Raw genomic sequence first — 72,089 nt, forward strand, 5'->3', positions numbered from 1 at the left:
CATCTATTTTCACATATCAGAATATGTTTCAGGTGGCCAATCACACTTAAGTAAAAAAAGATTGGTGGTGACTCTTCTAATCCATGTCTAGCGATAAGTTCATAGATCTATACGTTATGACAAACATAGGTTGGCTACTTCCTCTTCATTTGATTCATTATCTGAAAAGTCACTATCACTCCATGTTGGAACCATTGCTTTCTTCTTTGGCTTCATTGCATTTTGTTTCTTCCATAAAAAATAATCGAATTTGATATGACCTGATTTGTTGCATTTATAGCAAACAACTTGATCCCTTTCTCTTCTATTTGATTCTCCTTTAATCATTTCCTTTTATGATCTTCTTCTATTTGATAACTTGTTCATCTTCATGAACTTCTTAAACCTTTTTACAAACATGGCCATTTTTTCATGTTCATCAATTTTATCTTGTTCAAACTTTTCTTCATCAATTTCTTACCTAATCGATCCCCTATCTCAGATGATCAATCCCCTATGTAGAATAATCAATCCCTTCTGTAAGCTTTGAAATCAATTTTGCTTCTGGATAAAAAAAAATGCATCGATCCCTTTAGTGGGAGGATCAATCGGGTCATGTTGAAAACCTAACCAATCGATCCCTACAAAGAGGGGATCAATTGATTTTTTCAAGTTTTTGTATGGATGAGCTTTCTAGCCAAAAAATGGATCAATCATTTTACCTAAAGGATCGATTAGGTCAAGTAAGGGATCAATCCCTCACCTTAGATGATCAATCTATTCCGTCACATTTTGTCCAAAATCGTTTTTGTTTCATTTGTTTAGTTTTCTTTTAGTTCCAAGGCATTTTTAGCAAAATGAAAAGCTGGAAAAATCTTCAATTTCATATTAAAACAAATTAGTTGATATTAAGTAAATTTTTGTTTTGCCATTTTCAAAATACATTAATCAATTCAAGGCTAACAATGTCGATATAAGAGTTTTAATAAGCTTTTGAAGAAACAAATTTGAGGAAAAATAAAATGAGGTGAAATGGAAAATTACGATAAAATTTAGAGACAAACTGATAGCAAAACCTTGTTGGATTTTTGGTTTAGCTTCCACTATCAAACTTGTTCTCAAAGGGTTAGAGAAGATTAAAGAGAAACAAAATAAAAAAGGAAAAGGAATAAAAAATTTTGCTTGTTTTATTCAACATAAAATAGTGGGTGAGTATTGAGCAAGAAGAAAAAAAATTGACCCATTTCCATTAGATCAACACTCGACTCTGACCCATAACCAACTTTTGGTTCAAACTAGGCTTAGTTTTCTTTAGACTCATCAACCCACTTACTTTGGATTTACTTAGGCTCAATTGATTGGTAAGTTCTTCTTGTTACTATTTATTTATTTATTTATGTATTTATTTATTTATTTATATTTTGTTTGATTTATTTGCTTTATTTATTTGTACATATTTAAATTTATATTTTGATATATCTTTTAATTGATGAGAATATTAAGAAAGTTAAAAATGTATTTCATATGATTAAATAATTGTAAATATACATACAATGTTTTTATTAAGATTATTATTTTTGTAAATTCTAATTAATTTTAGTAGTAAGTAAAAATTTTTCAATGGTCGAAGTGAAAGAGGAACAGAAGTGGTGATTCTTTGAAAATTTTAAAGGAGGAATTTTTCCAAAAATCTTATCAAGAGTGTTGGAAGGCCTTTTTTTTTTTTTTGAAAATTCAACAATAAAAGAAATCTTATTTATTTTTCATACAATAAAAGAAATCTTATTTATTTTTCATACAATAAATGTAATAATTAATTTATAAACATTAATTATAAGTAAAAATTCTCCCAATGATGGAATTAAGAGAAAAACACAATTGTTGATTTTCTTGAGAATTTTTATGTGAGAAAATTTTTTAAAACTTTTACCAAAAATGTTAAGAGAATTTTTTTTAATTTTTCAATATAAAATTTTTATTTACATTTTAATAAAATAATTTTAATAAATTTTAAACTTAAGTAATGAGTAAAATTCTCTCATGATGGAATTAAAAAAGAAATACGAGTGATAATTTCCTCAATAATTCTTAAGTGAGGAAACTTTTTTAAAAATCTTATGTGTAAGTGGATTTTGGAAATTTTCAATAAAAAAATCTACCTACTTTCTAAATAAAGTATTTAATAATTAATTCAAGTGATTTTATTTCACAAGGTAATATAAGAATTTAAAAAAATAATGATTAGTTTACACACCAAAAATAAAAAATAATAAAAGTTAATTAAGGCTAAATTTAGGATAATATATAATTAATGATAGATATTTTAGAATAAACATTGTGAGATGTTCTCTACATGTAATCATATTTTTTAATTTAACTTAATTTGATACATTAAAATTTATTCTTTTTTAAAAAATTTAAATTAAATTTAAAATTCTTTTAAAAAATATATTCAATTAAGTGATGAATAGCATTCAATAAAAAATAATAATAACTCAATTTTTTTATATAATAATTAAGTTCTTAAATTTGCACATTACTAAGAAATTTTCTTGATTTTGGTGAATTAGAGTGCAGTGCATTTTTCCAACCTTGCATTATGATGGCGTTGGGAGTGGGGCATTGCCGAACCGCCTCACTATATATCACTTGTGGTTTTACCGCATTAAAGAGGTAGATTACGTATAGTTTCCTCTCTCTTTGCATGGGAGAAACGTGACACGTTTTATTTTAATAATAATAATAATTTTCTTTCTGGTCCTATAAATGAATGCCGTCTTTTCTCATTTGAATCGTAAACTTAGGGTAAGTCGGGGGACAGGGGAGATAAAATGTAGAAAACAGAAAATGGATGGAAACAAAGAGAGAAGATTAGAAAAGGCACAGCAAGCGATAGAAGGAAAGAAGAAGGAAGATGATGCAACAGCTTCTTTTGAAGGCATAACAAGGACTACAGCGATGGATCAAAAGGCTAAGATAGTAATTAATGAAACAGTCATCTCTGATCCTGCTGATAAAGGACGAAACAAGGGCGATGGAGCTCAAAATCCTGATGACATCCTTGCTTTCTCCAGATCTGTTCATAACATCGACTCTCCCCCTCAATAAATTAGACTAAATCTCATATCATTTGTATCTGATGAGAGATAAATAAAACAACCACTATACTTTTTTTTTTTAATTAAGTAATGGTATATAATAATTTAACAATATCGAATCTGTTTTACTTTTTTTTTGTGGTGTTGATTTTGGCTTTTTGGGATTTCTTTTTTTCTTTTCGTAGTGACAAAGGGAAACTAAAACTTGAATTCATTAACATATTGAAAATGAATTATATAAATAAAGATAATTACAAGAAAATATGGTAATTAATTAAGATTTTTTAAAAAAATTAAGAAAAGCTAATTATTCTTCTTACTTCGGTTAGAACATGACCTTTATCACTTTAGATGTATTACTTTCAATCGGGGCATGTGATGCGTTCATGAAACGAAATAATTATGAAAGGATTATACCTATTTTGTTGGATGATGAAATAAGATATTGGATAACGGAAATACCAATTTACCATTTAAATAAAAAGTTTATATTCAGTATATAAATTTTATATATTATACATATATTATATATATTGTCTATGCTCTTAAATATTATATATTATATATTATCAGTATATAGATTTTATTTATTATACATTATCAATTAATCAAATGATAATATTATCTATTAATGAGTCAAATGATAATGCTATTTAAGTATCACTTTATTAATGAGTAAATTTATAATATTTATTTATCAATGAAATAATATCTTTTATAATATTTTTTTATTTACCAATAATATATAAAATTTATATATTAATAATACATCTAATATCTAATTTATTGACAGTATATATAATTTATATATAATAATACATTAAATATCTAATTTATGGATGGTGTATAGTTATTATACACTAATCATATGTCAAATATAAACTGTTAAATAAATTATTATATGTTTATTTCATTAATAGTATATCAAATATAAACTCTTAAATAAATTATATGTTTATTTCATTATAGTATATCAAATATAAACTTATAGTTTACACTAACCATATGTCAAATATAAACTCTTAATTAAATTATTATATATTTATTTCATTAATAACACATCAAATATAAACTTTTAAATAAATTATCGTATGTTTCTTTTTATTTTACTTGATAGTTTTTAACTATGACTTCCATTATTTTAAACATTTATTGTTTAATTAATTTTATAAAAATATTTATTTAAATGCTATTTTAAGTTTTTAGAAAATATATATTGTTTATATTATTATCAATAACAAGAGGTTAACAAACAAAAAAATTACAAATCAAACAAGAAAAAGAATTTCTTGCTAACGAAATGTAAATTTTCTTTTATCAACAAAAAATGGCAAGTCATTGAGAGAAAAAAATATTTTATGTATTTAAACATTAAAAAAATTGTTCTTGAGAAAAAATATATTTTTAGACATTCTAAAATTTATTCTTGAAAATATATAATTAAAACATTCTAAAAATATTTTTAGAAAATATAATTAAAATAAAAGTACCCTAACATTAGTATGCCATGTTTGGATTGGGGAATGACCATGCTTCAATATAAATTGGGGAACAACATTCTCCGGTATCAATGGTAAAGCTGACTAAGCTGACGTAAATCCAAAAACTTAGTCTAATTCATTTGAATTCAACCCAATTTGATGTGAATTAATTGAACCCAATTTGATTAAAAAAAAATCCTCAACTCGATTAACTTGAATAAATTCAAAGTCCAAAACGATACGAACTTAAATGAGCAAACATCGATAGTTACAAAAAAGATAAAAGATAAAAGTAAAGCATCCTCGCTCCTCTGGAGAAACCCCACACCCAAACATCCGGTGAAATAAACCCACAAACTAAACTAGGAGGTGATTAATGAAGAACCTCAAAATCCAACTCCATTTCACATGCCGAGTCTAGGCGTCCCTGAATACATGAGAAAATATACACCGCCACTCTCTTCTCTTGAACTCAAAAATATCACCAATTAAGCTACGGAAAGAGTGAAGTGCAATATCAGCAGAATTAATCAAGTCCATATTAACTTTAGCAACTAACTCAAATCACTTTCCTAAAGCCCTCTTCCCAAGCAAGAAGCAAACCAAACTTTCACCGCCTACAATTCAACTACGTACTATATTTGAACATCAACCCATGCCTCCAATTCAACTACTATATTTGAACATCGACCCAAATGAGCTTTAAACCCCACTAACCAAGCAGCATTATGTGAACAAATCTTACCACCTACACTAGAAATTCAGGATTTCCGCGAGAAACCCATTTGTATTGTTATAAGATACGATAACTCGTCAATTAGATAAAAAAAAAAAAAAAAAAGAATTGCCATCATTTTTGTTGTGTTAGATGTGGTTGTTCATGTAAATGAATCTTAAACTTAATTAAAATTCTTTAAAAATATAAATTTTGATCTACTTAATAAAATTAAGTTTAGAAACACAATACATGCTAATAAGGTATTAACGTGTACATTGCTCATATAAAATATAAGACTGATTAATCTCATATTATCTTAAAATTATTTTATCTAAATAGATTTTTTATTTTTAATTTTATCAATTTTATTTTATTTTATTTAAATTTTAAATATAAAAATTTTATCAAGTATTTTTCAATATTTTTCATATAACTCTAGAAATTCATTTACTTCAAAAGTATTTTAAAATAAATTAAATATGCAAATTTATTAAAATAAATCTTATTTGAATATTTATTATATCTTATATATTATATTTTTTATTATCAAATAATTGAAACAATTTTTAAAAAAAATAAGTAGGATATAAATAATTAATTAAATAAATAAATAATAAGAAAAAAAAGCCAAAAGTTTGGGTTAAAACCCAACTCAAATCAGACCTGGGCTTGTTTCTTTTGGGTCTGGTCAACACTAGTCCAAGTTGAAATTTAACACAGATTAAACGGGCCAAGTAGGGTTAATGCGATTGGGTTGGGTTAAAGTACGGCTGCTAGCGGATCCTGTAGCTCTGTCTTCTTTCGAAGTGACAAAGGTAAACTAGACATGAATTAATTAACCTGTTGAAAATCAAATATATTAATTAAGATTATTAAAAGAGAAAATAGTAATTTACTAAGATTTTTTTTGAAAAAATATTTAATATTGCCCACACGTAAAAATGTTAATTGTTAACAAATCCCTTTATGAGGTAGTAAACAAATTACTTGAACATAAATTAATATAGAATTTCTATGGCAGATCAAACATCAACCTTATTAGAGCCAATCAAAATTAATATAGTGGTAAAACCTTGTCTCAATAAAAGGAGGAAACCTGAAATCTTTAAGTTTTAGGCTTAACTCTTATCAAACATGAGTTTAGTCCAAATTTATATTATTAGTTTTATTCATTGATTTCTTCTTGAATTAACTAGATATGTCGAATAATGTTTCATTGAATTAATGCAATTTTTATTTATACTTGTAATCTTCATAAAAAATTTTAATGGTGGTTTAATTTGGGTAAATATACAATTCCTAGACTACAAAAACGTGTAAAATGTTGACGTGCAGTTTCTAATTTTTGGAAAATCTTTCTTTAATTCTAGGGATCCTTATCTCTTCAGTTGTTGCACCGACCTCAAGTTGTACTTTTTTTTTTTTTTTTTACACTTCTTGCCAATTTCATGTGCGCGAACAAAAGCATGAAAAGTTGTGTCTTGCACGTGAATAAGGCGTTATCTTAGTATCAAGGAGAATCAAACCTTATATTAGTATCAAGAAAAGACCTAGACCTAAGTACCAGTTCTATGGATTTGATTTAATTTTATATTAAATTTTATTTAACTATACGTTGCTTCATCATTTAGTTTTCTTATCTGATTTTAGCTAATTAATTGTTTATATGAAATATAATAAGTGATTGTGGGAGTATAAATTTAATTTATACTATTAATGTTATAAAAAAAGTTAAGTCTTCGATCCCTAAAACGTCTCACATATTAATTTATAATGCTTATTCCGTCTTAAATTGATTGTTCGTACTTAATTAGACAAGAAAATGGTAGAAAAAAAATACCAGTTTGATATTTTAAAATTATTTTTTAATATTGATGTCTCATAATAATTTTTAATATTCAAATTCAACAATATTAATTATTAGAAATTAATATGAAATATACAAAAAAAAAGTTTTAGATTTTAAAAAAAAAATGAATGTGAAAGATATAATATTAACTTTCTTTTTCTTTTATAGTTTAGATCAACTTTCAATTTAAGATAAAAAGAAAATATTTAAAACTCCAAAAGAAAAAGTGATTTGAGCAGTAAAATGAAGTAGAATGGCGATATTTCTTAGGCGTTGGTCATTGCTGACGGTTTGCTCTATAACAGTGACCTTACACTGCAGCTGGTTTTTCAGCGTTGAACTAAATCAGGAAAGCGAAATATCAGCCACTTCCCCCTCAAATGCGAGACAAGACAAGTTTGTACATTTGGTGAACGAAACCACACCCCCCCCCCCCCCCCCAAAAAAAAAAAAAAAGTTAATCGCGTGTTTGGCATGAATAAAAAAAAAGTACAAGTTGATCCGATAGTCGGAAGTCGGGACTTGGGAAAAGACTTTGTGTTCTAAGTTCTAACCAATAATTTCATACAATTCTGTTGCTATTTTCCGTTTGATACCGAACACACCTTAAAGGAAATAACCTCTGATTCTTCCGCCCGCTCCCTTCTTCAAGAAACAAATAAATCATTTTCCTAAGAAATGAAAACTGAAATATTTATAGAAAGGCAGAACATATCTGATTCTATTAAACATACAACTTAAACTAAGTACTGTTTGACAGTATTATTAAAAAAAAAAAAAACTGCTTCAGTGCTAATCTCACAAATAATAAATGTGTAGAGCAAAAAAAATATACTTCACTAAAAAGGAAAAAGTTTGCAGCTATATATATAAAATAAATAATCAGGTAATGGCGAGCATTAAAATATACGATATTATTTCCAGTTAATTTTTAATTACATTAATCAAGAATTTAATTTCGTTTTAAGCTGATTGACAAATGCAGAAGTTTCTAACCCAGAAAATTAATGTTGTGTGTTAAACTATATATATATATATATATATTTAGGAGAAGAAAATGGAATCTCAGATCTATTTTCTCTTTCTTGAAAAAAAAAAAAAAAGCTTAGAAACCTCTTGATCATGGCAGAACAGAAAAAGAAAGTGGAAGGGAAGGGAAGGGAAGGGAGAGAAAAAAAAATCGATTACCACGGAAGCAGAGCATCTACAATTATGAGGATCAAAGCATTCGATGGCCGCCATTCAAATGCTTTGAGATTTTTTCACATTGTCCTGAAACAGAAAAGTCTGCTAAACATTCAAGAAATGAATTCTCAACAACATTCCCAAAAAGAAATATAAATAAATAAATAAAAAAGAAGAAGAAATTAGGAATCTAGAAGTTTGCTAGTAAGACAAGACCAAACGCCTGGAACATAAGGTGCAGGAATATTTTCTCTTAATCTTGAAGCAAATGGCTAAGAAACAGAACCTCCACTGGCTCTCAACATCCACAGCTTCTACTTTGCCCCCACAGTGCGGACAACACCCAGGCGCCTGCTGTCTTCCCAACTCTCTCTTCTCTTCATCACACAGAAATACCAAACACATTTTTAATTTTCCTTTGCAGAAGAATTGCTTTTTCTTTGTTTGATCTGAGAACTGAGATTGAATTTTGAATAGAGGTTGGAACGTGAAAACTGCAAAGCAATGTGAACAGCCACGGCAGAAATAAAGGACAGAAAGTAAAGGCTAGGAAAAGATGTCAGACAGACGAGTATTTATCTGTAGACGGGATTCATACTTGGACAGAACATTCTTGCTGATTTCTTTTATCTTTTTACAACCAATGTTTTGCTTTTTTACCATTAATTTATTAGTAACTTTTAATCCTCCACGTGTCCTAACCAATGATATCTTTGTCGACGTGATCACTGATTCATTTCACAACCTGTAACAGTAGATAATATTGTCTATATTTTGAAAACAAACAAGTCATTTTCGAGTTTAAGCTAATTTTATGTTTTAAATTTAATTTGATAGCTATGTAAATCAATTTAATTTGATAGCTATGTAAATCAATTTAAGTCAAGGTTAAATTTTATATTTATCCACATATGTTGAATTGGTCCATAATTTTGCACTAGATAAATGAATAAAATAGGCATACGCTTCCTTAATGGTGGAGCCAAGGTCAAACAAATGATGCGTCCTGACTCCTAACTCACCACGTAAAAAACATACAAAAGTACTAAATTCTTTTGAAGTTGCAAGCACCATGAATAGACTTTTCTTCCCCTGTACACACTAATTTTCTAAAAATGAATAGTTAGTAATTGTAATTGATTACTAATTTCCATTTTCTTTATCAAATGTGTTACCTTATCTTCATAATTATTTATGTTCGGCAACGAATTTAGGATTTTTAAAAAATTATTTATTTATAATATAGAAAAAAATTTTATTAATTTTATCGTTAAAGAAGATAATAAAAAAAAATTTTAAGATTATAAATTGTTTTAAAATTTTTAATATTTCAAATTTTCATAAACAGTTTTACTGAACAGGTAGATCCTATCTGTTTGTGTTTCAATATTTTAATATATAATTGCAATATATTTTAAAATTTTGATATTTTTATTAATATTTGTTTTGTGGTTTTATTTATAAAAATGAATAAAATATTTGGTAGATATTTTTTCATTAACAGGTATGGTTGATGGATATACTTCAACGAACTCGTGCCAAACAGGGGATTAAGGTCGTTGAAGCAGAAAACAGGAAATTAATGTAAGGGAGCAGACATAGGAGAAACACAATTATAATTGTCTAGCTCCGCAAAGGCGAAGTCTTTTACGTTTCAATTTCAACGGATCAACTTCAACAAGTCTCGTCTTGTATATAGGTTTTGTTTTGTCCCCCAGTTAACCGACTCCCCAGTTGAATCTGGAACGTTACATCGCCCTGGGCTCTACAAAACCTTTACTTCTCGAATTTCTAATATGGCCCAGTTTATGACTTTTGAAGCTCTAGATTTAACTTGATGATCTACAATACTTTTCTATATGCATAATGGATATTTATTATTATTATTATTTCCTTTCTGTTCCGGTCGAGCAGAGCAGAACTGAACGCTTGACATATAAAATCAAAAAATTCGGAAAGGATAAGTCTCATTGTCCATTAATATATTGTTATATATAATACTTTATATACAAAATCTGCTATATTAATGGTTTATTCAAGTTCTATTATGCATAATAAAACTTATCTATCATATTATTGTACATTAACATTTTACTATTAAATTAAATTTAAGTTGAAGGTTTATCATAGAAAACAAAAGTAATGCATACTACATTACCAAAGTCTTCTTACAAAAGTATGTCTTCTTAGAATAACATTACATGTTGCATTCGTCGTCAATTCCTACCTTGATCTTCGTTTTTTTTAAACTTTCATTTCAATTTTTTATTTTTAAATATTCAATTTAAAATTAATTAAAAATAAGTAAAAATATTCAATTTAAATATAAATTAATAAACAATCAATGATTTAATAGATGTGTAATAATTAATTAAATTTTAATAAATCGCTATCATATGTAGGCAAAATTATTACAAGATAAACTTAAAAAATGTAATAAACAAGGGAATACAACAAATATAAACTCTCCTAGCATATTAAACATTTAATATAAAATTAATTAATAATAAATAAAAAATTCATTTAAATATAAAATCAAAAAAATTAAAAAATTAATATATATATATATATATAATAGTACCATTTTAGCGCTTATCGTCGCTCTTGTTTATTTTCTTACGTAAAATCTCTCATCTATATTTATTCTTGTCACCAAACATCCATCTATTAGCCACCCCTTTGCTTAAATTTTATATTCCCTATCTCCTTTCATCACAACCATCATCACCATCATCCAAGCCCAAAAAAACAATAATAATAAATAAAATTTCAGGATAAAATTCAATATTAGCCATGGATGGGTAACCACCACAAAAGTAGGGTAAAACCCAAACAAAATTTCCATTAGCAACAAAGCAAACATATACAAGCATATTAAGAGTTGAAAAAAATATATATTCTCAACCCTGATTTTTCTTGTGCTGATATTCATCCCTGTTACGCTTGGGGTTAATTAAATTGCTTTGGTTATTAAGAAATTGATACTAAAATATTAGAATGTTTGTAATTATTTGAAATGATTTTGTTCTCCATTAATTTTTTATTTAAGATATTTATTATTATTTTAATATAAAATAGGCGAAAGATCAAGTTATATTAAAAAAATTTTACATCTTTTAATACTTTTTTAAATTATTGATCTTAATAAATTTAAGAGACATGAAAGACAAGTAAAAAAAGATTTAATCTCATCTTTTGGATCTATTAAAAATAAATAAATAAATATAAAATTGAAAAATTTTACAACAATGTAAGTTAATATCTCTCCTATGAAATAATAAAAAAATTCATTTGCATACTTTTACTATTACAAATATTTAACATTTAAAAAGAAAAAGAATTTATATTGAATATTTAATAGACCATGATTAAATTTTTCTTGTTGCGTTTCCATATTGTTTGTAACCAACACAATTTTTTAATTTTAAAAATATAAAATACTTTAAATTTTAACATTTTTATAAAAATATTTAAAATCAAAGAAAAATAAATAAAATATAAATAATTATAACATTTTGTTAATAATGTACTAGTGTTGGGCTTGACTTCGCTCAATCTATTTTAATAATTTTTAATATTTTTTTGAATTGGTATATATTTGAATTAAAAATTAGAATAATATGTATAGTTAATACAAAATAATAATTTAAGAGAAAGTTAACATTGTTAATTACTAATTTTAAAAAAGTTGGACCATAATATGACCATAGTAGAAAGCTATAATAGAACATCATTGCAAGCCAAGAAAACCATTCCCCCATCCATGGAAAAAGGAATTATGCCATATTATCAAATCTCTAGATAATACTAAATTCAAACCCCAAAAAATTCCAAATGATATGTAAATAGGGTCCTTCAATTTTGTTTGCTAACAAGGGAAGGAGACATGGCTGAAGAGAGAATTACCTGGTACTTGGGAGACATAAGAAGTCACACTTGATCCTCCATCCAACTTAATTTGTGGTCTTTCAACCCTGGGATATGCAAATGAAGACAAATCCCTTCCTAAATGGCTACTTGACAGTCCGATGGACATTGTAGGCATTTTTACATCACTGAAGGGCAATTGATGCTATACGAGAGTTGAACCTGCTGTTGTAACATGAGCAAGGGGTGAAAAAACTGGGAAGCTTCTAGAAAATACAATTGCATGGATTGATCGATCTGATGGCAAAATGTGAACTTCATGTGATGCTCCATGGTTTTCAGTTGATCTAATAACATTTGTTTGCAATGACTGAGATGCATATGTAACAGGTGCATTAAATCTCTTGGGTTCTTCCATCTGGAAAAGCATTAAGGTAATCAAACACTCAGCTTTCGATATAATCTTAAGTAACTTAAATGCCATGAACATTTTCATTATTTACAATGCCTAACACAGATGTTCTTTTAGTAAAATCAAGCAAAATTTGCATAAACAACTAAAAAGTTTAACAGCTTATAGATTATAGAAAAAAGTATTTGCTAACAAAAAAGTTAATATTACTTTCATACATATCATGAAAATGCTGCATAATTTAGGGGAACTATAGGAAAATTCCTTCAAATAGCATGATTAATATACTATTTTAGCTAAAAGACGTCAAGCTGTTCAAGAAGCTAAATATAACAACACATTAAGTTACAATACCTTGGTAGAATGGTATTGCAACCCTTTAAAGCAACTTATGATTCAAATGCATTTTTCACTCTATATTCAACAACCGTTTTAAGCCATACCCATTTTCAGTGCTCAAAACCATGAACCTAGAAAGTAACAACTAAGCCACAGAGAATATCAAACCAAAAATGACCAAAACCTGCCATTAGTAAAATAGAGTTCCACCTCGCTATGGTTTTTCGAGTAGATAAACCACGAACTTTGCATCAAGAGATAAACAAAGTTAACCAACAGTTATGAACATGTAATGAGAGATAACCAGTTTCAAATGACATTTAATTATGATAATGATAAGTTGAATGTTCAATGCAAAATAATAATGACAGGAAGCACTGGTTTGTTGTATGTTTAATGAAGCCCTGATTCAACCAACAGTCAATGATTATGCTAATTTAAGCATGTGAAGCATATCAACAGATCCATATAAAAAGGCAAGGGATGGTTCAGATCCAATACCAAATGCATTTTTCTAGTTAAGATAAATTGAAACATGTGGGATATGTGAATACTTGTTCAATATAACAACTGTTGCAATAAAGGCAAATTTATAGAATAAAAATTTCTAATGAACTTCAACTTAATCCCCAACAACATTCAACAATACCTGCATAAAAAACACTAACTAAACAAAAAACACAAACCAATACAAAAAACACAAACCAATCCACAAAAAAAACCCAATCCGATTACCATCCATGCAATATGCAACAAATATTTTAGAAAAATAAAAATAAAATAAAATAAAATGCAAACCTAGCAACAAATATTTTAAACAAATTAAAGAAAAAAATCATACCATTGAAAAAAAATTTGATCAAAATCCCTATGATTTATACAAAATTTTTACATGTCTTCATTAATATAAAAAAATGCAGAGAATCCATACTCAATCAGTTGCACCAAAGATAGCCAATTTTACAAATGCAAAACTGTACATTTCACTTACAATCATCCTACATTTAACTCATTACTTAATTACTACAAAAATCGAACTACAAAAATGATTTAAAACTTACCATCCAAGCAAAAGACCAAAAAACAATCGACTTATTAAAATTAAATTCGATATATTTATAAAACTCTCCACCATAACTTCCTTCTCATTATTTCATTCCCTGTAGGTTTCCACCCGATTCAAGACTCTCAGGTTAGATAGGATTGACCCGAATCGTAGCTTGACTGAAAACTTAGCTCTGCCACCTTTAATCAAGTCAAGATTTAAAGCTTGGACTTTTCATAAAACGGTGACATTTCCCCAATCCAATGTTGCAAATTGAGAGAGTTTTCAAGGAGGAGAAGATAGTAAGAGAAGGCCATTAAAATGAACGATCCATCTAGAAAGAGAAGGACAAAAAGGTAACACTTGATTGTGAAAGAACATGGCAAAAGAAGAGGAGAGAGAGGGTAGAGAGAGTAGAGCCATTGAAACATGTTAGGCAAAGTAGAGATGAGTCAAACAAAACTTACACCTGTAGAAGCTATTGGATGCCACATGTTATTTCTTTGTGTATTCTTATCTTATTCCTGCTGACAACCCACCGGTAATGGCATGCTCAAATATAAAATTATTAAGAAAAAAGCGATCATCACCAAAATCCTTAAGGATCATTTTTATATAGGAAAGTTTTTCTCTAATTTTAACAAATTCTAGGACAACCAAAATTCCCATGTTTAAAAATTACAAAAACTAAAAACCTCAATGGAGATTTTCAACTTAAAAATATAGAACACTCTAAATCTTAAAAAAAAAAAAAGAGAGATATAGAGAAATAACATCGAAAAGATATTAAAAAAATAAAGCTCACAAATCTAACAAAATGTGATAATAAAGCTAACTAAACTTTGTCCTGAAAATTACCAATAGAATGTGATAATAAAGCTCACCTGATAATCTTCCTGACATGGTCCGGTGGCTTGTCCTCTTTCTGTGTTTTGACAAAACCAAACTTTCTTTTATCTTCATAGCTCTTAGAGTTAAACTGCATCCATTTTCGAGCCTTCTCCTCCAGCTTCGCATTTACCTCCTGTGGAGCTGTCTACAGAGCCAGCACTGCGTACAAAAGCTACACAACTGGAGGTGGCGGATGGTGGATCCTTAGTTCCCGGTAGTGCTATCTGAGTGCCATTATTGTTGTTATTCCACATGGCAATGTCAACCGAGAAATTTCTACTTCAGTGATACAAAATGAAGTCCTAAATAAAGACATCGAAAAAGGTATTGACCTTTGTTTTTTAAGTTAAGGTTTTGGTTTTTTTTTTTTTTTTTTTTGGGAGTGGGGGTTTGTGTTTTGTTCTTTTCTCCTTTCTTTGTGCAAAGACGGTAAGAATTTTCGAGTAAGATGAAGGGATTGTTTGATTTTATATTTTTTTGTTTTAGCGATAAAAAAGAAAATGAATATGGAAAAGAGCTAAAACTATGAAAATAGAGAGTAGAACAACCTGGAAACTGTCATCCAGGTGTTAAGCAAAGGAAATGGTCAATGAAAAGAAAAAATAGGTGTCAAGGTTAGATCCCCCAAGGGATGCTTTTTGTATAAAGTTATATATAGATGTTGTAGATGGTAAATTTATTTTTCATAAATTTTTTTTATTATTTTTAATACTTTTTTTTGTCTTTATTTATATATTCATATCTATTAAAAAAATAATTCATATTATGGGAATAATAATTAAAATCTTCTAATACAAATACGCAATACTTTTAGATAGCATTTGGTATTATTTTCAAGATCCTCATGATAATTTAATTATCAAAGTGATTTTATTATTAAGGTGACTTCGTCACTCGTGATCTAAAATCACTTTATTTAATTAAGAATAATTAATATTTAGTAATTAAATATTATTATATTTGGTATTACTAAAAATCAAATATTATTTTGTTTGAAATTATCAAAATAACCATATATATTATAATAGCAACACAATTTAATGATTTTAATGTTATTTAAATATAATAATTTGTGTATAAAATATTAGCAATATTTTATTTGCTTCACAATAAATATAATTAAATTATTAAATTAAAAATATATTTATTGATAGTAAACTAGTTTTTATATTATAAATTATGTAAAAAATATTTGAATTAGAAAATAAAACTAATATATTAAAATCAAAGATTATATTATAAATAAATTTAATAAAATTAAAAAATCACACAAAATATTTTTAAAATTGTTACAATGAATATTATTTTGAAAATATAAAAATTATAATATAAAATAATTACAATTAATTTTAAGAAGAAGCAAGTTTTAATTCACATATTAAATCGGTAATATTAACTATTATTAGTTTTACATATCTTTTCACCTAGTAATAAAAGTTTCCCACCCCTTTGAATAAGAATTAGATCATCCTCTAAGACAATGATTTAATCACCCTTAGTGATCTAAAACCATCACCACATAAAATCACTAAGTGGTTTACCAAACGGGTTGATTTAATCACCATGCATGGATCACTATGATTTTTTAAGTGATTACTTCATACCAAATACTACCTTAGTAGGTGTCCAAAATTTTTTTTTCACTTAAGAACTTCTAATAAAATAGTCACAACTTTTCGAAAACTCTTTTTGTTTCCAAAAATTTCTAAATTACCATTCTTATTATTCACTTCATTCAACTAAATTTTTACTTACTAAATTATGAAATTTAATTAAGCAAACATAAAACATATACCTAAATAAATAAAAACATATTGGTTTTGATCCATGTCAATTGGTCATAAATCGATATAGGCTAAGCCTAGGTCATATCTGGCTCATCTTTCTTGTATGCTTTCATTTTATTTGCTCATTCCTTAATCTTTTTGGATAAAACTTAGATGAAATTCTCTAAGTGAAGTTTGTGAAATTTCTTAATAAAAATAATCCAATTAAAACTTTAATAAAAAAATAAAAACTTATAGATTGATAGAGTTTAACGAAAATATTAACAATATTTAAAAAAAATTAAAAATACCATTTATAATTTAAATTTGTTTAATACTTATTTAACAACAAAAATTTTATCAAAATTTTTATTAAAAATGACTATCTAAAAAATATATTAAAATTTGCTAAAACTTTTTAAAATTTATACACTTGATCTATGTATTAAGAATTTTTAATTTATAGGTTTTGATTTTTGATTTTAGTTTTTACTTAATTTTTAACAGAAAACTTCACAAACTTCATCTACTTTTTTTTTTGGCCAAAAGCCTTTCCTATCTTATTCTGCATTTTCCTTTTTCACTTGTCATTGTCATCAATCGTTGCCGACAACTCTTTTTTCCTCTTTCATTCATTTTCTTATTTCCTTTGACTAATTCATTTTTCTTGTCTTATTTCTACTAATAAAATAAAAAACCCTAACAAAACTTCATCATAAAACAAAAAAAAACCTTATTTTCATTTTTAGCTTTTTTTTTTAATTTTTGTAGATTTTTTTTTTGTAGTTTTTTTTTCTTGTGATTTTTATATGAATTTTCTAATGAATTTTTTTTTTAATTTTCCCTTTTTTTATTGGTTTTTCTAATGGTCTATAGTTTCTTCTTGGTTTGGTGATGCTTGCTTAAAGTTTGCAATTTTTGTATTGATTATGTCTTGGCTTTGGCTTTGAGAGTGACTTGTTGTGTTCATGGTGATGGTGGTTTTTCTTATAGATTTTTTGAGTTTTTTATTTGTTTTGCTTGTTTGTTTATTTACTTGTTTCAGTAAGTATAATTTTTTTGGTAATTTTTTTATAAAAATTTAGGTACAGTTTCCATGTCATCCTTCTTCTTTCTATTTCTATTTGATGGTTTCTTTTTGAAATCAGAAAATGGGTTAAATATAAAAATAGTTCTTGAACTATACACTTTTTATTAGTTTAGTACCTAAAAAAAATAAAATTATCAGTTTGGTATTCGAACTTTAATTCTACATCATTTTGCTACTTTGGACTAACACCATTAGTCTACTTGCTAACGTGATAAGAATATCCAATAAGATACTAACATGTGTCAAAAAGTCTAAGAAATGCAATGTCATTAATTGTCATGTCAGCATTAAATAATAAAATGTTAAAATTTTTAAAAATATTTTAAAATTTTTTTAATAAAAACTGAAATATTTTAAAAAATTAAAAAATATGAAATTTTTTAAAAATATAAAATTAAAAATACATATATGAAAACTTTCAATTTCAAAAATCTCAAAATTTTTATATTTATTAAAATTAAATTTTTTACATTTTTATATTTATTAAAATTACAGTTTTATATTTTTGTGAAAAATTAATTATGTATTTATTAAAATTAGAATTTTTTCTATAGTTAACTTTTATGACATCTATGAAAAAACTCATGATATATGATAAAATGGTTTTTTTATGATATGAAATAAGTGTCATGTTGTACTTTTTTAGGTGATATTTTCCATATCTACTAGGTTGCAAATCTGACTTCTTCAAATTTTTTATGTATACTGTATAGACATAATTAAAGAAGATGAAAAGAAAAAGAAAAAAGTATACAAAAGTTTTAGGCAAATTAATATTCAATTATGGATCCAAAAGTAATAGGTACATTTATAGCTATCAATAGAGATGAAAGCTTTTATTGAAAAATTGAGGAAGTAAGTATAAAAACTTTCTTAAGTAAACATAAAATAATCTATAATAGCAATAGTTACTTTAAAAGTTGCTAATAAAGTTAAAATTTCCATGGAAAAATTAAAGAGGTAAGCATAATCTTCCTTAACAAAATATAAAACAATTTAAAGAAACTGTTGTAAGCAGTTTAGATAAATTTTCGATTACCAATTGCAGTAATAAATAATAACTTGGAAAATTTTTAGCCTAATTTTGATGAAAATGCAATGGTTTCCTGGATTAAGATTGCTATCATTTGTAGATTGGCGTCAACTTTAAGAGGAAGCTTTGTTATTGCTTTTGCATATATACTGAACTTCCTATTCTTGGTCATTGCTTAAAATTGAGAGGTTGATGAAGGATGAATTTTTTGTTAGAGGTTTTTTAGTAAATTGAGTCAAAATATGTTGTTTTCAGTATAGCTATTATTTAAGTCAAATGAAAAAATAAACTTAGTTTATTAATGTGTGGAAAATGAGGTTGTTGTTTATTACCAAGATGTAGGAGGTTTGCACATTTGTTTTAGTCAACGTGCAATTAAATGTAGGTATGTCATCTTCATTGTTAAAGTTATTTTCAAAATTTTAATCTTCTTCATCAAGTCTTCACTATTATATAGAATGAAATTCTCAGATTATGAACTTATGTATTCTAGGTTGATAATTTTCATGTCATGATTTATTGGTTATTGTGCTTAAGATGAGCTAACTTGTTTTTGAGCATGATGAAGTTTTAGTGCAAAAAAAAAAAAAGTTAGATTAAGTTATTGTTTTGAATTAAAAAGTAAGGGATGAAGAAGTTAGGAACTTTTTCTTGTCTGGATTTCATTGGTAGTTAGAATAATTTGGCTACAAGTGAAGAAGAAAACATTGATTGTGCCATTGTTTTAGTAGAATTTAAAAATATCAAAGTCTCCTAACTAGAGGTACCGGGTAACAACAAAGTTTCTCCAATCGTTATGACAATGCAAAGTACTGCGAATTATAATTAAATCAACTTTGAATGTTTTTAGGTTTAATCTTTTGAGGTAAATTGTCTTTGGAGTTTGTAAATCTTGCATGAATAGCTTAATAAAAGTTGTTGAATTTCTTACAAAATGAAGAATTTGTTAGTTTTTGTAATTATAGTTGTAATTTTTTTTTTTTTGTTGAAAAGAAAAGATAACATGCATGGAGTATAATGTTTCTAATAGATTAATGCAAAAAAATTTTTAATACTATTTTTTTTTCAAATTTATCTTTTTGCTTGTCTTTATTTATTCTTTTTTAATCTACTGTTTATTTACTACTATAATTCACAAATGTAAGCAATTAATCTTTACTAATCAAATAAATTAAGTACAAAAAATTGAAATAAACACAATGAATTTAAGGTGTATATTATGGATATCAAACAAATAAATAAATGTGAGCGTTAGTTCAAATGGAAACATCAAATCAAAATAAATAAAGGGTGTTGTGTTAGTGTATTCTTATTTTTTGAGCAAATATTCATGAATTGAGAAAGAAAAAAAAATTGATTATGACAATAATAAAACAAAGCATTATCAAAGAAAACAGCAACTCAAAGCCTCAATTCTAAGACAATGAACAATATAATAAAGATAAACACACACTTGACGGAAACCCAAATTCTTTTAAAGAAACTTAACAAATTACAAAAATTTATTTGCTTACCATTGAGTCGTGCAAAATCGTGGATCGGAACATGATTTTGATGAACTAGGGTGAATTGTCAAAAGATGTCATGTTAAGGAAATATGAGAGGGGTGTCATAGTCAAGTATTAAGAAATGAAAAGATGTAGGGTTTTTAATGGTTTTATGTTTTATGTGTTAAGAAGATGAACAAGTTGGGTGTACATAAGTATAAGGTTTAGGTTTGTTAGGTTGGTTTTTGAGGAAGGTGGTAAAAGTAATTTATTTTTCTAAAAGAGTAATAATATATTTGAGATAAATTATTTTTGTAATTATTGTTTTTATTTTTTACTAGTGTATTATTATGACAATAATTTTTTTACTAATATTAATATAGTCATATATTTGTTTATTATATAAATTAGATATAATTAAAATAATTATTTCTAGTTGTATTGATTTTATATTTTAATTAAGGGGTACAATTGTTAAATTTCAAGAATAAATAAAATTAATTACTTTATTTATGGGTTAAAATAGTTATCCCCTTCTAATTTTTTTAGAAATATGTATAATGTTTTCTGCTAGGGTAATTACTTTTATAAAGTAAAATGATAAATTTTGTTATGAAATATAACATTGTTTACATGGAATATGGTTAAACTTGAAAAAAAAAAGTTAGTTTTCAAGTTTGTAGTTATAATTTAGTTTGAAGACTTGAAGAATACTAAATAATAATATCTTGTTGGTTACAAAAGTGATGATCATATTTTTTTAATTGGAAAAAAAAAATGTCATTTGGTAAATGGTTAGATTTTCTAGTTTGTTTAACTAAGAAATATAATTGCAAAAAAACTGAAGGTGTTGCTTGGTTTGTGAGATTATTTTTTTAGTGATTTTCAAAAAGAAAAATTTTGTATCTAGTTTAAAGTTAACATTTTGTCTCGATGCATTTTTTCGAATGTTTTAAAAATTATGTAAGCAAAACAATTTAATCAAGAATGCATGTTATGTAGCATCTGTTTTTTTTATAACAAGTATTGTAAAATTGACAAAAATTTATTATGGAACATACTTTGCATTTTTTAACATATAAAAGAAAAGGATGATGTTTTGCATATGCATTTTAGTATTTGCAAAGTATTCAAAAGGAGTTAACCAAAAAAGAAAAGAAAAACACCACAATAAAAAAAACCCCCTAAAAAAAAAAAAAGCAGAAGAATATAATCATGAAGGTAGCAACAAATATCATTGAAATGATAATATTTGATGTCTTTCATATGTTTGATGGGTAAAAATATTTTTTGCATGTGTAAAATTTGTCAATAGTTACTATCTTTGGGTGTTCCACAAAGTAATTCTAGCTTTGGACCTGGATTATGTCAATAACAAAATATAATAAAATGTATAAAAATTTGACATTAAATTTGATTAAAATGTTATGTTTAAGAAAAAAGATTAGAGAAAAATAATATCGAAGATCTGTATAAGGGTTGGAGAAGAGGAATACGACAATTAATAAATGGAATTATATGAAAGAGGTAATTTTTTTTATTCAAAATAGTAACGAAGCTAATAACTTTATTGTTTCATAAGCTAATGTAAGCATTAATACATACTTAGCTGGAAGAAGTTACAATAATTTCTTTAGATGTTTATAACAAAGTGTTGGTTGTACTTTTTTGTTTACAATCAGGTCTATCTTTTTGTTCTAAAACATATTGGACATGAGTTGTTAATATGTCCTCAACACCGAACATGAAAGGCTTATTCTTGTCTAATGCATCAGGGTTTACTATATTTGACAAACTATTTAATTGAAAATATAAAATAGTAAGTGACATATATAAGAAGTATTTATTGAAAAAAGTAGAATAATAGATGAAAGAATGCAAGCAAAATTTTTTTAATGGCTATATAACTATTTGCAACCTTGTTTTTTGTTTTTGTTACAATAGGTTTCAATCTTTTGGTGAAAGATTTATTTGGAAAAATGTGCCTTGCTATCTCTTATTATAAATTTTGCACTAGTTGTAAAGTTTCAATTGCTGAGAGACTAACATTTAGTTGATTTAATTTTTACGCAGTTGTTGGGTTTTAGCTACAAGTGGGGTGCTAGCTATAATGTTGGACTATTTATCACTCTCATGCAACAAGTTATCAATATCTTGAAAGGTAGCTTCTATTGAAACTTTTGGAGCTTTTAGCAAGACTATGGCTTCGATGGCTTCAGTTGCACCTGCAGATGATTGAAAGTGTTGATGTAATACCTTATCAACTTTGATCTTTTCAGAATTTAGAGGTTTTAGAGGATTCATATTCAACTTTCCTTTTTTTTTCCTCATTTTTGAATCATTGCAACCGAATAGCTTGTATGTAATGATGCCTTTCTTAATTGCTCTTGAAGTCAGATAACATCCAACAACTTGATTTCATTTATCAATGATTTTACTAGCCCTAGAAGCACCATTTTGTTCATCTAATTGAGCTGCAACAATTGTGTGAATGTGGCACTAGTTAACTTTTCTATGGATTTGCTAAATACTATTAGTCACATTTGTGCAATATTATCTTTTATGAGAAATTGTATTTTAACTCTACAAGATTTATGGAAAAACTTGTCAATTGGAGTGTAATTATGGGAAAAAACATAAAAAAAATAGTATTTTGTATTACATGTTAATGCAATCTTTTTTATCTAGCTAAACTTTCATAATGTCTAGATTGGGAAACTTACCCATTAGACATAAAAATTATAGAGTCATCACCAATATTTTTTATCTAGCTATGATTGACCACTTATGTAAATCTATCCTTTTTAAGGTTATCCTAAGCCAAAGTTGAGAGTTCCTAAAAAGAATAGATTGTAATCTAAATCAACAGAACTAAAGTTCAGAAGTCAGTTACGTACATGAAAGGTGTTAGCATCCCTTTACGCCTAAAATTGGTACCAAATTAATTATGTGTTATCTAATTTAAGCCTTATCAAATATGGTTTTATCATGAAAATAAATCAATTCCAATCTTTTTGTTTATTTACAAAACATGGTGATACAAAAATTTTATCAAAATATCAAACAATCAAACAATCATGCAATAAATATTAAGTCATTCCATACAAAAATTATCATGCAAATATATTATAAATCATACCAAATATCATGTAATAATATCATGCCTAGATCATGCTAAAACATTCATGCAAGAATGTCATGCAAATATATTAATTATCATACAATAATAACAATCATGTAAATATATAATATCATGCAAATATATTATCATGCAATAATAATAAATAAATAACTAGGTAAATAAATAAATTAATAATCATACAATCACACAAATAAATTAATAAATTAATAATCATGCAAATAAACATGCAATTAAATATATAATCATACAAATAAAAATATTAATAGTCATGCAAACACACAAATAAATTAATTAATAATTATGCAATTAGACATACAATTAAATATTTAATCATGTAAATAATAATATTAATAATCATGCAAATAAACATGCAATTAAATATATAATCTTGCAAATAAGGTTAAGGCTGAAATTTCATATGCTTTTGATATTTTTAACTCAACCGGAGTTAGACTTATGATTAAAACCCTTAACCTTAATATGATGTAATTATAAATAGAGACATCCAGAAAGAATACAGACACAAATCTCTCTTTTGAAATTCTCTTTCCTTCTTCCTTCTTTTCATTTTCTTCCACCTCCTTTATTTGTTTGAGAATTTGAGAGTATGAAATATAAGCCAATTGATTTGGATCATGAGAAAATTGTGATTTTTGTGAAAATTGGGTAGGCTCCATTACTAATTGTAATAAAGGTTGAGGGATGGACAAATATGGTTATAGTTTATAAAAATATCCCTGAAGATATGGAATAGGTTGAAATCTTGGGTTAGGATTATGGGCGAAGTAATCTTTGGTTTTAATTGCTTCTTGCGAATAGTAGTCCATTCACCTTGTTGTTCTAGAGGCTTTTTACCTCAATCCAGCAAGCCTACTTAAAAAATCAGCAAGAACATTGTTAGTTCTTTTAATGTATTCAATGTTAAAGTTATATTGACATAAAAAATTATACCACCTAATTCTTCTAGGATTAGTGTCTATTTTTTTATTTTTTAAAAAACTCTAACTGCTTGATCGTCAGTTCTAATTATAAACGGTTTAGGTGCTAGATAAATATGAAATATTATTACTACATTTTTTATCGCAAGTAACTCTTTTGCAAAAATAATATATTTTATTTCATTTTGTTTGAATTTTCCTGAACTGTGTCCACAAAGTAACTTATCCTTTTGAACTTTAGCTTTGAGGATACATCCCCAGTGATTTCTGAGGCATCAATTTCTAAAATTGATAATTCACCTAGTTTAGGGAGATAACCTTTTAGAATATAGATAAGATCTTATTTTATTTGTTTAATAATTTCATAATCTTGTTTTGTCCAAGAAAAAGAAATATCTTTTTTCAATTTTTCTTGTAAAACTTTTTCTTTTTAGAAATATTTTTGATAAACTGTCGACCATAATTTAAAAGACTTAAAATTTTTGCAAATGTTTTTTTATCTTTCAGTTGTTTTGGAAAATCTTTAATTTTAGTAATTATATGATCTTGTAACATAAGACCATTTGAAGATAAATTTAATCCTAAAAATTTTTTTTTAAGCTCTATCTTTTTAAGGCTTAAGATTATTCCATGTTTAATAAATTCTTAACCAATCAAATTTAGGTGTTTCCTATGTTCCTCTAAATTTGAAGAAAAAACAAGAATATCATCAATATAAGAACAACAAAACTCTTTATATTTTCCAAAAATAAAATCCATCCATCTTTGAAAAATTTGAGGTGCATTACAGAAACCAAAGGGCATTACCTTCCATTGATATTGTCCTTTTAGAGCACTAAATACAATTAATATTTTTTACTCTTCAGTTAGTATTATTGCTAAAATCTTGATTTATAGTTAAGGTTATTAAAATATTGAGTAGTTTTTTGCTAAATTTATCAAAACATCTGTTTGAGGAATAAAATATCCATCAAAAACTAAATTTTGATTTAGCCATTTATAGTTTATTACTATTTTGGCTTTTCCTTATTTTTGTTCAGGATGGTTTCTTACCATGAATGCTGAACTTGAATGTGACTGTTGTTGGTTCTATTAGTCCTTTGTGTAAAAGTTTTGAAATTTGAATATCAAATTCATTTATATCTAGTTTAGTATAGATCATAGGTATAACTCTAATGATTTTATTAGAATCAAGCATTTGTAAACTACAATATCTAGGACTTCTAGACCATAATTTTAGTGGTTATTCGCTAAAATTTTCTTCTAAAATTTTAAATAACCAATGTGATTCATTAATTGTTTTGATTTCAATTTTGTTAGCTTCAGGCTAAAAATTTAAATCACAAATATGTTTATGATTTTTGACTAATGGTATTTCTATAAATTATTTATCTATTGTAAGACTAATATGAGAAGGATTTAAACAAAAAGGTAAATAATTGTATAAAAAATTATTTCCTAATAGCATATCCCTATGCAGAAAAAAAAAACATAAAATTTTTGGAATTATGAACTTTTTGTTCATCAAGTATATAGAAACATTTTTAGCTGTAAAACTACTAATAGTTTCTTTACCATCTATACTTATAACTGCTAAAGGATGTTTCATGAGTTCCCATTTGCTTGGTGGTAACATATTACTTTTACAACTAGATATAATAGCTTCTATATCAAGTAAAATATTTAAAGAGTATGGTTTACACTTTTTGAATCAAAATTCTACATTTATATATTTATAATGCCTTTTTGGTTGATTATTAGAAAAAGTAATAACTTTATCATCTAGAATTTTGTATTAAATAATGATAGCTAAACTTCTAATATCATAACTTTAAGTGCTTTGAGAAAAGACTGAATTTGAAACTGAATTTATTAAGTTGTAAACTAAGTTTCTTTATTATATTTAGGATTATCACTTGGAAATATAAGGAATATTGACATTTTTTGTGCTAATAAACCCTGCTTATGATCTAAAAGAATTTCTATGTAAACTAAAAGATTGTTCACTAGTAATACTTTTCACATCATCATCTTTGTTAAAATATAATGGGATTGAGGAAGAGGAAGGTAGTACTAGATTTTCACTAGAACTACTAGTTTCTGGATTTTTGAAATGTAGGTTGTTTTTTTATGCAAAAAATTCTAGAGAGTTGATTGTATTTATTATAGGTTTTTCCTTTATAATATCTTTTAATAACCAATCCGTAAGAACTAATAAATATCTTATATTCATTAATCATGGTTTGACTTTAAACTAAGTTGCTCTTGATACAAGGTTTAATTGAATACCTTCTATTATGGATTTAACAGGACTGGTAAACCTTTTATCTAATAAAACTACTAATATTGATATGTCTTTACCAGTAATAAAAAGAGATTTGATAATAATCATAATCATACCTATATGTATGTATCTAACATCAAGATATTTGTGTTTAAATTTCTAGATTTTTTCTTTGGTAAAAAGAGGAATATCAACTAATCCTTGTTTAGAATTATTTACAACTGTATCCCCACTAGCTTTTTCAATGTGACGTTGCACCCCAAGGTTGAAATTTTTTGAAAAAAGAAGATTTATAAATTTCATCTTTTTTGATGATTTGCATTTTTGAAATATCCTCATTTGTTAAAGTATGAGTTTTTCCTAATACATCTCAGAGAGAAGCCATTTGTTGTGTTTCAATACTAGAAATCTAAGTTTCAATAATAGTATATTTTGCCTAATTTGTAGAAGAATTTAACATAAAAATATATTTTGTTTTAGTATCAGAATCTGATTTTGTTTCAGAAAGTAATTCATAAATAATTTCATTATCAGATAATTCATCACCAAAACAAATTGTTAATTCTTGTTCGTTGAGAGTTTTAATAACCTTTTTAGTAGATTTACCCTTATTAGGATAATGTGTTGCTATATGGGTTTCTTCTTCACAAATAAAACATTTACATTTTGATTTTAACTTTTTATTAGAAGGTTTTCTTCTAATAACAAACTTTTTTCCTTTAGTAACCTTATTTTTAGGTTTTCACTTAATCATTTTATAATGTTTTCTGTTTACTATGTTTTTTATAATATTTGTTGGTTTGCTTGTTACAACCAAATTCAAATACATGTTCTAAAATCTTAGTGCACTGTTTATTACTAAGTTTGCTTTAACTTGTTTAGCAGCTTTTTGTTTAAGACAATATTCAACAACTTGTTTAGTAGCAAAATAAACTCTATTTCCTAATGTATCTACTGCAATTAAGTTACTACTAGCTGGCTTATGTAATTCTAAATAAGTAGGATAATTTTTTAAACATAATTCATCCCATGGTGAGGGAAGTTTATGAAAATATTCCTTTTTCCAAAATCTTGAATGTGCTTCATCCAGTTTTTATATTCACTTATGTATTTTTTGGAATATTCTTCTAAATTTCTAATATTACAAAGTTTTATTTTTGACAGGAAAAACTGAGCTTCACTGTTTAGATCAGCGTCAACCATTCTTTCAAAAAACTCATTTTTGAGTAGTTGGGTTAGACTTTTTAAGAGATTTGAGATAGTAATTATCTGATTAAGGAGTGTCCCTCTTTGAGTTTTTTCAATTTCAAATTTTTTCCATTTTCTTAAAAATTGTAAAACATCACCTTGCCAGGTGCTACAGAAATAATTCAAAATTTTTTCTTTAGTCCATGTATCTTTATAACTAGTGACAATAATGGACATGGATTTTGCCCAATCTTTTATAGTTTTTTCATATTCAAAAATAAGAACTTTAGATAGATCTAAATAGGTACCATTAGATACAACATTTTTCTTATTTAGAGAATCTACAACCATGGTGTTTTGAGAATTTTGACCTACTTGATTAATATTTTTTATTTCATCTCGAAGTATTTATTGTTCAAATACTTCTGGATTACTCATATCGGGAAATCTAAGAAAATCATTCATTTTTCTGGGTTAGAAACTTCATCAACTTTTCTTTTTCTACAATCAACTTTTTGTTATTCAATTTCCATAAGAGTAAGTTTTTCTTCTTTTGTTGCTTCAGAAGAAGATGTTTCTATATCTATGTCTGTAATAGTGGTTTCTTCTTTAACTATTGAATTAGTAGCTAAAATATTATCTGGATTATCACTATTTGTACTATTTTCATTAATTGTATCATAATTAAGATATAGTGATAATTGAATTTCTTGAAAAGTTCTTTATGAGTTTCATAAAACTCTTCAATCATGTTTAAATACTCGATCTTTTGATTAGGAACAATAGCTTTATTTATTTTAAATTTCAAATGTTCAATTAAATTTTTATAGGATTTAAAATCATCTTCTCTTATTGGGTGGTTTAAGTGTTGGAAGAATAATTAATATTGCTTTCTTTTAGTTCATGTGCAGAAACCTATTTGTAGTAATTATCTGTTAGAAAAATACAAAACAAAACCAAGATTTTTTGTTGAATTTACATTTTCATTCATGGCCTTGTTATAGCTGGTTTGGCGGGTTAGGTCATGAATTATCTATAACCATCAAACATCTGGCTTTTGCTTAACCCTTAGAAGAAGTGGATGTTTTATGTAGTGGGCTGAACTTTAGGTGACTGTTGGAATTTAGTAAAAGTATTTAGTGTTTGATTTCCGTATTTTATTTTATGCTTTTTTATTAACCATTTGGGAAGCAAAAAAGTACTAGTAAATAGCAAATGAAACCTTAATGCCTCGCTGGTTTAACACTGTGTTGCAATTGGCTTAATGAAACCGTCCTTATTGTGAAAAGTGAAGGCAACTCGTAAGATTTTTTTGTTTTTTGAGTAGATGTACATAAAGTTATACTTAAATGTACTTCTCTTATAAATATTATATACATATCCTATTAATACAATGTACATATATTATTAATAATATGTGCATATTATTAGCTTATCTTATACATGTGTTTTTGAAATTATGCAAGTAGACTAGTTTAGAATATCTTAGAAACCACAAATTTTTATGCTTAAAGGTTTCTCCGAATTAATAGAACAATTAATGTACTTTTTTTTTTTTTTTTTTAATTTTCTTGTTCTCAGCAAGTGTACATATAATTATAGGAATATGTACATATATTTATAATAACATGTACATAGAATTATAATTTCATGTACATATAATTAACTTGCATATAAGCAAATAAAGGAAAACAAATCCAATGAAGCCAAAAGACAATCAAATAAAATCAAAGTAATGATATAAATAATTTATATAACTTAAAGGACGAGGAATAGGAAATATGAAAACTCTCATAAAAACCATGCATTCCCTTTCAGAATCAGAACATAATAAAGATTAATAGTGGATCTATTCCATGAGTTTTTATACTCACTGCAACTGAGCAAAGAAGTGGATGACAACTCTTAGACGGATAGCATTATGGTTTAGAGTTTGATGTTCAACTCAACAGTACCATCTCAGTGCTTTGGGACAATGAAAGAAAAGGTTAGTGGCGGAATTTGATAATAGCACGGAATTATAACAGGAACATGTAAAAATTTGTTATAAATTATACCTTTTTCAAATCCTCACAATTCTCTCCTCATTCCTAGAAGTTTAGAATGAAATGATCAAGTTGTCATAAAATAAAAAGTGTCATTTAATTAAAATAGAACATGTCAACCAAATTGAAACAGGAGGATGTTACCTTAAATGATAGTTATAGAAAACATTGCATAAAAATTTAAGAAAATCATAAAATAACACAAAAAATAATGTTATATAAGTTAATTTACTTTCTTACATACTAGGATTGAAGCCCACTTCACCTGCATTTAAAAGTAAAAGCAACAAAATCTAAATTTGTTGTCTTTTTTTTTTTTTTTCCTTTCTTTCGCTTTTCTGCTACTTTGTGCCCCCTGACCTTTATCTGTCAATACTTTTTTCTCCATTAATGTGGCATCCACATACCAGACATCATGGATGTCATAAAAGTTTCGTTAAACAGATTTATCCAAGTGTGGAAGCATTTAAATCAATATATATATATATATATATGTACAATGATTGAACCTACATCTTAAGCAAAAGCATAAGAGCTAAACTTGAATCCATTACTCTATGAACATTGAAATGATTAGATTCCAAAAAATTGTATGCAAAGGATTTGGTTAATAGTATCCGCAGAGAATTACTTTTGTTAAACACTTTCCGCACCAAATCCATCGCGTTTCTTCCCATTATTGCCTTCACTCAACTTGGACTTTGGCAAAGAGGAGGAAACTTTCATAGGGGACCGTTGTTTCTTAGAAAGTAAATTCAGGTACGTGAAAAAGGACATGCCACCAATAGCTATGAATGCTCCACAAATACTGGTTGTGCCTGGATTTGAACCGAAAAGGTAATAACTTCCAAGAAGCAGAACACAAGTTTTGAATTGCCCAAGAACCACATGGGAAATAGCAGATGTAGCCCTGAAAGTTGATAGAATAAAAATCAAGCAACCAATTATCTTAATCAGAATTAAAACATCATCCAAACTGAATATTAACTATTAAGAAAATGCAATACCCATTACTTTAGAGTTCAGTCTGCTCATAACCTTCTTTCTAGATGTCTGGAAACCTTTATTCATCTTGAAATATCAAAACATACAAGTGAATCCATGTTTTCCTTTTTTTTTTTAATTTTATTTATCTTTTCTCAATAGGTTAATTACAAAAATCTAATCCATCTGAAATGTATGAGAGTCGAGAGAACATATGATATGCATCCAACAAATCAAGTTGGAATTATAAGATTAGAGAATTTTGAAATTTTGTTAGGGCAAAGTCTAAAACTAATTGCACATGAAACTGACAGAAAAGATCTCAGCCATTGATCAAATAAACAAGATCATCTTCTTTCCTACAGAGTTATTTTTCTTATGCTTTACTTTCCTTGACCTTCTTGAAAAGATTTAAGCCTCTAAAAACATGTTTGATTCATGGAAATTGCTATTTCATTCCAAGTTTTATTCTTGATCGAATAGCTATTCCTAAGTTTTGTTCAAATCTGAGATGAAAATAGCTCCTGCAGGTCAATAAGGTCAGTACTAGTCAGAATTTTCACTTTCTTTTTCCTTTTTCATGTACTTGAGGAATTGAAACTACAATTTATGGTTCCTAATCAAAGCAATGTATAAAAGAAGGAAACCAATGTATAGAAATGAAGGATATGACTAAGTTTGGAAGCCCAATCCATGATTTTGTTTTGGGGAGGAGGGTGGGTTTACAATCCTGAAATAGGCAAGAAGGGATAAGAACAATGATCTGATTGGAACTCTCTGATACAGAAGTCAAGTAGTGTAAACCAAGTCCAATGTCATTTCTTATAATATCTTCACAGCATAAGTTTAAGTAAATTATTATTTGTGAATGTAGTATTGTTTTCCATTTCGAGAGAGTTGACTTCCAAATTTATTTTCAACAAGGTCAACATGAAGGCTAGCAACAAGTCAGTTGCAACATAGAAAACTTTATCAAAGATTTCCATGAATGACTTTGTAAGTTTCTTTGTTCTTTGAAGCTATGTTACTTGGATTTGATGGTGAGTGTCATATACGAGTATGGTGACACGAATACGTTCAATTTTTTTTAAGCTTTTTCCATATGTGGAGGGTCAAACCTCCATAGCCCATACCTAGGTATGGTGGATATGTGTAGGATAAGGTACTTCAAAGAAAATGAAGAGGTGCAGCAACAAACAATTTCAAGAACTGTACCATATTGGCCATCCAGGACAAGCATACAAAAAGCTATTATTTGACCAAAGCAGTGTTAGTATATGTCCTAGAGGCCAAACGAATTTGCCTAAATATACCATGCTATATTATGAATTTTATAAATATATTAAAGGTCTTTTATTTATCTATAAGATTTCTTTATATATTACTATTATTGCTTAATGATAAAGTTCTTAGAATATATATAAGTTTTGCAAGAGAATTGCAAACAAGTTATAATTATGAGATTATCATTGCATCAAAATTATATTTCTTAAATGTTCCTAATCATTGCTTTGTCAAAAAAAGACATTGATAAAAGTTGTTAAGACCAACACATGGTTATGTTCTTACTTATGAAGCAAGCAACCGATCTCATTGTTGAAGTTTGGATAAACTCTAGATACCATATGTGTGCTTGTTGCAAGAACAAATTCATTGAATGTGACATGATATGAGAATGTCATTTGGTATGTCACTTAGTGTTTATGACAACATTTTCACTTGATAGTTGTATAAGTGATCATTTGACTTCATATTACTAATGATCTTATACTTTGGTTATTTGTTTATGGTTCTAACTATGGATGCCACAACAAGACAATCTTGGGGATAACATAAGACATATAAAGATGCATCAGTAATTAATATAGGATTCACCACCTTGAGTGATTGAGAGAATATTTCATTAGTCTTAATAATAATTAACTCAAAAAGTCTTTGGCCAAAACATAATAAGATTTGGGAATTGCTTTAAAACTTATTTAAGTAGCTAATATCTTAAGACTTAATATGATTAGACAAATTGAGTAAACACTAATTCATGCTCAATGTCAAATCGAGATATTAAGTGATGAATGAATAATAATTATATTGAGAAACTAAGTATGGATAAGTTGGCCAAACTACTTTGTAGATCTGGCAATTCGTGTGTCATCGTGTCGTGTAAAATACTGTATTCGTATTGTGTTTTATGCAAAAATTGCTTGTCATAATTCGTATCGACATAAAAACATAAAATACAATTTTTTTATTTTATTAAACTTATTTATGGTTTTTCTAAAATTTTAAGCCGTGTTATCTCCGTGTTCTTTATTCATATCGTTTTTGTATCATGTCATCGTGTTGTGTTTCAAATTGCCAAGTCTACCACATTGACTTCTCATAATAATTGGGGGTCATGATTCATTACTGGATGACAATCATAATCTATAAATATAATATTAATTAATTAGAGAATTAATGACTTAGATGGCCATTCTCAATTGACTCCATACTAAAGACGGATTAATTACATAGGGGATTCCTGTAGATGAGATATGTGTGCTTTGTAAGCAGGAGAAAGAAAGCAAAGATCACGTCTTCTTTAGTTGCAGCTACTCAAAAGAGGTATGGAAGCAGACACTGTTGCTATGTGACCTAAGGCAAGAAGTAGTTGGATGGGAAAATGAGTTCCATGGGCTGTGGCCAAGCTTAAAGGGAAGGCATTGGTTTCCATTATGCTTTGGTTGGCTCGGGGAGCATACATATACGGGATATGGGTAGAGAGACATAGAAGAATATACAAAGTTAGAAGCATTAGCAGGAGAGATGATTTTAAAGAAAATCAAAGAGGTAGTCAGGTTAAGAGTAATGGGACTGAAAAATGTTACTTTTGATCATGTAAATCAAGAATTGAGTGAAAGTTGGGGGTTAAGTAGAGATATGTTTGAAATGTTAATATTGGAACAGTTGTACATGTTTTTTTGTAGCAGTTTACTGCTTCTTGGATAATGAACATAATACTTATCCAAAAAAATTAGAGAATTAATGATGAACTCAAAGGATTTTGATTAATCTAATCCAAATTTATCATGGATTATAATATTTATATTTATTGCTAACATGTTGCGAAACCTAATGGGTCACACAAAATAGAACCCTGCTTGTGAAAGATTAAAATTGGGTTTAATTAAGTTGGATTTAATTACAAGGTTAAATTAATTAGAAGCCCAAATAAAGGAATTATCAAAGGCCCAAACCCTATTGAGAATAGGGCATGGTCAGCCACTCCCACTATTTAAAAAGGTCTAGCCGCCTCCTCTCTTCATACTAACCAATCTCATGTGTTGAGAACGAACCTTAGAGATAACAAAAGAGAGAGCATATACTACTAGCATAGTGTTCGGCCACCTCCTTCCCACCTCTTGTGCAGGCTCTTTTCACCTTATTTGTGTAGACTAATGTTAGAGACTGAAAACTTAGACAGTTGTTGGTTTGCAACAACCAAAGTCTAGGAGATTAATCTTGCCGGACACAACTACCTAGGGTATGAAGATCTGCTCTGCTTGATTGTGCTGTGAGATTGTGTATCATCTTGTCAACGTAATCCTAAGGTTTGAGAGTTGAAATATTTTTAACTTTCACTGCCTATACATATTGTTTTCATGAACAATTCCCAACATGCAAAGCAGTTGCAATACATATCAATTAGTTCCAAAACAACTAGCAAACTTGGGCAACTATAATAAATGAAAAGACAGATTTACCCAAGCACCAAAGCTCCTGACCACTGAAGCAAGAAACCAAGAAAAGCTGATACAAGGATTGCTGATGTATTATTGAAGCTCCAATGGAAGGCGAGCACACCAGGGGGATCAAGGAAAGGAATCATAGAAACCAGAAAGAGCAAAGTGATTGGAGTTGTTTTCCACATTAACCTGTTCAACAAAATCATAACTTCAATAAACAGCCAATTTGACAAGTTTTAGAAACAAAATTAACATAAAGGAGAACACAAACTTGTTTGGATATCAAAATAATGGAAGGGAAAAGAAAAGCCCACGGGTAACTATGAATCCATTTTCTATATTTAAGAAATAAAAAATAGAAAAGAATGGATGAAAAAGAATCATTTTTGGGTAATCTATTGGGCAGGACAAGATGTAGCCCACCCAGGTCCCATAAACACTGCTCTTATTCCTAGCAGTTTGAACCTGAGACATCCAGGTTGAGAGCCTAGGTATCAAACTAAAAAGTTGTCACCTTAGGGACATTAACAAAAAGGAATCAATCATCCTTCATTCTGCTAGTTTTATATTCCCCAAAAAGATTAGCGGAATAAGGACAAAAAACAGGTCTTGAAGAATTTTTCATTGATGTGACCTTTTTACCCTTTATAAAGAGTAACTTCAAAAAGTTTCTCTTTGTAGCTGTTGACTAGCAAAATATGCAATACTAGTCATTTTTCCCTCCTCTATTAACATCCAAACATGAAACTTTTATCATCCTTTCTATCCTCTTGATTTCCTTGGGCTAAGCCTATCCTTTGCATGCCTTTCCATCAAGAACTCCCAAATAAACTACTAGAGTGCTCAAAGGAGCTTGGAACATACGACAATGCTGTCCAATTCTCTTGTTGCTGCATGTTGGACCAAAGGATTTTATTGACAGCACTAGGGATTATCCATGCCATCGCTACACAGGCTCCAAAGAGGCTGAATTGTAAATCAGTAACCGTAGCAATTGCAACACCAATAGATACAATTGTTAGTGCAATCACCTGACATATTTCATAGGAAGAATTTCAAGAAAAAGGGGACAAATGCTACAAACTATAGTGTTCAGTAATATAATAACAAGTATATCTCACAATATGGATTAAATCTCAAGCTATGTTGCACACAGATAAATTTAAGATTTTTGGACAGCTCAAAAACCCTCAAACATTTATGAGGGTCACATTGGTCAAAAGATGCAGGAAGAAAATATAAAAAGATTATTATTTAAGAGTCGTTTAAATTATTTTATTCATTCTTGCATGTGACACTGAGTAGAAACATATATGATTAGAATCATCCAAAAAGCATCTCTGAAAATGATCACTTCCTCTTTCAACCCAAATTCATTGCACTAGAAATGAGCACGTAACTTTGATGCATTATAATCTATTAATTGAAAGGAAATCCTTCAACTACCTCCATGCTATATTGCTATTATAAATACTTTCTTATCAATTCTCATACCACATTGCTCAAAGTCATGAAAGAAAAGCCTAGTCTTCTACACTAAGACCTCCCTAATTTTGTCACATTACACCTATGAATACCAACTGATCCCCTTTCAATTAAATAATAAACCTTTAAAAGCCAAAAATTTTAATAACTTTAAAATATAATGCATAATCCTACAACCACAACACTGTCATTGCAAAACCTCTCCAAATCCTTATTAACAAACTTGAACTTATAAGATATCAATACCTAGTGTATTATGTCTTCTTAATGACTAAATTACATGCTTAGAGTTTTAAAAGGAAATTTCAAAGATTATACCATTTACTGGATCTAATAAAATGAATAAACTACAGAATGAGCTACCTATTTCAGATCCCCTTAAGTATTAAAGTAAATTAAGCAATCACTTTCGGACATGTAAAAGAAAATTCCACTTTCCCAATATAGGCACAGTGACATTTTTTAAAATATCATGAAAGAGGAAAACAAATTTAATCTAGAAAGGATGAGAAAACAAGTATGAAAGATTTAAACCTCTATTTCTAGAATAGCAAATGTAATCTTGCTCTTGTTTTTAACAAGAATTAAATAACCTGATCTCAACCACAAGTTTAACACACATAAGTAGATGCACAATGTGTATGCAGTTAGTAAGCGGTTCATGTCCAACAAAGTCCAAGAAAGCAAATATGTACTCCATTTCAAGGTATTGACAATGTTACCGGATGATGGGTATATACCTTCCAAATTTGGGACAAACATGCTTCTATCAACATGATGAAAAATAATGTCCTAATGGACAATAATAGCAGTCTATTTCTCCATCTGAAGAAAGATCTAAAATTTATATAAACTCCATACAAAAACCTTCCTCATTTCATTCTTTCCTATCACTATAACTAAGGCCAGTAAACCTCATATGGCAATGCATCATTTCCAATTTCACAGACGAGAGAAATGAACAAGTTACCTTCGAGAAAGTGACTCTCTTCTTATACCATATAAATTCTGCAAGGACAATAGATGGGGTGACAGCAATCTTAGCCATCTGATAAAATCCCACACTGGAAAAGTAAATTAAAAAATAAGTCAAAGAGTCCTCCAGGAGGCTTTGATCAGTTATTATTTATAAAGAAAAAACATATCTAACCTGTTGTATTTCAGGCTAACATTAGCAAGACCAGTAGATAAAGACATAACAATACCAAGAGTAAACAAAGACAAAGGGGTTGATTTTGAGGGCGTAGATGCTGGGAGGAGAGAAAAAGAATTCAAAATGGCCATCAATGCCCAGCTGACAGCATAGTGAATAAAAGTTAGAAATACCGGAAACTGGAATCCTACATTTTTAAGTACCTGAATACACAAAAAGAGTATGACAATCATTTAGGATGATTCTGCTACATCTAAAACCAAGATCGCGACAAATAGTTGTTTTATTTATTGGGAACATTTGGCATACAAACCCATTTGTTCATGAAAATAATACCAACAGCAATCATAAAATTGAATGTAAGAGCAGCAACAGGGCCACAAATTCCTTGCTGTAGATGCTTTGCACTTTCAAATGAGTGGAATTTGTTAAAGAGAGAAGCTTGCAAGTCCTCTAGGGCTTTTCCTGAATTTGTGAGACAAGAAACAAAGAAAATGAGGAGAAACACACCGGAGAGAATAATGTTTTTCAATATATTTCATAGTTTATACAATTGCAATAGTTAAACATTTCATTCCAGAGACATGAAATAACATAATCCATTAAAGATAATTTAAAGAAAGTTCTGAGCAAAACCTCAACAGTCCTGCTATACACATGAGTAGGCAAAAATATTTGGTGGAAGGTATGAAAAAAGTGTAGCATAGAAGGATTACAAATGGTTCCGATAGTTTTCAGACAAAGTAAATAGATGTCAATGGATTGCAACTATTGCAGTAGTTAAGGATAGAGTTCACTAAAACTTATCAGACAGCCTAAAATGCAGATTGAAAGCAACATTGTACCATTTAACAGAACAACAAAAGCTGTGTTTAAAGATTTAGCATTTTTAAAATGAGAAAACTGTTCCAGAAGAACTGACTATTAGAATCATCCAGCCCTGATGAGATGCATTTCATGTAGACCTGTGAAGTTCTGACTGCTAAATGTGCCTTGATTTAGGCTTACTATTGCATATAAAGAACTCTTAACAATTGAAAAATCATCATCTCCACTCATTACACTTGTAACAGATAAAGCTACTTAATCTAAGAGTAAACAAATGCTACTACAAGCCAATTAAAATTAGAGTATTGAAATAAAAAAGGGTGCTCCTCCTACATTATTCCTTTTGAAATAAAGGTTGTTTACGTATTTTCAATTCCAAGATTTAACAATAGTGAGATCTTAATAATTGGTAGACATTCAAAGTGAGTTTTCATCCTCAAACAAAGATTTTGTGAAATGGATTTCTACTAGATATATGAATTTCCTAGTTAAGGATACAGAATATTATATCAATAATAAAGGTCTAAAATGATGAATTCCCTTGAAAGAATTCATGTTCCCTAGACAAGAATCTTACCAACTCTCTCTTCGTGTACAAATAACTATGATCTCCAATCCTCTTCTTCTAAGAATATTAAAAACCGTTCTTACAACTCAAATGTTATTAGCTAAAAAAGCCTTTTTTGTCTAAATTATTCAAAAACACACATCTTATAGTATAACCTAAAAAACTTTTCCTCCAAAATTTTGCAAGGGGCATGCCTTTTTTTGTTGTCATTTCGTTGTCAACTAAATTTCCAATTATCCATTACAAATTCAATCACTAACGATTCTCACTTTAACCAGTTGTATTAATTAATCAAGCATGAATACCACCATTACCTTCAAAGAAACAGAAAACTAGAAAGGACACGTAAAGTTGGATTTATCAACAAATTCAAAATTGCCATTTAATAAGGGTTGGGTACTTGATAAGCTTCTAGAGATAGGAAAAAACCAAAGCTAGAACTAACATGGTGAAAATCCCAGTTTGAGTTAATTTCTACAAACACGATCTCTAAATAAACATAATTGCTTCAAGAAAAAGAAAAGTTTAAACATCTACTCTTTGAAAAGCAAATCACAATCATTCAATTTTTTTAAAGAAATACAAAAAAAAAAAGGGGACATGCAAGCCAAATAGAGTACATAAACGGATTCTTGAAATAACTATAGTGTTAAAATATTGCAAAAACCAAAAAATAGAGATTATTGCTCCAGGCAAATCCTTAATTTTAATTTCCAAAAAAAAAAAAGGATAAGTAAATAGAAACTAGCAAGCAAAAGTTTGAGGAACTGAACCCCCAAAAAAAGGGGGAAAAAAAAGCAAGAAAACGAGAAAAGAGTGGAGTGGCTTTTACCGCTTTCACCAGCATCGCTGTCCTTCCGCTTCAATATCTTCTTCACATCTCTCCTTACTAAAAAATTGAAAATCTCACGGCTACAAAGCATTTTTCCCTCTTCAGATTGTTGTTTTTTACACTTCCATTACTACTTTAGTAGAGTCCAAACTCATTTCACAGCTGCAAGTTGTGTTTATTTTTCTAGTTCAAGTAGAAAGAACTCCAAAAAGAAGGTTTTATTCAACCTTTGCTAGGATTTTCGCGTCAGTCAATTTGTTAGTATTTCTTTTAAATTTTTAATCTACTTTATTTTTATTTATTTAATTTAAAAAATATTACGCATCTATATTGTTTAAAACCCACAAGATCTGATAACAGGTCTAATTGTCCACCATACGGGATTGCAAGAAGGAAAACAAGGCAAAAGGCATAATTAAATTCTATTTTATGCAAGAAAGCGTACCAGACACGTGGCGCTGATAGCGGAACATTGAAAACTGTCGGGACACAGAGAAAATCACGGAGTTACTGATCAATGCCTACCGACCGACACTAAAGTACTGGAAAAAGCTTGTGTTTTTCGCCGGAGTGCTTGCTTGTGACATTATATTTGACTCCGCATCAAATCTAGAAAAAAAAAAAAAAAAAAGGTCAAATTTGTTATGAGTACGGTTATTTGCGCCCCAGTTTTTTCTTAATAGACTCCATTATTATTAATATTTAATTTTTTGTTTAATGCATCCAAAACCTAATTTTATATGTTGATAAACATTATAAAAAAAAGTAAAAAAAAGATTAATTTTTTTTAAAAAAGAAAAGATATATGTTTTTTTATTTGAATAGTTAAAATTAATAAATTAAAAAATAAAAAAATCTTAGCAACCATTATTTGATTAAATAATGAAAAGAAAAGAAAATATTTTATTATATTATTTTTTTGAATTATAACCTTTGATAACCTTTATTTTTACTATAACATTTATATATTTATATTAAAGTATTCTATAGTTTTAATTTTCTTTTATTTTTTTATAAAAATAATCATCAATAAAATTTATGAAATTTATAAACATAAGAAAAAAAAATGAGAGACAATAAATTTATTGGTAAGTGATGTTTTGTATTCTTAATCTAATTTTGGAGTTCAAAATCATACATTTTTAATTCAAAGAAATTAATATAAATATATAGTCATTTTATATTTTAAAATTTTTATTCTTTTCATTTCTCTTCCTTTTCTCCCAAATTTGATGTAGTTAAAAAAATGAAGAAAGTTAAGTAGAACCAAGGGAGCTAATCATACTTTTTTTTTTTTTTATTTATGTCATTTACAAACAAGAGAAAATTTTTTCTTTTTTTTTTGTTTCCTTTCCATTTATTTCCTTTCTCTCCTCTTACCTCAATCCAAACATGTTGTAAAAGATAAATTTATTAGAAAAGCCAAATACCATATTTCACACTCCATCTCCTTTCTCTATCTCTTCCAACCAAAAACCTTAAAGGATTAAGTCCCAATCAAGCTACATTCAAAGAAAATTTTAGCTATTTGACATTAGAAAGTTTAAAATAAGAGGTAAATAATTTATTCTTTATACTTTTTTGTTTGATTTCGTATTTAGTTTCATAAAAATTAAGATTTTAAGTTTGAGATGCCATTTGAACATTTCGAAAGTAAATTTCTAAACGTTCAAAATTTTTAAAAAACTCTTGAAAATTCATTTCCCGAATCTTTTAAAGGTTTCTAGACATCAATTTTCAGAAACCTTTAAAATATTTCGAGTGTAAATTTTTTAAATTTCTTAATTTTTGTCGAAAATTGATGTTTGGAAGTCTTTAAGGGATTTCAAAAATAAAATTTCCTAAGTTCTTGAAGGATTCTAAAAATAAATATTTGAAAACCTTTAAGGGATTTCAAATATCCACTTTTGAAAGTTCTTAAAGGTTCCAAAAATGGATATCTATGAGCTGTTAAGGGATTCCAGAAAGCCACATCCATTTTCCAGAAATCTCTTACAAATGTCTGAAAACCACAATACTTTGATACTTCATGCATGTGTTATTATGTACTCATTGAGTCATATATATTTACTTTAAAAACTATTGTGTTATCATTTAATATTTATAAAAATAGATATAGCATGAAAGAAAGGAATGAGCGTTAGTTAAGGTAGTGGACATGCTACAATCAATATTTAGAGGCGTCTGACTACCTCTGAGAGGAAATGATGAGCTGATGATCATAAGTCAATTGTTGATCCGATAGAGTAGTTAGATGTTGATAAGGCACAACAGCTTGTAGAGGAACTAGATTTAAAACTTGCAAAGCCAGTTGTTCATCCCTTAGAGCCATTTCTTTGAGGGTCGATAGATGCTTCTTTGCTTTTAAGCTTCGACACTCATATAGTAACACAAATATGGAATGGCTAAGTAATAAATTAAATGAAAACATTAATTGATGCTTACTTTTGTTACTTAATGTGCACAAAATTATTAATTGGTTTCTATTTTTTGTTGTTTTTATAAAAGCGAGCTATTTTAAAATCAATCAACCATTAGGCAAAGTTACAGCAATAGCCTCTAGATGCTTTGCGACAGCATATTCATCATCACATTATTGAGTCGAGATTGCTGCCTTTGATTGATTACACCTATCATGTGTTCAACAATATGATAGTGTTAGCATTTGTTGAGTAGTGGTAGTAAGAGACAAATACCTTTCACCTACCATTCGATGAAATGACGATCACATTGGATGATGTATACATGATTCTCCATATACCTGTCATAAAGGTGATGATATCACTACCAAAGTTGATAACGACTGAAGAGAAGGCATTATTGGTAAGGTTGTTTGGAGTTTCAGAGGAAGTGGCATCCACTAAGATGAGGATTTCTCATGGTCAATATGTCAAGCTACAATGGCTGCGGGATATATTTAGACATATTATCAATAACGCTTCTGATGGAGATGTGGAATGCACTACTAGAGCTTTCTTGCTTCATCTCTTAGGATGCACACTTTTTACCAATAAGAGTAGAGATAAAGTATCTGTAGGGTCTTACATTTATTTAGAAATTTGAGCACCATCGATACTATGCTTAGGAGGCATCTTGCTTAACATATTTATACATGCAACTTGACATAATGAGCAGAGTTAGTGTTCATAAGATTGTTGGTTATATTACACTTTTTTGGGTGTATTAATTACATTGGTTTAATTATTTATATATTAATTATATTTGTTTATATCACATTTCTTTATATATCTATATTATATAATTTATGTTTGTTTAACATAAATGCAAGCCTAGAATTACGAGCATTTTCTTACGCTTAGTCTAGTAGCCAATATAGGATATATTGATGATCAGTCTTGTGCACAATAATGGAAGCCCTATATGTGTTTGATTCACTACAACAATTATAGGAGCAGCTGAGTGACTTACTATCAACTCAAGTGTGTTGGAACCCATATAAGACACAATGACAACATCGTTCTTTATCGAAGATTTTTATTTTTTTTCTAGCTATATCATGTGCGAGGCTATCGTTGAGCCATATTATCCAAAGTGGGTGTTATCATAATTCAATTATGTATAGACAACATCAAGGGTTTGCTTCTACTACACTAGATGAGTTTTCACCAGATTATTATGCTTAGTATGCATCAGTTTCTCATCAGTACATACAAAATCCAATGTATAAAATTGGATTTCATTCTACCTCAATTGTCTCGGTTGTTAGTAGGCCTACCAAAGATATGGTAAATTATAACTTTAATACTAATTACTTATACAATATACCCAATTAGATCTTTTGGATATTGATTTTCCTTATTCAAATTTTATAAGCGAACTCATAAGCATTAGCAATTCTTTATACTGTTATTTTTTATGGTTTACATAAGGGACTGGATGTATAGAAAGATGTGATTTTCAAAGCATATGACATCTTGTTTGGGTTACAAACATCGATTCCTGGACCATCTTCCATTCTAGTGGCTAATCCTATTTGCTCCCAACTTTTAGTCCTGATAGCTATACTGTTCGATTCCCTATGCATCTCATCTCTACCATTGACGAGAGCATTGCTCGATTCCTCGTGTTCCCTACCTTTAGCATCAATTATAATGTGATTATAAATAACAAAAATAATAAATATAAAATCTAATAAATGGTACCTATACGAAATGACAATAATTTATAAATTCAATCATAATGACTTTGTGGTCCAATGGTGCATGTGGTACAGATCTAATCAGGAGATCGATCAATCATTATCTCAAACTGATGTGGATTAGCATGACATTATATTGTGAGGCAATCAAATGACCTATATTGAGTAAAGTCATCCACTTATCATATGAGGCACAAGTATCGAAACATGATAATGTTTTCTATCAACTCAACACACTCAATGGTGCCATACAATATGACATATTCACCTCAACATTGAATTAACTTATCAATTAAATCACATCGCACTTGTATCCAACCATCTATACCCAATCTAAGTAGTCCAGCAATATAATGAAAACTATAATGTTCATCATCTCAACATCAATGATAGTATATATATATATATAGATGTAACTCTACTAAAAAACTAGACAAATATCACATTATTTGTTTACCATGCAAACATTGAATAAGAAGTTTATCAATCTATGTCATCACTTTCACTAAATTAGTAGTGTTTGGTGGTAATGTACTATTTTGTATGGATAACACAATCTCTCACTGTGATGGGTCATGTCGTTTTAATTTATTTACTTTAATTACTCCATGACCTTTTGTCTTACCAATCTCTAGTGGTGGCATTAAAACAGTTATTGAAAAATCACCTAGTTCTCACAACTTTCTTTCTATAGCTAATGTATCAGATTCATCACACTCGTTAAAGCATTTTCTTTAACCTCTGGGTACATGTATCCTCCAAGACTAAATGTTTCATACAAGTGGGGAACAATTATTGGCATATTTCTCACCATCATTTTTCCTCTCCTGTCATCTCATACTTCACATCCTAGGCCCAGTCTTCCACTATTGTTTATAATTTTTAGTAGTTTTTTTTTATCCTTTATAAATTTTTGCCTAGTCCAACTTCAATATTCTAACCTTTATTAATCATCTAATTGATCATGATCCTATTGAATTTAAGACCTCCACCCATAACATTAACAAGTTTAAAGGATTAGTAAAAGCCTTCTAATGACTCTTCTGCAGCTTTTATGTATGGAGCATCATAGGTTGAGTCACCAGTAAGTCTTTTTCTTCAACCGTAATCACCAATTGATCTTTCATGTTGAATTTAACCTTTTGATGTAGGGAGGAAAGAACAACACCTGCCATGCGAATCCATGACCTTCCTATCAACAATTGTAAAATGATGAAATATCCATAACCTGAAATTTTATGTTGAAGATACAAGACCCTATTTGCATTGGCAATTCAATATTTCTTAATACTTCACGTCTAGTTCCATCAAACGCTCAGACCACCATATAATAGTTTTTGATATGGGATATATCAATAGGTAGCCTTGCCAAAGTAGACATAGGCATAATATTAATGATCGAACCATTATTAATAAGGACTTTAGCTATAATATGACTCTTACATTTAACAATGATATGTAAAGCTTTTGTACTTCCTCTACCTTTGGGTGGAATCTTATCGTCACCAAAGGATATATAATGTGGTACCACTAAGTTCTCTACCAGATGATTTACATATTCCACTGACACGTTATGCACTACATAAGCTTGATTTAACACCTTAACAAGATATTGCAATATGGTTCTAAATTTAATAGTAGTAACAACAAAGAGATTCTAGCTGACATCTTGTTTAATTGCTCTACTATAGAGTATTTACTATGTTTCACTAACTTTAAAAACTCGCATGCTTTTTTTTCGGGCATAGATTTTGGGATTTCTTTCCTTAGAATCAATTTTGATTTAGTCTATTTTTTTGTCATTCTCTCTTTCCCTACTTTTTCTAATGCCTTTAAAGTATAGCATTTTCCACTTCTGGTCATGCTACCTACATTAGTTATATTGGTAGCATCAGACTTAGGCATAATTTTTTCTTATCTTTGGACTATATCTTCATAACCATACTTCCATGGCATGATCTTTTCATCCTTGTAAAGGAATGGACTTGGAACTTTGAAAGTCATTGGCCTGGGAATAAACCTATCCATGATCGATCTTGACTTTTCACCACAATGTATGGTAATTGCCTTTAGTACCCACTTATCAATCATAGCTACTTAAGCAACCTTTAAAGCTTCTATTTCTTTATACAACTTGATTTGGTAGGAATCCATTAGCCTTTGTATCTCATCATGAAATTATTTGCACATTTCAGTTGAATGCCTTGGAGCTCTACTGTGATACTTATATCTCTAATTTGGGATACATCTCTCACGATAGGTACATGGGTCCACCACTTGTATCATCTTAGCTTCATATAAAGTTTCATACAGTTGATTGAATGGTATTTTGATCTCTTCAACTCTTCTTTTTATTTGCCCATCACCTTCATTCAAAGCATTGATTGCATGATTAGGCAACGGGTTACCATTGACATTGGGTGTTGTTTTTCCATTAGTATCTAAATTTATCAATCCCTCTTTGATTAAACTTTGCACCATGTACTTCAAAGAGGTGCAATCTTTGGTGGAATGGCCAGTAACCCCATAATGATAGTCATAGTAAGTAACAGGATTATATCACTTGAGATGAGAAGGTTCATGTGCTTTTGCAAGGATAGAAACAATCGAGTGATTTTTATAGAGTTTTTGGTATAATTCTGTATAACTCATGGGAATAAAATCGAAGGTGAATTTTTTTGGTTATTTCATGGTACCACTCGTTAATTTGGTTGGATGAACAAGGGGTCTTATTGTAATCAATATGTTTAGATTATAGGTTGGTGGTTTGAAGGTGGATTGATAAGTAGATGGATAGAAAGGCCATGAAACTAGTTGATAAGGGGAAACTGAAGCATGCTTTATGGTAGGAAAATATGTGGGATAAATTGATTGAGGGTAGTTTCTATATTATTGTCTTTCGTAACTCATAGCTTGAGTCTTACTTTTTTTTTCTTGGGCATCCTCTTAGCAGCAAATGGCTCCCCCCTCAAGCTTGCCATTTTTATGGCATAATCAATGATCTTTCTTGAATCACCATGTCATCAAAATTTTTAGTCTCATTTTCAATCATTTTTTTATAGTAAAATGACTTTAAAGTACTTTCAAACAACACTATTATTTCTTTCTCTTTTAATGGTGGTTGCACTTGAGTAGCTATATCCATCGTTTTTGGGCATGCTTTTTAAAAGACCTAGTTGCTTTCTTCTTCATACCTTGCAATGAAAGATGAGCAGGAGCCATATCTATAATATGATGGTATTGATTGATGAAAGACTGGGTCAAATCTTTCTAAGATATAATAGGTCTTATCTAATTGAACGTACCATCTCGTAGTAGACCCAATTAAATCATCTTTAAACACATGTATGAGCAGTTTCTTATTATTGGTGGTGCTTTCATTTTATGACAATACATCATGACATGCATTATAGGGCACTTGGTATTGTTATAATTCTCAAACTTTAAAATTTTAAACTTTGAGAGGATCACCACATCTAGTACTAAATAAAGTTTTATGATACCCATAGAACCATAAAAGTCGATGCCTTCTACGGTTCGTAATCTCTTCTCAATCATATCCATCGTGTAATCAGTTTTAAAGTGCTTTAAGGACTCAACTATCTTTAAATTTTCTTTTGCTTCATCCAGATTAAGGACTTGGGTTGGCTCAACTGTCTTCTTTATGAAAATGAGATTCATATAACTCTAAACATTTCCTTGATTAAGTAGTGCATAAGGTATTCTTGGATAATTGTAGCTTGGGATTGCTAGTTGTTGTGGCAAAAAACTTTGAGTGAATGGGGTTTAATCTAGACCATAACCTGAAGGATATAATGGCTTGGTGACTTCATGTGAAACATCTTCCTTCATTACTTTTTCCTTGTTTAACTTATTCAAAGCTTCAAGGATCTTGTTTAGTTCCCTTTGATTTTCTCCTGAGCCTTTTGTCAACTTCTCAATGCGGCTCGTATTATCTTGCTCCATTTTTTTAGATTGAACTCAAGTGTTATATAGATGTTGAGTTATATTTAAACCTTACATAGCACAATCTAAAATTAGTGATCTTGTTATGAGCTAGCATGACTAAAAAAATTATTATGAATGAATGTAATGTAATGTATAGGTAAAAAAAAATATTTACCTTTATTAAATACTTCAACAAAAATGAGCTTTTATTGATTCCACAAAAGTTTGTTTTACATCAAGTCTAATATTTTTCATTTACAAAAATGCTTGTTTTGTTCATATTGGTCTTTAGCCTTCTTAATGAAATTCAACAGCCACTGCCCATACTCTTTTGTTGGTGTGACCAGAATTTTTAATATCTCTACCTCTTTCACCATTTCTCCTACCTTAATTACTACCTTGCTTATCTGGGTTACAAGATATTTTATGTATCTTTACCTTCCTAACCATTTTTTTTTGCCAAACCATACTTGATAGGATAACTTTTTATACTTCTCCATATGATTTTCTTACTTACTCAATTTTTGTTTTAGTGTCTAGATATGCCTTTCAAGCATCTCATTTTTTTTTGTTGAGCTTTCATATAATCATCCTCTATTTAAGAACATTCTCTTATCAATTTTTCATTCTTATAAGTCAAATTAGCGATATTTATTTATTTAGCCTTCACTTGTGTCCGTTCTGTAATAGCCTTTTGAGTCTTGCTTTCAACCTCTAATATTTTGTGTCTTTAATAAAGTTCAACCAAATCCCTAACTACTGTATCACACTCTTTAGAAATCTCTTAGACTTGGACTTCTAGCTTTTTCGCTTTACCTTTTCATTTCCTCTTCTCTTCCTGAAACCTTAGAATTTCTTATTTCAATTTCTCTTTCTCAACTTCAGATTCCTTCAGTGTAAGTTTTGGCATTGAGATCATCTTATCCAATTTTTTATTCACTTTCTGGATATGATCTATGAATGCAACCTCCTCGCTTCTCTTAGCTCTTCATACCAAATATCCCTGAGTGACTTTATCAATGAATGATCTAATGCTCACTCTCATGGGCTTCTTCCAAGCCTTGATTATACTGTCAATTTTTTGAAATGTTTTAGGTTCCCCATACAAACAATCAAATTGGTTGAGTTTGTATGTCACAGAGACAAACTATTCAGCTTTATACTATTTTTTTACCATAAGGGGTGCATAACTTGTTGACCCCCATAAGCCTAAAAGTAGAACCCTTATCTCATTTTCACATTGATACAACATGGGTTCTTAACTCATCCATGGGATTAGCCATTTCACCTGACAAGCTGTAAGCCTCTACAGTAAATATTCTTATTTTTTCTTGGTCTTTGCTTTTGGTCATTCACTCTCACAAAACTTCTTAATATGATTTCGATTGAAAAAATAGAGTTTGAAAAAAGTACTCTTCTTACATTCGAAATGGCTCTTTATCCACAAATACAATAATAGTGTGCAATTAAGAAAACACGTTTTATTATTTTATCTATAAAAGCTTTAATGATATGATGATTTCTACCAAAATCACAGATGAAAGATTATATCATTTCTCAATCAGTTCAAATAGATCAATTACCTCTATCTCATTATGGCTCAAGACTTTGGGAAAGATTACCATCCCATATGTTGCTATAGCAAACACATTCATTCCTTGATTTTCATCAGGATGTTTAACGATGAAATCTCGGAGAAACTCTAATAGATTACCTTTGTGCCCTTTTTTTTTGAACATGTGAATCTATGAGCTCCTTTCCTAACCCTAATATATGAGCTAACTTTTTACCATACCCTAATTTTTGTTTCTTCACATATATTTTATTTGGATGTTGGAGATGCATACTCACCAGAATCGAATACTTTTCTACAGTTGGCACCACATCAACTTCATTAAAAATGAAATAATGATAAGAAGGGTCCCAAAACTATACCATTACTTTAATGAGTGAGTTTTCAACTTTCACTGATAAGAGATGTGCAACATGCCTAAACTTCTGACAAAAAGTTTATTGCTTGAAAGAAACCATGTTATTCTGTATATCTAATAAGGCTTTCAAGTCATTTTGTTTAAGGAGCAATCAAACTTCCTTTGGTAAAGTAGAGATAAAACCAAGCGATAAACAATCCTTTTTTTCCCTGCCTCATTTTTTACTCTATCTTCACATTTATAGTCGAATCACATTTGAAGAATACAGATGAGGCGTAAACTTGACACTTTGTGGGTTCCATGAAAACTTTTGTTGAAAATATCTTTAAGGTAGGAATAATATACAATCTATGCGTATGTTTCTGAATATGCATAAGAAAAAAAACTTATAAGAAAATTAGTTAGTCACCTCAATATAAAATAAAGAATAAACATGATAAAGCAAGCAAAACAATAACATGACTTTAAATTTTAGATTAACTGTAAAGGGTAAAATAAATATGGCTTTACCTATGGGTTAAGCTCTTAAAGTCAACTATATGTAGCTTGGATTATTTCTAAAAAGTTTTCAAATTGTTCCTTACATCATTATCCATCACAGAATAGTAAGACACCCTAATTCTTGTCAATTATAGGCTATAAGTGAAAATGATTCAATCTAAGTGGAAGTATTTTGTTAGCAATGCGGAGACATGAAATTTCACGAAAGCATAGGTACTTTACTTCCTCTTAAGGGATAGAACTTGGGTGTAGAGCTCATGTTATGCATATGTAAATGAATGACATATAAATGTAAAATGAATAAATAGATAGCCAAATAAAAATAAATAAGGAAAAAGAAAGAAGAAAAAAAAAACTCAAATTTATTAGGATAGGCTTGGATAACAAGAAATCATTTACTAGCCTAACTCTCGATGTCCCTAGCAGAGTCACCAAACTGTTATAACGTATAGATCCGTGGACCTACCGTTAAACAAGAATTAAAGGGGTCGCCACTAATTTTTTATGTTGAGGTGTGATTGACCACCTAATCAAATTTGTACTATTTAAAAATGAGTCCTAAGATTGACTTAATTATCTTTAAATAGGAGATTTTAGTCTACAAAACCATATTTCAGATTTAAAAATGCAGTTATGCATGAGGAAGGTTATAGCACCCTTACAGTACCCATCCAAAGGATGGTACCAGTTTGATTTCAAATTATCCAAGTCTTAACCATATTTATGATTTACCAAAATATTTGATATTGAAAATTAATCTTAAAATTACTTCAATAGTTTGGTAGCAATTTAAGATAATTCTCTCTTCTCAGAAGTATTCATAGAAACTAGTGCCCCACCATGAAGATGCTTCATTGTCGGATTCATTTAAATTTTAGTTAAAGACATAATTAATAAAATATTTCAATAGTTTGGTAAGATTTACATTGATGCAGATCTTCCAGTAGTTTCCTTAACCATATTTATGATTATCAAAATATTTGATATTGAAAATTAATCTTAAAATTATTCCAATAGTTTGGTAACAATTTGATATAATTGTCTCACCTTAGGAGTTTCATGGAGACTAATGTCCCATCTTGAAGAAGCTTCATCATCAGATTTATTTAAATTTTAATTAAAGAAATAATCAATAAAATCTTTCAATAGTTTAGTAAGATTTACTTTAGTATAGATCTCCTAATAGTCTACTGAGATTTCTTTGTAAATGTTTTTTTAAATATACTAAATCTTTCAATAGTTTGATAAGATTTAAGATGCAAATCCTCCAATAGTTTAGTAGAATAAAAATATAGGATAAAAATACAAAATATTTTAATAATAATTTTTTTGCAAGCAATTTATGAAATTCTCCAATAGTTTCGTAGAATTCATAAAAAATTTAATTCATGAAGAAACTTCTAATAGTTTGGTAGGATTCATGAATTTGTTTTCAGAAACATTTTTATTGTAGAATTTTTTATTTTTTATTCTTTTTTAAAAAAAATGAAATTTACAAAAGTATTTAAAATAAATCATTTAATTTAAAAACAACTAGAATAAATTTTTAAAAAAATCTTAAAAAATAAAAGTAAAATGAAATAGAAAATATATAAGAAAATATAAAATAAATAAATAATTGGAAAATAAAATGAGAAAAGAAAAAAAAACCTGCGATCAAGTTAGGTTTAGAAATGGGTCACATGTGGATCCACGTGAGTTATGCTGAATGAAACAGCGTGGTTCAGCGCTAGTATAAAAGTCAAGGTTTTTAGTTTTTCTTCAGAATCCTTTAGCTCTGCCTAGGATTTTTTTTTGCTTTGCCTTATCTTTAGAAACCCTAGATTAAGCTGTTAAAAACTGAGTTTGATCACCAATTTCTAAAAAACTTTAAAGTTCGCTAAAAAATTCAATCGAAAAATTCAAACATTTAACCCAAAACCCAGATTTTTCCAAAATTTTCTAGATTTTTCCAAAAATTCCCCTCATTTAAAATTTCAAAGATTCCTAGCAATTTTATTTTTTCGCCAAACTCATAAACCTAAATGTTAACTAACCCTAAACAAAATTGAAACAATATCAACCCAGAACTCATACTTTCATCCTATTTTTCTCTTGTCCCCTCTGTATGATTTTCGCATTCAATTTATAGCTAATTCCACTAGAAATTTTAAGGTTTAAACCAATTTAATCCAGGGTTAAATTTTGAGATTGGATTTTGTCCAAATTGTTTAATAGTCTTAGGTTTTAAATCCTTTCTATTCGGTTTTTGGTTTTATGCCAATTTGTTGCTTGATTCTAGGGAATTGATACGATTCCCTCTCCTTTCAATTTCCTTGTTTATTAGAATAGATTAAGAAAAAAAAAATAATAATCATAATCATAACAATAGTAACAAAAGTTGACCTTAGACACAAATGGATGTTTACAAATCGTAGAAGATGGATGAAAATATCTTTGAAAGATTGAATTATGGTTATACAATCAAAACAACATCCAAGGGCCAAAGTTTCTCATTGTTTTTAATCCAAGGTGTAAACTTTAGCCATTGGATCAAGATTCCTCATAAGATCCAATAGTCCACATTGTTCATTGCAAAGGTTGGGTTTTTACAGCCATTAAACCAAGTGAAAAAACCATTTTACCTTTAGTACAAAGGTTTTGGTATTTAGATTTTTTTAAAAAAATCAATGGTTCCATGCTCATTTTTGAGATTTTAAAGCATCAAAAATCATAAAATATTATGAAATTGAGATATAAAAATTTTCATGAAAATCCTACACTGAGAAGGTCAAATTACGAAATTACCCCTAAAGGGTATTTTGATAATTTTACACCTCTCGAGATACTGCTGTGATTTCAAATGCACCAAAATCATAAAATATTATAAAATCATGATCTAAAAAGTTTCATGAAAAAATGACTTTGAAAATGTCAAATTATGAAATTACCCCTAAAAGGCATTTTAATCATTTCACACCTCTTAAGGTACAATTAAGGTTTTCAAAATTCTAAAAATCACAAAACAATATCAAACATGATTTGAAGTGTTTCACAAAATTTTGATTTTGGAATGGTTAAATTACAAAAATACTCCTAAGGGTATTTTTGTAATTTTATACTTCCTAAGGTATGATATGGGTTTTCAATGCATTAAATATCATAAAAAAATTCAATTATAATCTGAAAGGTTTCACGAAAATTTACTTCGAAAAAGCTAAATTACAAAAAATACCTTTAAGGGTATTTTGGTAATTTTACACTTCTCAAAGTATAATCAAATTTTTTAGTGCTTTAAAAATCATAAAATTTCAAATTTAAACAACATTGATTCTAATTAGTCTGTGAATTTTGAATGTTGACCTGGATCCTATCCATTTTTACTAAGTTTGACCAATTTTAAATAATTTTGACCTTATTGATCAAGTTTGGCTAAGTTTGACTAGAGTTAACTTTAAGGTCTTTGGGTCAAATTGGCTTAAATTTCAATTTTAGAAACTTGTCAAAATTAAAGAAATGTTGAATTTAAACCAAATTGGATTTTAAGTACTTCACAAATAGCTAGGATTTTATCTGAATAAAATTAGATGTCTACATTTGTAAGTATTTTAATAAATCTAATCATTCAAATTCCATAAAAGTCTGTTGAAATCATTAATAAAAGCCTTTTTAATGTTGAAGTTATAGTCAGTTATTTACAAATGCCTTTAAGCAATTGTTTGACCTATGATTTTATGATATTGAACAAGTCTATGCTAGGTTAGTTCTTTTATAAATTAGCCTATTATGTGTAAGGGTGTAGCTAGAAAATTTTTTAATAGGGTCATATTTTAACTTTCGTTATGCAATTACAATATTATATATACATTATATTTTTGAAAAAACAAATTCTATGTTAAATCTCAAAGTTTTAAGTTTATAAAATTATAGAGTATATTATCTTGTTACTTCATTAAAAAGTTAATATAATGATAATGAGATATTATTTCATGTCTATGATTTTATCATCTTTAAATTTTATAAGTTGAGTTTCATTTCATTTCATTTTTATTTTTTTATTTTTTTCTTTTAAAAGAAGAAGATAAATGATGTGTTTAGATACAATAGTAAATAATATTTTTATGAAATTATATTTATTTAAGAAATTACAATCATAATTAAATAATTTTTAATATACATCAAGAAAAGAAAACAATAATCAAATAAATTAACAACCAACCATCAATATGTAATTTTGGATAAAACTTATTGTTTATGTCGAGCTTTGAGCTGAGGGTCAAACCTTGAAATCATAAGAAAGTTTTATAATATATCAGTTTAAAAACTCGATCGCTAGATGTAAATATTTAAAATAAAAAAAAAGGGAGTCACCACCAATATTTTTGAGAGTGTGATTGGCCATCCAAAAATGTTTTATCTTTTTAATAAAACAATAAAATGGATTTAAAGTTTATTAAAAAGATAATTTTGGTCTACGAAAATAAGATTGAGTTCAAGAGTCGATTATGTATGAGAAATGATTAGCACTTCATAACGCCTATTTAAATTGGTACCAATTAATCATGTGCTATATTTGGTTTTGAATAAAAATGGTTTCATTTAGAAATTTAATAATAATTTTCCTTTTTAAAAAAAAAGTTAAAAATCTAAATTTAGAAATATTGTGAAAATCTTTAGATTAAAAGAATACCTTAAAATTCCTCAACATATATGCAAAATTCAAAGATAATCCTTTTTGTCTAAGATTCACCACAACTTTCCTTTGAAAATAAAATAACATCATTTGCAAATGATAATTATTTTATTTTTTATTTGAAATCAATTTTATGAAAAAAAACTTTTATGTAGTAAAAATGAAAAATGCTATAATTAATCATAAATATCAATAATTACAATATGTACATATGCATGATGAGTGTAAATAATGATTTAAAAATAGATAAATGCAAATATTTGTCTTATGCAATGATGTGAATTTAGGAATCGAGTCCTTAAATATAAGAGATAACATGAACTTCCAACTTCTAGGCAGAGTTTGTGTACTACTATTTATATTTAAGATCCTATTTTTATTATTTTATTATTTATTTAATTTTATTACTATTTGATTAAGGAATTATGAAAAATCTTAATAAAGTAAATTTTTTCTAAATACCCCATTGTCTAGGCCACATTCAAAATTAGATACTTTAAAAAGGTTTTCACACAAATCCTTTAATTATGGGATGATTTTAGAGTTTTTGGTGAATTGAAGGTTTTAAGGTTTTATTTAGGGTTTCAGCAGCTAGGGCTTTAAGGTTTCATTTAGAGTTTTGAGTTTCACTTTAAGAATTTTTGAATCTATCTAAAAATCTCCAACATCTAAATAGATTTTTGGAGCAAACTCGTTTTTCATAATTTCCATAAAAAAATGAATTTTTATAGTTTTATATATTTTTTTCACTAAAATTATTTATTATTATTATTATTATTATTATTATTACTACTACTACTACTACTATTACTACTACTGATTTTTACTATTTAATAATTTCCCAACATATTGGTGGAATTAATTTTTTTAAAATATAATTTTGAATCCTCTTTAACATCGAGGTGGAGTTTTTAAAATCTGTAGTTTCATTTTTTTATAAAACATGTATTTTTTATTTTTTATTAGTATTTTATCTTTTTTAGTTTATTTTTGCATAAATCTAAAATGTATGAAAAATAAATTGTATCAAAAGTAAATTAAAGCATAAAAATTACATAAAAATTATAATGAGTATAGAAATTTAACCATCGTGAAAATTAAAAATGCATAAAAATAAACTTTAAAATAAAATAAATATATATATACATACATATATATGTATATATATATGTATGTGTGTGTATCTATATATATATGTATATATGTATGTATACATATATATGTATGTAAGTATGTACATATATATATATATACATACCTATATATACATACATGGATATATAATGAAGCTTTATATTTTTGCAGACCAAACCAAAGAAAATGTCATGAAGCCTTAAGCTTCCGCCAACCAAACCCAAAAAACCATGAAGCTTTAAGCTTCTGCCAATCAAATTGAGAAAATCATGAAGCACAATTTGGAACCAAAAATGTTTAAGTTTCAGACAACCCACTCTTTTCCTCTGCTTTAAAATGTGTTTTATTTTTTTACTACAGCCACTATTTGAGGTATTTGGCTTTTGGCCAAAAAGAAAAGGAGCTTTCCTAGCTTTTTCAAATTAACCTAGCAACTTAGACTACAAACATTTAAAAGATGGGATGGATCATGATCAAGAACTTTATGATTGAAAAACAGAAGCAATGCCTAGGAAGAAAAACATATGAAAGTACAAAACCCATGCAACAAAAAAACCATGACAGATTACCTATTTCTTCTCCTGATGTTTTCCTTTTACGGCTTTTCCCTGAAAGCTCTTCTCTTCTCCCGCTTGTTTCTCCTTTGCTACTGGTTTCACGTTTCTACTTGCTATTGTTTTTCACATTTTTGCTTATTGTTCTGCCCAGTTTTGTTTTCTGGTTTCCTCTCCTGCTTTTGTTTGCTGGTGGTTTTTTAGCTGCCTCTCTTTTTTTTAGGTTGCCTGTTCTTTCCTCCTTTCTGGTTCACCCGACAACCTCTCTTTCCTACTCTCTTTTCCTGTTTCACGCTACTGCTCAGTTTTTTTTTTTTTTGTTTTCTTTCTAGTTTTCTGCCATCCTTTTCCTACTGTAACCGAGCCTTTCACCTTGTCTTCTCCTATTTTCTTTGGTATCCGTCACCTCTCTTCTGCTGCTCTTTCTCACGTTTCTCCTTCTGTTTTTTTTTTTCTGCTACAAGTGTTTTTTGTTGCCCGAATACCCTTTCTTTTTTTTTATCCTGGCTTTTTTTTTTTTTTTTTTTTTTACGTTTTCTGTTACCAATTTTTATTGGTTTTCCTTGCTTCACGTTCCAATTTTTTCTGCATTTTTTTTCTTTTTTATGCTTCTTTCTTTCTGGTATGTTCTCCCCTCTGAATCTGTTTTTCGCTCCTTATTCTATTTTCTGGTCTGGTATTCCTACTGCCAGTTTTTTTTTTTTAACCAAAATTTTTGCTTGTTTCTCCTTCCACGAATGCCCCATACCTCATGCAATTTGCAGCCACGAAGCCATGCCGTTTTCCTTGTTCTGTTTTTTTCGCGCGTTCGTCTCTTCTTTGCTTTTTTACATAACTTAGCTATTTTACACAAGGACTAATGGGCCTTTGTTCCTAGCTATGTTTGATGGCCCCATTTGTGGCCCACTTGGGCCTTCAACAAAAACCCAATGCTTTAGGGCCTTATTTTATTTTGTTCTTCTTTTTTTTTTTTGGTTTTAGGTTTTCAAATTTTATTTTTTCCCAAGCTTTTTCTAATTTTTTATTATTTTTATACATTTTTTTATTTCATCATATCATTATCATCATCATCATTATTATTATTATTATTATTATTATTATTTTGTGTAATAGCCAACAATAGGTTTTAAAAAGGAATCTTTTATCATACTTTTTATTTGGGCCATTTGAGCATTCATTCAAGTTTATGTAACCGGTCTCACTATGAAGTCCATAATGGGCTTTATACTAAAGTATTTAAAAATGAATTGTTAATGGGTCCGAAAAATTGATAATCGAGACCTAATTACAAAAACAAATCAGGATTAAGAAAATAAAATATTTCGAACAAAATTAGGTGTCTACAGGAAGAAAAAAGAAAGGTTAGGGTAAAAGTAAGGAATATTCCCTATATTTGCATTCCAACGCTTAAGTAAGAGATTGATATTAAAGAGGTCGGAAGAAGAGAAAAATAAGAGTATAAAGAAAAGAATGGGATTAGATTGATAGTACCTGAATGACTCTATTTATAAGTGAAAGGTAATGGGTCTGTGGGGTAGAGTACGTAACCGAGCTGATGTGGCACTATAAATGTCAGGTTGGCCTAAAGTAAAAAATGCCCATGGCTGTTTGCTAACAGTCTCTAATGAAAGAAATGATCAATTTGCCCTTTGGACAAAAAAAATTACCCCTAACATTCTATCCCTCCATTGAGTAATCTAAGCATCAAATTGATGGGTGCTTGATCAAACCCTTATAGTTTACATATTTGCTATTCCAACCTCAAGCTTGTCAGTGTAGGTTTTGAAAAGTTATGCTAGGGATCCGATCTCACGTTGTTAACGTTAAATGTCATCGAGGTTAATGTGAGAGAGAGGTTTGTGACTATACTGCTGAGTGTAATATTGGCTGCTTTGGATTGTGCCGACCAGATGTGCAAGCATAGGTGTCAAGCTTAATCTTGAGCATAGGCTTCAAGTTATACATGTAGCCTACCAAGGTGGGTGACTTTACGTCAAAAAGGCCTAAAGTTGGGCTAAGCAAGCTTGTGAGTGACAATTGAAGTGGCTCACGTGTCCTACATAAGACTAAACTTTTTCCTCAAAGTTTGATGCCTAGGACTAGCTTAAGGTTGACTTGGTAATTGGTTTGCTTGACTGGTTTACCTTGGGTTCTACGATCAGTTTGGTTGGTTTGAATAGGTGAGATGATCGATTTGTCTCTCGATTATTTAAAAATCACATTTAATGAGGAGAGAGATATTTGGGTGATAAAAATCCAGAGCTGAAGAGGTGAAAGATCATATTCGATAATCATCTGACACGTGATGTAATCTGAATTGTTCATCTAATTTAAATGTTAGTTATATAAAGGGCTTCTTAAGACTTTTATTTTTTCACTTTGCTATCTTTGACTCTTAAATCGACCTGTTTTTATCAACCTTAAAGTTTTTAACTTTTTTCAACTGACCTTCTTTCTTTTATACTTCAATATGTTTTTTTTCCTTTCATATATGTTTTCTAATGTCTACTAGTGTAAGCTTTAAGGGTTCAAGGAATTATATGGTAGTTCCCAAGAGAGGTTGGCTTAATAGTAGGGATGGTGATGATAGGATCTTTCCAATCATTATGGGGGGAGACTATAGTAGAATGGCATACTAGTTAGCGATGTTTGAAGAAAAGCAAAAAAAAAAAAAAAAGACAATGCCTATGTTAAAGGAAAACGGTTCTATCAGAGCATAGATGAGTTTTATGATGCTATTGATTTTGAGCTTGAGAATCTTCATTTTTTTTATATCTCAGTCAGCTTAACTTCTTTGGCTGACATTCCTTCTTTTAGTATTCCTCTTTCTAGGGTTCAGCCTTCTTAGACTCTTGTTTCTCTTATTATTCCATCTATTATTTCTTCATTTACTCTTTCCCAGCTTTTTATTCCTCTTGTTGCTTTCTTTCATGCATCTTTATCTACTCTTTTTAAATTGACTCCAATCGACGTCCCTTACTACTTCTCTGTATCTAAGGAGTTTTCTTATCCCTTTGCTTTTTCTGACATTATGGTACTCTTTACCATTATTTTAGCTAAGAATCCTACTTTTGCCTTAAGAGTCTAAGTCTTTCGACAATGAAAGCTTTAATGATGAGAAGGGTTTTGAAAGAATGTAGGAAGGGGATACCAACTAGATAAAGGAAGAAGGTGAGGACAAAGAGAAGCCATGAGTTTCGGAGGACATGGCTTAAGTCCCTTTCTTTACTTTTTGCTCTTTAGGTCTCACTCCTAAGGACGTGATGAAGAGCTTAAAAGGCAGGGCTAATCTTGAAGACTACCTTAACATGTGCTCTACTTACCATGTCTGATTTTTAGGCTTTGGTCTTCTAAAAAAAGGGGTCTAGTGTATTGATGCCAACCACCAAGGATTGAATCACTAATCTACTAAAAAGTCACCAATTCTATGTGTACTAGGATTTAATTATGGCTGGCTTGAGGTTCCTTTACATGTTTTATTTGTTGAACTTTTTCTTTTTTATAATTTAACTATCACTTAGCTTACCTTAAAATTTTTTTAGTATAAAGTAGCTTTATTAGTTTTTTAAAAATTTAGGTATTTTTCCTACTTTCTTTTTATTCATGGAGTTCTTCTTAGTCAAAAAGCATCCACATGATAAAAGGTGCTTTTATGTAACAGCTTGTCCATTTAAGAAGCTATTCATGAATTGCCTGAGCTCAATAAAGAATTGAAAGTTGCTCTTTCTCTACATTCAAAAAGAGAAAAAAAATTAGAATTATAAGCTCAAGGTGTGAGAGATTTTGAATGAGTATGAGGTTTTTGATGACAAGCCTATTCTTCTTTTTACAAGTGACCTTGAAGATTGAGACAAAATTTTAGAGTTCACTAAAATGGGAGAGTTAGTCATAGATCATACTAGCTAACCCTCATGAAGTAGTGAATGAGTTCAAATATTTAGGTAAGTGTAAGGTAACCTTGTAAGGTATCTATTTTTTAAAATATTTTTTAACATTTACTTTGTCTTGCAGAGATGGCTAATAATACCCAATCATCCAAAGTTTTTATCTTTTATAAGTATTTTTACAAGCTAAAGCTAAAGAAATGCCTAAAGAAGTAACCCATCTAGTTAGAGGCTCATTCTCGGGGGATGATTAAAATAACTAATCCCCCTATCTTTCAAAAGTTGAGCTCCCCAAGTGAAATTCCTACCATCGCCAAAGGTAAGCAAAAGGTGATGGCAAGTAAAAAAGTTCAGGTCCCTCCTCTTAAGAAGTAAAGGTCTAAGGCCTCCCCTTGTTTGGCAGACCTTGAAGTCTAAATCTTAAGGCCTAGCTTAGAGCATTTCTTTACTGTCCTAGAGTACAATCCTAATAAAAACTTTTTTAAGGGTGTTGACGTAGCCAGAAAGTTTATAAAGGTTGCGGTCCCTCTAGGGAATAAGTTGTTTTTTAGTTCAATTTTCATATTGTTTTATTAATTCCATAATTTTTAAAGTTTAAGCTTGATTTTCAATTGTTTATGACAAGCTTTCAGCTCATCTTTCTCAATGTACTAATGAAGCCCTACACCATGCTTACATGGCCTTGGCCTGTGTTATGAAGATCGAATAGGATCTGAAGAAATATGGTTAGAAGAATTATAAGAATAACAATGTTATCACCAACCTATGAGCCAGCCTTTTTTGCTTACATAAAAAGGAATCGGATCAGAGAAAGAAGGCTGACGACTTGACAACCAAGCTAGAAAAAGTACAGGTGCAAAAAGCCTCATCTGATTCAACTAAAGAATAGGTTGAGCTTAGACTTAATAAGGCTTAGGCTAAAATTGCAACGTTGAGGTCTCAATTAAAGGTTGAGCAAAAGGCCAGGAAGAAAACCAAGGAGAAGGCTAAAGATGAGTGTAAAGAAAAGATCATTTGGGAGTTCATGGCTTTCGAGAGGTATTTTGATCTTCAAATCAAATTCCTAAGGAATAACATCCTTAGTGCCTTTGAGCTCTACAAGGATAAGGTGCAATTTAAGTTTGCTAGCCTGAAACTTGACCTTTTTGAAATCAAGTTGTATAATCTCAAGACCAAATTTCCAGTCCAATCTAAAATAAAAGAGAAAGATGATGATAAAGATAAGGATGCTACCATGGATGCTGACTTGAGGTCATCTTGTGCTTAAAGCTGAAAAGAGGCCTGTTATTGCTATTGAAGATGAGGGGAATTGGAGAGAATAAAAGCTTCTTTCTTTCTTATCTTTTTGTTTTTTTTTTGTTGAAAATTTTTGTATGAGTTTGGGTTTTTGTAATGACCTCGATTGGATCACTATACAAACTTTTGTCAAATCATTTTTGTACTCACACTTGATGAAGATTTTGTCAATAAAGTGTATAAATATTTTTTGTTGAAGTTTCAACTCATTTTCATTTCAGTGTTTCTTTTTATGCTTTATTTTCATATCCTACTTGGATAAAGTTTTAGCTTGGATGATAAGCTCGAACATACAAAAGTGATTTAATAAATTAATCTTTTGGTAAATCAAATAATCGCCAAGTTTTAGCTCTGATTAGGTGAGCTTAATAGGGTTTAATTAATCTATTTAAGGACTTGTTAAATTAACTTGAGAATCTAAATTGACATAAGTCCCAGCTTACTTTACATAAATTGTCAACTTATTTCTTTATGAGAACTTAATGAATTTCCAAGATTAGATTGGCCCTTGCTTGAGTTTAAAACTTTTTTAATAAATGTATTCATAATATAAGCTTTATTGAATTGATGTTTTCATAATACAAAGTCTGAGCTCGATTTTATTTGAGCTATTGGTAATAGACTTTGAGATTGTCTTCATTCCATGTCTTAGAAATTGGGTTGCCATTCATGTCCTATAGCCTACAAGTCTCCTCATAGATGACTTTTTTAACAATATAAAGTTTTTCCCAATTCGAAGCTAACTTTTTACCTTGGTTATTGACTCATAATGCTTTTAAATACCATGTTGCCTCTTTTTTATGTTTTTATGTCAGAATTGTTTGTTGTAAAAATTGGTTACTTTTTATTGATAGGCTGCTATTCTGATCAAAGCAATGTCTTTTTATTCCTTGGTCAAATCCAAGTTGGCTTTTAAAGCTTCATTGTTGGCCTCTTTTGATTTGAGCTCAACTCTTAAGCTCAAGAGTCCGATCTCTATAAGGACCACGATCTCAATTCCAAATGCTAGGTGAAATGGTGTTTCTCTGGTGGGGACTTTAATGGTGGTTTTAAAAGACCATAATATGTTAAATAGCTCATCGACCCATTTACCTTTGGCCTTGTCTAGCTTCTTCTGAAGGGCTTCCAAAATGGTATTATTAGCCATTTTAGCCTAGCCATTGGATTAGGGATGGGCTATCGAGGTGAACCTCAAATCTATGTGGAGGTTGGCACACCATTTCTTGAATATCAGAATATCAAATTACTTATCGTTATCTATTATTATAGATTGAAGTAGACCAAATTTGCATATTATGCTCTTCTAGATAAAATTTTCAACTTGGGCTTTTGTTGTTGTAGCTAGGGTCTCGGCTTTGAGCCATTTCATGTAGTCCACTACTACTATAACAAATCTTCTTGCCTTGTGGTTAGGGTGAAAAGTCTATGAACATCCATTCCTCATTGTATGAAAGGTTAAGAACTAATAATAGGCGCTAGCTCGGTTGATGAAAGGTGTTTTACATGGGGAAATCTTTAGTATTTATCACACTTTTCACTAGGTCAATTGTATATTTCTTAATAGTTGGCCAGTAGTAGCCCTCTTTAAATACTTTATAGGCAAATAGTCGAGGTCTAAGGTGATTTTCACATATTCTTTTGTGCATTTTCCTGAAGACATAATTTGTCTTATTATCTACATATTTCAAGTAAAACAAACTAAAAGATGCTCTATATGGTTTCCCATTGATCATTTACTGAGAGGCCTTCCTTATCAAGGCTTTAGTTTGGACCTTATTTTTTTGGTAGTTCTCCTATTGTCAAGTATGCCTTGATTGAGGTTATCCATGATTTTTTCTTCTAAACTTGTCCGACCAGTTTCTCCTCAGTGCTCTTTTATGCCAACTCTTCCATTAAGACATGGGTTAAGCTTTTTGTTGTCATCCCCGAGGTTAGCTTAGACAAAGAATTTGCCATCGTAGTTTTTGACCTTAGTATTTTTCTGACCTTGACCTTAGAGAATGTGGTAAGGTGGGTTAGTGCTTTCTCTAGGTATTTCTTTATCTCTTTTTTTCTAGCTCCAAACACACCATTTATTTGGTCAACCACTAACTATGAATCATTGTACACAATGATGTTCTTCACATATAGTTTGGTTACGAACCTTAGGTCAGCTATTAATGCCTCATATTTGACTTCATTATTAGAAGCTACAAATGCAAACTTAAAGGCATATAGAATTGTAAGTCTTCTGGATTGATTAAGATTAGGCTGGCCCTACTTTTATGGCTGGTGCTAACCTATCAACAAAGAGTTTTCACATTTTTTCTTCTCTAACTTCGTTAGCCTCTTTGGACTGTTTATCAATCCTAATGGAGGTGCATTCCATGAGAAATTCTACTAGCAATTACGATTTTAAAGTCGACATAGGTAATACGTGCGAGTTATACTTGTTGAGCTTTAATGTCAATTTGATTAGCCTTCTTGATAGTTTTGGCTTTTGTAAAATCTGCTTGAGTGGCTGGTTGATCAGAACATGAATGATGTGAGCTTGAAAATATGGCTCAATTTTTTTAGTCGATGTGACTATTACATAGGCTAATTTTTTGTATCTTGGCATAGTTTATTTTTGACACTATTAACATTTTGCTTACAAAATATATTAGTCATCGTCTTCCTTCTTCTTCTCTAACAAGTACTAAAATAAGAACCTAGTAGGTTGTAGCCAAATATAAGTATAGTATTTTGTTGGGTCTCAATTTAAATATAATAAACAGGGGAGAAAAAGAACTCTTTGAGCTCTTTAAATGCTTTTTGACATTGAGGTGTCTATATAAAGTTTGAGATGTTCTTAAAGATTTTAAAAAAATGAAAAGTAACACTTTATTGACTTGGATATGAATCTACTTAAAGTAGCTATTCTTTTAATTAATCTTTCCACCTTTTTCACTGAAGTCAGTGCTTTCACTTTTAGAATGGCTTAAACCTTTTTTGGGTTTGCCTCTATGCCTCTTTTATTACTCAGATAACCTAAGGACTTTCACAACATGACTCTAAAAGTTTATTTGCTCGAGTTGAGCCTCATGTTGTATTTCTTCAAGGTGTTGAAGGTTTTTCTTAGGTTTTTCGATACTTGGCCTATCTTTTTATCATGTTGTCTACATACACTTCAATGTTTTGATTGATTTGATTTTTGAAGATCTTATTAACTAACCTCTTATAGGTCGTTCCTGCATTTTTTAGGCCAAAAGGTATGACCTTATAGTAATACAAACTTTTTTCAGTAATAAAAGCTATTTTATCTTATCTTTTTTTAGCATTTTCATTTGATTATAGCCTAAGTAGGCATCCATAAAATTGAGTAGGCCATACTCGACACTATTATCAATTAGTCGATCTACGTTAGGGAGAGAAAAGTCATCCTTTGGGCAGGCTTTGTTGAGGTTTATGAAATCAATGCACATTCTTCATTTTTTGCTATGTTTCTTTACCACGACCACATTGGTTATCCAATTAAGATAATATACTTTCCTGATAAAGCTTGTAGCAATTTGGTGACCTTTTTCTCAATGGCTTTTTGCCTCTCTGGGTGAAGATCCTCTTCTTTTATTGAATTGGCTTCATGTTTGGGTTAGTGTGTAACTTGTAGATCATCACCTCAAGGTTAATCCCTGACATATCTGAAGGTGTCCATGCAAACAAGTTGGCATTGTTTCTTAGAAACTGAATTTGTTATTCTTTATGGTTGAGCTTAACCTCGATTATCATATATCTTTCTAGATTATTCTCTCATAATAGTGTAAAGATAAGGTCTTCTACCGATTCAATCAACTTTCATCAATCTCATGTCTTTGATCAATTATTATTTTTGCTCGATTAGGTCATAATTATTTTTGAAGTCACTATGTTTGATTATTTTTTCTCGATTAGGTCTTTTTTCATTTTTCCAACCTTTGCATTGGTCCCCTTTGTCATTCCTAGCTTTTTTTTTCTAGCTAAACTATTAGTTTGCTTCCTAGTCCTACCCTTCGTTGTTGTAACATAACATTATCGTGCCGTGGACTAGTCTTCTCGATTCTCTCTAACACCATTTGGTGTCAAAAACTTGATTTTTAAGTGAAAGGCTGAGCTAATTAGCCATATAATAGATTGGCTAAATTGGTTTAATATGATGTTAAAGGCTAAAGGCATGTATACTACCCTAAATTTTATAATCGATGTGATGCCTTTTTGCTCATTGCCCAGAGTGATTAGCAGCTTGATTATCCTCTTTATCGGCACTTGCTCATTCCTAAAATCGATTAGCATGGTAATGAATAGCTCAACACCTCTTCTTTGATTCCTATTTTCAACATTGTAGCGTAATACAAGACATTAGTAAAGCTTCTACTATAAAAAAAATTTTTTTTACCACATAATTATATACAATAGCAGTGACTACGATGACATCATTATATGGGAATTGGATTATTTCCATGTCTTCTAATGTGAAGAAGATTAGTTCATTTTTCTAATCCTTTTCTTTTTGGTTGAGGACTTTATGGCCATAATCATTTTCGAGTCAAACTTTTTCTTAGCCCACATGGAACTTCCCCTAGTAATCATATTAGTTATGCCCATAATGAGCTTATTATCTACTACTCACCCTTCATTGTCCTCTTGCTTGTTCTTTTGATTTTGACCACCCCTATTATTTTTTTTTCTTTACTCTAGATTCTTTCCTGTCTTTTTTCTCTGATCTTTTTTTTTGTACTCCATTTTACCCTGACCTTGTCTTGCTTGGTGCATAAATATGTGCAGCCAACCTTTCTTGACTAAGCTTTTTATTTCATTTTTCAAGTTGACATAGTCTTTTATATTATAGCCAAAGTCTCTGTGGAAGGCACATATTTTAATCGGGTCTCTTTTTGTATTTTACTTTAGTGGTTTTGGTCATTTGAGCTCTAGGTCTCTTTATATTTCTGTCAAAATCCTCTTTCAAGAGGTATTTAGTATAGTGTAGTTCCTTTTTTTGCTCGGGCTCTTAACCTTATATCATCTCCCTCTTAGGTGAAGATAATAGAATTCTTTTACCTTTTTTTCAATTAAAGAGAAGAGATAAGCCTCTCTCAACTCGACCATCGAGGAAGAGGGATGAGCTTTTTTCACTTCAGTTGTTTTTCATAGTAGCTTCAACATTTATGTATTTTTCAGTTACAAGACATCGGCTAGTGTCTTTGGTGGCTTTAGTGACAAGGTAAGCTTCAAGTGATATTTTTATCACTGAGTCTACTAGTCAGAATGACTATAGTGGCCGTTTGCTCTAGATCCTTCACTTGTAGGACTTCTATGTTAAAATGTGTAATGTAGATTTTTAAAGACTTATTTCTACCTTGATGGATTGACATCAGGCTTAGGGTAGTTTTCTTGGTTCTTTTACTATTGATGAAATAAGAGAGGAAATAATGGCTGAGCTCTTTAACTATGATGATTAACCTTGGTTTAAGGCTATAAGATTAGGATCGAGCTACCTTTTTGAAGGTTGTAGCCAATCTTTTACACATCTAGGCTTTATTTACTTCTTGCATCATCATGTTAGTTTTATAAAATTTCAAGTGATCAAAAGGAATGGAGGTACTATCATAGGTTTCCATAGTCAACATTTTAAATCCCTTCAAGGGCATAGTCCTGTCAATTTCCTTAGTAAAGAGCAAGGTTTTTAAGAACTTTAGCTTGTCTTCAAAGTCAACAAGTTACCCTTTAAATTTTTTTTCAATTGCCTGTATTCTAGCCTTTAGGTATTCATTTGGTTAGGGTTTTTAGTCTATTTGCTTGGATTTTTATGTGGTTACATGGTTGGAGTTATGGCTAGGATAATGGTGATAAGTGGCTGAGGTTGTATGTTCCTCTTCCTTGGAGGCTAAAAAAGCCTCGATTTTTTTGTGGCTCGATTACCTTTTTATTGGTTGTCTACCAAGGGTGATTAGGCAAGTACCTTCAAGGCATGGGGTGGTATTATGGTTTATAACATCTATTTTAGGGCTTGGATACATTCGGTCAAGGCTTGAAATTGTTCCATGGTTGGCCCATCTTGTACCAGCACTGGTCGATCCACATGTTGGCTATTGTGTGTTTTTATCCCAGCTAGTGCTACGTCTCTCTTTCTTTATTGGCTCTTTTTTTGGTTGGCATGTTGTTTGGCTTAACTGAAAAACAATCCCTTTACATGGCGAGCTAAATGTTTGTGTTGAGCTCTTAGTTGAGGATCAAAACCCTGAAATCATAAGAAAGGAAATATAGTAGTTAAGGTAAATGCAATGAGTGTTCACTGCATTTACACTCTAACACTTAAGTCAAAGGTTAGGACTAAAAATGTTAGAAGGAAAGGCAAATAAAAGTATAAAGAAAAGAATGGGATTAGATTGGATTGATAGTACATGGATGGCTTTATTTGTAAAAGGAAGGTGAGGGATCTGTGGGGTAAAATAGTGACATAGTCGAGTTGATGTAGCACTATACATGTCAAATTGATCCAAAAGTAAAAAATGCCTTTATTTATCAGCTGACAGTCTCTAATGAAAAAATTGGCAAATTTGCCCTTTTGACCTAAAAGTACCTTTAACACTCACATTTTATGGAGCTTGAATCTAGAGACTTGAAGGTTTGAAGGTTTTCTTCTTACTATTGTGACAAAATTTCATTAATAAGTAAAAAATATTTTCAAATAAATAAAATTTAATATTAATTTATTTGAATTTGAAAATATGTCAAATTAATTTGGCATGTGTTTTGTTTGTGCATTTAGTTTGGCTGTATGGGAGTGTAATGTCCATAGATGATTTTTTTCCTTATTACAAGCTCAAATCCTGCTGATTTTTAGACATTAATTTTTCAATAGGCTATTGATGAAAAGAATGTTAAACTTTGAATGGCTAGCTTCTCGTTTCTATGTAGATATAGGAATAAATGTTGTTATGAGGTTGTATGCATCGTGTAGTACCCTTTGAGCTTTTGTAGCTTATGTTTCAAGGATGGCTTAGGAGTTATAGGCTATCCAAGTGTAGGTTACACATTGCAATAGATTCAAGGGTGGTTTCGAGGTAGCATACTAGGTGCTCGCTCTGAATGGCTACTTGAAGTTGAATGTGGATGTTGTTTACAATGTTGGTGAGAGGATTGCATGTTTGGGAATAGCAATAAAAGATTCAATGGCATTGTTTTGTTTTGTGTTGTTGCTAAACTTGGTTGTGTTGTAGGCAAAGATTATAGTAAAATATTTTAGTTTTACTTTTTTTAGAGGCTAAATGTTTAATTTGGGATTAAACGTTTGCATGATTGTTTAATTCTAGACTAAATGTTTTAATTTGTTCAAATAAAGATTAAACATTATCAAACATTTATAATTAAGGATAAATTTGGATGAAAAAATGTGCGTGTCTCCTATGTGTGGTTTACTTGCATGGTTTAGTTTTATATTGACACTGATATATACCTAAAACTTAAAAAAAATAATAAAATCATAAAAAAAACTTTAGTTTCATAAGAACAAAATAACTTTTTTTTCTTCTTTCTTTCCAAATTTTTTTTGTCTTAGCTTCAGATTTTTCTCCCTTCAATCCCCTTAACTTTTATTTTTGTATGAAATCTCCAATTATTTTGTTCTTGTATGAAATCTCCAATTATTTTGTTTTTACAGAGGAATATACCAACTGGATTGTTATACAGAGGGCTATACCAGTTGGTAAAGGGATTATGGATCTTTGCCTTGAGTGAATGAGAAAATTGGTTGACAACTGTATTGGTTTATAAGGATTTTTGGTATTTAATGCTATTGGTGGTGGAAGTGGTTCTGAATTGTGTTCATTGCTTTTAGAGCTCTTGCTTGTAGATTATGGAAAGAAGTCAAAAGTTGGTTTCACCATCTACACATCTTTTCATGTAACTTTTTAAAGATTTTGAAGGAAAGTATAATAATGATGTTGGTATAGCGCTCTATTTGCAAAGGAAAAAAAAATGGTGAAACACATAAGCGAGAAACTCGTAGTTGAGAGAATTGATTTGCGATTCAAGTGTGTTAGAAAATGAAAATAAGGATAGTGGGTTTTCAAAATCAGAGTACTTAGGAAAAGATTTGGGCTTTTGAAATCAAGCAAAAATTTCTTGGTTTAGTTGTGGGTTTTTGAATTTCATAGGTATTATGGAATGGATTGGTGATATATATATATATATATATTTTGTATAGATTAATATTGAGTAATTGAAAGTTTAATGATTATTAAAAAAACTAGAACTTTGAATTTTTTTTCTTATTTTTTATTTTTTAAATTGTATTTAAAATAATAAAAATGAATGAAATGATTTTTTATCTTTTTTTAAATAAATCTCAACTTTAGGATTGTCTTTAATTTTTTATTTAAAATAATACTTAACCACAAAAAAAGTGACACATAATTGTTTTTTCATTTAATTATTATTTTTATAAAAGTTATCGGTGTGTGAAACGAGCACAAATTTCCATCCACATTTAACCTTAATTGTAAATATTCGATAACATTTATTCCTTATTAGTGTAAATTAAAACGTTTAGTCCTAAATTGAGCAACCACGCAAATATTTAATCCCGAATTGAACGTTTAGCCTTTTTTTAAATGGTATATATTAGTATAATCTATTTCGGTATATTATTTTTTTGATTTAATATAAATATATTTATAAATATACATGAACTTATACATAATAATACTATTAATATCTATAAAATAAATATGTAATATCTTCAAAAATAAAATAAATAATTTTTTTAATCCAAACATCATTCCATATAATATATCATAGAGTCAGAATTACAAATAAAACTTAGGAGAGTATTCTTTTAAAGTCTCTATTCCTCTGGCTGACAACCAATCTTTGCTAATTCACGTGTAAAACCACTAGCCTCTCTTAAAAGACAAGACTGAAAATTTACTGCTAATACCTTTATATCCATAAGCTAATTTATATCCATAAGCTAATTACCCTATGACCAAAGCGAGCCATGTGTGTTTTCAATTTCTTTAATTGCCAGCATAGATTCATTCTTCGTTATGCACCTTGTTCAAAAGTTACTTGTAGTCCATAAAAGATCACTCTTACCTTTGCATGAAAGGAACATTCAGTCTAATCTACCCTACTTAGTTGAAAAAAAAAACCACATCACTATTTAAATCTCTAAGCATAACACCTAGCCCGGCTTCTTGTTCTTTGACCCTATACACTGCATCCACATTAAGCTTTAACATGTCTAGCATAGGATGTTGCCAACTCTATCCTTGTGGCATCCTCAAGATTATAGTTGGTCAGGCAACCAGTTCTAACATTTCCCTTATTCTCACGTGGGTTGTCTCTACCAATGATTTCCACATAGCATATGTGCCTTGATGAAGGCATTTATTTTTATTATTCCATAGTAGCCAAATAGCATGCATGCATCATTCAAGACAGTTTACTTGTAAGGCTTTTGTCAGAAATTTGTTTTTGCTAAGCTCGGATTGGGGGAAAAGCTTAGAGATAAGAATGAGAGAGTTGAGGAGAAGAGTTCAAAGATAGGTGTGAGAAAGTTGAGAAAAGAATTGGCCCCCCTTTAACTAGAGAAAGTGAGGGGTATTTATACACATAAGCTTGGACTAAATGAGCAAAATTCCTTGGGTCCAATTGTGAGCTACTTTCTTAAGGTATAAGACAATTATGCCCTTATGACCAAAAAATGCCCTTAATAATATGTCACCCTAAAAAACAGTTTAAAGATTCAAATAGGGGTTGAGATGAGGTATTCGACCTATGTTAGATTTAGTCAATTTGTTAAAATTTAAGGATACATCTGAGTTCAGACTTTGAATGTAGATTTTATTGTCTAGCTTTTTAGTGACACGAGTGGTTTGAGTTTACCAACGTGATGAGATGTCATTTCATGATTCATTTGACGTAGATGACTATTAGGATCCTAATAGTGGTTTAACTTTGCTTGCTATTTGGTCGAGGTTAATAGGTGGCTAACTTGGGGGCCTTTAGGTTGTCTAAGTTTGTTACCTAATAATCAATGTGACATTTAATAGTTTTTATAATGAGATTTTAAATTCATTTGTGTTGATAGGATTTATATTGAGGTGAATTTGTGTCGAGGTGATTTACATTGAAATGAATTTGTGCCAGAATGGTTTACACTGAGGTGAATTTGTGTCGAGGTAAATTTGGTGAATTTGAATTCTTGCAAAGATAATTTTGCTGAGCAGAGCTTTATTGAAAGAAAATTTACCAAGGTGAGCTCTTTCAAAAGCAACATTTTTTTTATAGTAAGCTCTTTTATCGAGCTAAGCATTTAGGTCTAGCTGAGCTTTTTTGGCTAACCTGAGCTTTTTGGTTTAACTATCCTTTGTTAAGAAAATGTGGTGAAACTAATACTTTATTAATGAAATTTGGTTAAGCTGAGCTTTTTTGGCTGAGCTGATCTTTGTTTGTAGCTAGATGATATGTCCAACTAGATAAAAGCTACATACATTCTTAGAAGGACCTCGCTAAAGCTTTTCTTGGCCAATACAAGCATGTATTAGATATGGCTCTTGATAGGTTGTCACTACAAAATATGAAAAAGAAAGCCAATGAAA

The 72,089-nt window shown here is 29.2% G+C and overlaps 3 protein-coding genes across 9 annotated transcripts; all 3 read right to left on the reverse strand.

The window, feature by feature from the left end:
- Nucleotides 1–7,256: 7,256 nt before the first annotated feature.
- LOC111285731 (uncharacterized) lies at nt 7,257–8,918 on the reverse strand. 4 transcript variants are annotated; one of them, XM_022875315.2, is made up of 2 exons: nt 8,314–8,918; nt 7,257–7,767 (listed from the first exon to the last, which is right to left on the reverse strand). In XM_022875315.2, the coding sequence occupies exon 1, from the start codon at nt 8,713–8,715 to the stop codon at nt 8,512–8,514; it is 204 nt and encodes a 67-aa protein (XP_022731050.2). In that variant the 5' UTR covers nt 8,716–8,918; the 3' UTR covers nt 7,257–7,767; nt 8,314–8,511. The 4 variants fall into 4 exon arrangements, with proteins under 4 accessions (XP_022731050.2, XP_022731049.2, XP_089618382.1 ...); XM_022875314.2 differs by having other exon boundaries at nt 7,257–7,770; XM_089762256.1 differs by having other exon boundaries at nt 7,257–7,796.
- Nucleotides 8,919–11,932: 3,014 nt separating this feature from the next.
- Nucleotides 11,933–15,380, reverse strand: LOC149518485 (uncharacterized). 2 transcript variants are annotated; one of them, XM_089763349.1, is made up of 3 exons: nt 14,858–15,380; nt 13,117–13,172; nt 11,933–12,595 (listed from the first exon to the last, which is right to left on the reverse strand). In XM_089763349.1, the coding sequence occupies exons 1-3, from the start codon at nt 14,988–14,990 to the stop codon at nt 12,383–12,385; spliced, it is 402 nt and encodes a 133-aa protein (XP_089619475.1). In that variant the 5' UTR covers nt 14,991–15,380; the 3' UTR covers nt 11,933–12,382. The 2 variants fall into 2 exon arrangements, 1 of the variants encoding a protein (XP_089619475.1); XR_016343336.1 differs by lacking the exon at nt 14,858–15,380 and adding an exon at nt 13,990–14,349 and having other exon boundaries at nt 11,936–12,595.
- Nucleotides 15,381–30,387: 15,007 nt separating this feature from the next.
- On the reverse strand, nt 30,388–40,023 carry LOC111285509 (nucleotide-sugar uncharacterized transporter 1-like). 3 transcript variants are annotated; one of them, XM_022874989.2, is made up of 8 exons: nt 39,858–40,012; nt 39,413–39,574; nt 37,498–37,649; nt 37,182–37,387; nt 37,002–37,095; nt 35,411–35,577; nt 34,565–34,735; nt 30,388–30,747 (listed from the first exon to the last, which is right to left on the reverse strand). In XM_022874989.2, the coding sequence occupies exons 2-8, from the start codon at nt 39,501–39,503 to the stop codon at nt 30,474–30,476; spliced, it is 1,155 nt and encodes a 384-aa protein (XP_022730724.1). In that variant the 5' UTR covers nt 39,504–39,574; nt 39,858–40,012; the 3' UTR covers nt 30,388–30,473. The 3 variants fall into 3 exon arrangements, with proteins under 3 accessions (XP_022730724.1, XP_022730725.1, XP_089618384.1); XM_022874990.2 differs by lacking the exon at nt 39,413–39,574 and having other exon boundaries at nt 39,858–40,023; XM_089762258.1 differs by lacking the exon at nt 39,858–40,012 and having other exon boundaries at nt 39,413–39,805.
- Nucleotides 40,024–72,089: the final 32,066 nt, after the last annotated feature.

The sequence above is a fragment of the Durio zibethinus genome, chromosome 6 (assembly GCF_047325235.1).
Source record: "Durio zibethinus cultivar Kanyao isolate XHJ-2024 chromosome 6, ASM4732523v1, whole genome shotgun sequence".
NCBI lineage: Eukaryota > Viridiplantae > Streptophyta > Magnoliopsida > Malvales > Malvaceae > Durio > Durio zibethinus.

What these genes read in the sequence shown, in the direction of transcription:
- LOC111285731 (XM_022875315.2), bottom strand. Translation starts at nt 8,715, where the DNA reads ATGTGTTTGGTATTTCTGTGTGATGAAGAGAAGAGAGAGTTGGGAAGA.
- LOC149518485 (XM_089763349.1), bottom strand. Translation starts at nt 14,990, where the DNA reads ATGCGAAGCTGGAGGAGAAGGCTCGAAAATGGATGCAGTTTAACTCTA. An exon ending in CATGTCAGGAAGATTATCAG is followed by an intron (nt 13,173 to 14,857) that starts GTGAGCTTTATT and finishes CTTGATGCAAAG; the next exon opens with TTCGTGGTTTATCTACTCGA. An exon ending in GGAACTCTATTTTACTAATG is followed by an intron (nt 12,596 to 13,116) that starts GCAGGTTTTGGT and finishes ATGCTTTTCCAG; the next exon opens with ATGGAAGAACCCAAGAGATT.
- LOC111285509 (XM_022874989.2), bottom strand. Translation starts at nt 39,503, where the DNA reads ATGCTTTGTAGCCGTGAGATTTTCAATTTTTTAGTAAGGAGAGATGTG. An exon ending in CAGCGATGCTGGTGAAAGCG is followed by an intron (nt 37,650 to 39,412) that starts GTAAAAGCCACT and finishes TCACAAATTCAG; the next exon opens with GAAAAGCCCTAGAGGACTTG. An exon ending in TCAGGAGCTTTGGTGCTTGG is followed by an intron (nt 30,748 to 34,564) that starts GTAAATCTGTCT and finishes ATCAACTTTCAG; the next exon opens with GGCTACATCTGCTATTTCCC.